Source organism: Chamaea fasciata, unplaced genomic scaffold, assembly GCF_029207755.1.
Source record: "Chamaea fasciata isolate MVZ Bird 193981 ecotype frontalis unplaced genomic scaffold, bChaFas1.0.hap1 SCAF_2, whole genome shotgun sequence".
Taxonomy (NCBI): Eukaryota; Metazoa; Chordata; class Aves; order Passeriformes; family Sylviidae; genus Chamaea; species Chamaea fasciata.
In genome coordinates, this window is record NW_027094087.1 from 80,297,392 (window position 1) to 80,369,480 (window position 72,089).

A 72,089-nucleotide genomic window follows, 5' to 3' on the forward strand; every position below is an offset into this window, starting at 1 on the left:
CCTCAGCTGTTTCCTTGGCACTTCCTGCTGACATCCTTGTCTTTGATGCCAGCACCAGCTCTGCCTCTTTTAGCATAAAGTACTTGTCTTTAACATGAGGATAGATTTTAAAACCTTACATGATTCTAACTCTTGCTCTGTTTTCCCCACAGTTTGTAATGCCATTTGGCTTAATAAATTTGGAGCTGTGACTGTTATAACGTGCCCCAAATGCTCCAGTGGGATGGTATTTTCTGCAGTTATTGTACCCTTTCCAAAAATTGTCCCTGCTGCTTGACCATTTGGTATAAGCCAGCTTGTTCTGGCTCTTAGTGGTAGAAAATGTACAAGTTGATTTCGTGTTTACAACAATTTTCCTTTCTGCCTTTACTCTTTCTGAAAACGAAAGAAGGCCATTGGTTTCCATTTTCCACTGTTCAGATTTTAAGCCCTTTGTAGTTATATGAATATCAGAGAGATCTAAAACCACAGTGCTGAAAGAGTTAAGCAGGTTTTAAGCAAAGAAAATATGTGTCCAGACTTGTTGAAGCTTTTAAAACGCCATCTAAAAATCAGTGTAGAGGACTCAGCACTGGCTCTGCCACTGAACACAGAAAGCAATACTTTGCAAAGAGCACTTTCTTGTTCAAGTACTCTAAAAGTGTATTTTTAAACATCTGGAGCTGTGAAAGCTGTTCGGCTGAGACTGTTTGTTACAGGAGGAGGCAGGGGATGGCAAGCAGCCATGGGATCAACAACATAACACCTGGTTTCTGACCTAAAGTGGCTAAGAAACTGAACATCTCATCATTGGCAGCCACAGCTTCCCTGCAACATGATCTCTTCTCTGATAGATTTGTGTAGTGCTCTTTTTAGGCCTCCTGTAGGCTTTCGCTCCAGAAACAAAAAAAAAACCAAACCCCTTCTGAATTCTTTCTTTCCTTGTAGAAACTGGCAGAGAGACAAAAAGCAGAGTATGAAAGACAGTAAATGGATCTCAGCAGGAGGAACCCTGTTCCCCTTATAATGACCAGCCAGCATGTCTGTTGCTCCAGTGCAGAAATTCAAGTTTTGTCTTTAAAATCACCAGGCATCTTCTAGACCTCATGGATTCCCTAATTTTTCCTCCAGTTCCATATTATAGCATTCACGCTTCCTGCAACAGGGGTCTAACCATATCAAATGGTGCTCAGTCTGCCAGAAGGATTCCTTACAAGCACTGTGTATTTGTTTCAGGCCTACGCACTTCCATACATTTTTTGGCATAGACGTGTAGGGAGTCAGTGGGAATTATGCCTGCGTAGGGCAGAGCTGAATGCAGCCCCAGATTCATTGTGTCATCCAGTATTTGTAACACAATAGCGTTTGTCAAAGTGCCAGTGCGAAGTGCATGTGGATTTCAAACAGCTGTACTGCTGCCATATGCTGCCCTTTGGTTAAGCCATGCCTTAAAGTTCAGCTTCCCATTTAGAGCAAAAATTGACAGATTCATTTTTTTTTGGATCTTCAGAAGCAGTCAGGCTCTTTGCTGTGCATTTTCTCATCTAAATCTGTCTGATTGGTGCTGCTGACACCACTCCTTGACATTGGCCCCAGAGGGTGCCTCGATTTCTGAAAGAAGAAACCTCCTGAAGGAGTCCACTGTCCACCATTAGTGGTATCTCAGTGTTTGGGAACTCAGCTCAAGACAAAAGCTCAGAGGAGAGTGCACTGCCAGTAAGACCCAATCTCCTACTTCAGGGTGTGGCAAATAGGGAGAATGTGAGGGTCAGAGACCTCAAACAAGATTTAAGCTGTGCCAATGGGCTTGCAGTCTCTTCTGAGACGTGAACCATGCCCTCCATATTAAAGGGTTACTCCCTAAATATCAGGTTTGGGGATAATCTTAATCCACCTCTCTCACTGAACAACAACAAAAACGTGCCTCTGCACATGACTAGTGAGCAGTGCTGCAGCCTGACTCCCTAGACTGCTGGTTCATGAATTTTAGACGCTTTTCTGAGCAATAGTTGTTTCATCTACCATAAGGGATAAAACTCCAACAGAAAATACCTGACAGGGCAATAACCTGAAATCATATAACCATACTTCTGTTCTGAGTCATGCTAGCAGTGTATTTCAACCCAGAACTCCTACATCCCTGGTGAATGACCTAAACTGCATGTTTTCAGAGGTCATGGAGATGGTGGCAGTCTGGTTGCTAGCAGGGACTTTTAGTACGTGGGAAAGGATCCAGACACAGCTCAGGGTGTGGTCTGTCTAAAAAAAAAATGGATTGAGAAATGAGGCAAATTGTTGGTACATGGGTATTTCCTGTGGTTTGTGAGGAAAAAAATGGATCAAAACACCTATTTGAGAAAGGAGCTTTATACATCTGGTTGGAAGATACAACAACAGAGTATTCAGAGAAATATTTCCTGCTAATGTATTATAAAGGAAATATCCTGATTTTGCTATAGAGAAACATAGGTAGAAACCTCTTAAGCTTTGCAGCTGCAGCCAAAAATATAATCCTCTCTTTCTGGATAGGATAGTTAAGAGGTGCTGAGCAGTTTCAAATCCTAGTACTATTAATGCAAGCTTAAAGTGCTTTATCACCATCCAGTATATTTTACAGGAGCAGTTTCCTAAAGTGCTGTGGACACAATAACTGGCCAGGATGGCATCCAAACTGTTTCTCATGCAGTTCCTCCTCAGCTTTTCTAAGGTTATACAATAGGAAACAGCCATGCAATTTTGACTAGCAAACTATATATCCCCTCTCTCTTTCTTTTTAAGGGACAAAGCAGAACTAAGAGAGAGTTCAAAGTACAGAAAAAAAAAAAAAAAAAAAAAGTGTTTAGGGCATGGAAAATTCACCAAATGGAAATAGACAGGGAAGCATGGGTACCACAAGAAAGAGAATGAGATGAATGAATTTTAACTTTGTTTTTTAAGGTAGAAATATGCTAAGAAGTGATAGAACTTAGGAGTTGATTTTCCTGTCTCAGAAGAAAGGAATAGAAAGATTCAAAGGTGGAAAGCTAAAAATTGATCAAAGAAAACACTCTTTCCTATGATGTGTGACTGAACTGTAAAGCTCACCTCCACAGAAAGCCACACAGGCCTGGAATTCAGGGAGACTTGAAAAAAATAAGAATTTCAACACCCATTAAGAGTGCTCAGAGCTCTGATTTTTCACTGCCCCTAAAGAAAAAGAACTTAGTACACTTATGTTTATCTTAGAATAGCTGGCAATGGATAGGATATTTCCAAGAGCATTTCTAAGGGACTTGGAAATGATACTGAATGAATGAATCATATTATATAGGAATTTAATTGCTGCCTGATTCATGTCAGTCAGTTGATTGGTAATCAGGGGCCAAATTCTACAGGGCACTGAAATCCGTCATTATCAAGCTGCATCAAGGAGAAACTTCACTTCATGCTTAAACCATGTTTGGGTCAGCCGCTGTTCCAGGAGCCGGCAAGTAATGTTAAGTGAAGCTGTCAAATAGTAAGTAGGAAGTGTAAACCTTCACAGATCTCCCAGAAGCAGCCTCTCCAGAGACACCGGTGCCGACCTTCGGGTCTGCAGAAGATACTGCTGTGACAGTCACAGCTGGTTATCCCTGCATCCCTGATTTTCACCACCCGTGAAGATCCAAGGGTTTCATTAAGGCGGATCCTCCTCATTGTTCCTCGCAAAGCACTTCTGGCAGAGCGCTGCAGCAGATGAGCTAAGGCATGCCAGAAGCCAGGCATCAGCCCCCACGTGCCTCCCTTACAGGCTCAGCCCACTTCCAAGGAATCTTTTGAATTCCAAGCGGTTGCTCTCAGGGCCGTGCACAGAAAGCTGAAAGGGCTGAGCCTCATCACTGGCAGCTTCATTCCTGCGTCTGCCTCACTCGGTGCCACGGCAAGCGAGAGCTGAGTGAAACCCCTGCCTTGTGCGACATGGAGCAGCTGGAGAAGGAGTTATCCAAGTGCTGGGCAGCGAGATTTCGCCACCTCCTCTCCGCCTCCCTGCAAAAGCCTGAACAGCCCACAGTAATCCTTCCCTCATGGTGACTGAAAGAGAAAATAAAACCAGTCCGTCTAACTTTCATCAACAATGATGGGGCCTTTCTGGAGCAGAGTGTGTTGGTTTTTCAATCCATCAGTAGTGCAACGCAGCTAAAATGCAGTGGTAAGATATCTCTCAAAGAGATGGTGCAAAAATGAGTCTCCGAAGTCTCATCTGGGTGCTTGTAGGCACCAGTCTATTAATCGTGTCTTGTGTAAAGAGGATGCTGTGGAAACATTGCAAGCAGCCAGCTACACAAGGAGGCAAAGGTGTTGTATAACTTGATAAATATAGTTCTGATGCTATCTTTGAAATATTTAGGCTGAGTAAAAAAAAATCCAAAGCAAAAACGTCTGCTGTTTTAAAATGCAACACTAGAACGGAGTGGAAGGGAGCTGGCAAGAAGGATTTATGTCTCTTCTGCAGGAACAATGTCTTAGTATAAATCCCTTGTATTGTGTGTAATCACATAGGTTACACCTTTCAGTGGCCAAAGCATCCAGAATTCAGTTTTATCACTGCTCCTCATAAGAGACTGAAAGGACAAAGCTATGTAAAGAAGCTGGCTGCCACCAGACTGGTGCACTGACAGTAAAACCAACAGCACTTTCTCCTCTCCTGTTTTGAGCTGGCTTAAGGAAATAAACCAAACCCAAATATTGGTTATTGCCAAAAGCCATTCTGTGTTTTTCAAATATGCTCACTCAGTTTTGTGCTGCACATCAATAACTGCTTCTTAATTCTGCTCAAAATATGCTTTCTAAAGTGAACTGCCTACACTTTTCTGAGAAGAAATTATAACATATTCAATATTTTTTCTTAAATTACAAGAAGGAAGACAAAGCAATCTGGGATACTTTTAGCTTAATGTATTGATGAATGGAAATGTAAAACCAAGCGGATTGAAACGAGCTATATTTAAATTGTATTTAGGAATTTTAGTGCATACTATTTTCCTTCAGATGCAACTGAATAAATACAAAAGGAAGAGATAAAGCCATATAAAAATTCAAACTAAAGCTGATTGAAAAATAAGGGGCTTATAAGAAAACACACTCTTGGTACAGGGATGGTTCCTGTGTTCCATCAGGACCTTATTTTTTTCAGGAAATGTCATCACAAGCTGAAATCCAGAGACAGGCATATAAAGGGAGGAAAGCCTATAGCAATATCTGAAAAGAAGCTTTCAGGGTGAGTAACAAAAGCTTTGTCCAGAAATTAAACCTTATTTGGGAACATATGAAGCCCCAGCGAGGACTGGTGTGATGAGCAGGGCTGGTGTGACGAGCAGGTGATCAGGGCATGACGTACAATAAACAGGCTGAAGGAAATTTACTCAACAGTGGAAATTCGAGAAAAGACCTACAGACCCAGCCTGAATCTCTACAGCTTGGACACTGTTTTGAGGCCTGGAAAATTCAGATATGCTTTGTTGGTGATGTAGGAAAAGAAAATATAACACATAATGAAGGGGAAGTGTGAAGCAAAGGCAGCACATGCATGATTTTTAGCTCTTTCATTGTCATTTGGATTTCCCCAAATCTCGAGATCTTTTAGCGTGACAAACAAAGGGCTCTTTTGGCCTCCTGGCCTCACATCCTCCTATATTTCTCATGGCAATGAAAGCTGAAGTGCTATTGATTCTGAATAATTACTAAATTATTCATGTGGTCATACGCTTCCAACAGCTGAGTTTAAAGACAGTCAAAATTAGGTATGTTGAATGAATTAAGAGATTTGGAAAGACTAAAACATAGCATGTGGGCATGAACAGAAAATGTAATAACATTGCACAGCTGACCTGCCTGTTATGCATAAAGAATAGAATTAAATGCAGGAGTAGGAAGGAAGGAGTTTAAATATTAAAAAGAGGCAAAAAAACACTCATTAAAAAGTGAAGAATTTTTATTACACATTTGCTAGTAACCCAACCTACTTTTAATGAACAGATACAGCAAATTGCTGACAATATTCAACAAAACACAAAATACAATTTTATGGCATTGATAGAAGTCTTTTATAAAAGCAAGTCACTGTTGGCACGTTTTTGAGTACAATCTTCATAATATTCAGAACAACACTCTTATAAAGCATTTTCTCATAGCTGAGGGCTATAATAAAATCTGTTCGAGTATTGCTTATGCGTGTGCAATTCTGAACTGTGATAAGGAGGATCAGGTATCAAACTGAACTATGCTAATTTATATCCACTGAAGGTCTGATCTAGAAGCAACTATCCTCCCACCCTCAAAGAATTCCCCATATTATTAATTTAATAACTGCACTTCTTCAGCAGTCTAAGCACATGAGGGTCTTTCAATGCACCTACCAAAACACAAGTTCTGTTCCAGGGGCTATGACAGCTGTGCACAAGGTTCTCTGCTTTTTGGAGTTTGAATAGTCCTACAGTTATTCAATTCTTGCAGATCCTTGGTGTCTCTTTCACAGGATCCCAGGCTGCAGAAAGCTCTGAGTTCTGGCCTGGGTTCTCCACCCCATTTAGGCTCAGTCTCCTCTCAGTGTCTAGCAAAACAACCTGGCCTGATCTCCTCTCCCACCTGAAACAACAACCAATACTTATCAAATACTACACTTGCCTTTCATCTGTCAACACTTTTCTTCTGCTTGCTGTTACGTGTTTTCCACCAAAGCCTTTCCCAGAGCTCTCCCTGCACAGTTGCCACATTGCTCTGATTTCTCCCTGGATTTTGTGATTGAAGATCTCCCTGAGCCTCCTCCTGAGGAAGGCACTGCCCTCTCACACACTTTCCCTCTCTTGCCACCTCCCTCTATTCCACAGGCTTTCCTCCAGAAGCAACCACCAGCAGCTCCACCTCCTCATCCTCACAGTGTATGGGCAGGCTCTTGCCCCTCCTTCTCAAGAGGGCTTCCTATGGATTGCATTATGCCTTAATTACACATCAAAGCATTTGCATGAACCATGTGAAAGACGCCTTTATTTTGTTTCATAGACGATAGCTCAAGCAGCTGAATCCAGCACCATTTGGATTATGAATAGCACGATCATTAATGCACTGTGGTATACGCTCCAACATTCATCTTTTTCCAAAACAAATATTACTTGATTTCTGGTCTGATGCTTCATGTAATGACATACCAATTGTACAAGGAGTTTGTTTGGTGTTTTTAAACCCTGGGCATTTTCCCCACCAAAATTTGTATTGTGGCTGTGAAGATGGAGAGTGGCAGTTAGAAAGACTGAATTTCCATTGTCCTTTATTTTTCTAACCACTACAAAATTTTAAGCTTTTCTGCAAAAAGAAAATTTATGATGCCCATAGAATCAAAATGAGTGTGCTGCTGACTGAGTATTTGATCAATGCAACACAGCAAAGCTAAAGAGACAGGCTGAACAAGAGGTACGTTTTAAACCAAGGCAGTAACATTGTTATGCTTACTTTGTGAGGCACTATTTTATATAACAGATCCTAATTCCACTCTAGATGGATAACTACTGTGAATTATAATTTTATTTTCCACTTAGTGGAGTCTATTGACTTGGACTAGCTCTTGCCAGAGAACCGGTTTTGTAATAAAGGCAGCAAATTCTGATTTTGTGCTTGTTTGATAATTAATAGTGAGGTGTCAGCGGCAGGAAAAAATGAGGGGTGTCCCCCCCCCCCCCCCCCCGCGCAAGTTGTAAAAGATGGGTTGTAAGACAATGACCTTATGCTGAGTGTCTAAGGCATCTTTTACTAAAATGAGTTCAGCAACTCAGTGGAGGTTCTGCTCTGTTTGGGAAGGTATGCGTGCAAGGCACTCCTGTTAACCAAGCACCCCTGGTCCCAGGCATAAATATACAGATAGTTACTACACTGGCAACGACTTTTCCCTCCTAGTGGAGACAGAGTTTATAGCAACACCAATTTTCCCTTATTGCTAAGACAGTGGCAAAAATAGGTGTCCATGGGTGTCAGTACACATGCTAGTTATAAATATACACAATAATATATGTTTATTATACTTGGAAAAAGGAGGCACAGTAATGAAAATGCCATGTAAGCTTGACACTGTTTATCAACATCTTCCAGTATTTCGTAGGGATTAAAAATAAAAACTAGCCTTGGCCTTAACTAAGATGGAGCCACAGCTCTAACAGATGGCTGTGCCAGACAGGCTTTCAGCATAGACCAGACCTGAGCACCTCACAGCAGATGACAACGTGGGAGCCCTCACGACAACCCACCGAGAGCAGCAAGTGGGATTGCCTGTGTGCAACCATGAAGCAGGGAGGGAAAACACAATCCAGCCAAGTGTCTGTGCGCTCAGAGAACACAAGGCTATCTCCTTTGAAGTGACTTACAGATGTAAATAGAGGAATAGACCCAAGATTCAGACATGCCAGAGGATGCTCATGTTTCATTCTTATGCCTTCTGCTGGACCAAATCTCACAAGGTCATCTGTACCAGAGCCAGGAGGTGAACCTAAGTGCCACTGTGACTTTCTCTTTAAGGTCAGCTTCCAGCAGAGATTCTGTGAACTGGATCTCTAAAATGAGCTCCATCTACAAGAGGTCATATTAGTTCAACCATCTCCCAGCCCAGGGGTTTCTGTATATCCCATTTCAGAGCACTCGTGCCATTGCAACATGCTAAGTGTCCTCACCATACAGTCATTTTTCTCTGATCATTCAGAAAATAATAAATAATTTAACAAATGGGAATTGCACAACCCATACGACAAATAGCTAACTACCTTTCTTTTGTGAAATTTCTATGGCTAGTTGGCATCTGTTGTTAAAGCGACAAATGCGTATTTGCCCTTGTAGACCTTCCCACCTGTTACACCATGGATGATCATACCATTTATGTGCTGCTAACAAATGGAAAAGTGCTTCATCTTCAGGGTGATTGGGCTTTGTCAGAAAATTAAGGCATTATTCATAAAATGAATTTGTTACCCTAGAGAAAATTTGTTACCCTAGTGAAAATTAGGGCAGCAGAACCACATCTTGTATTAAGGCTTGTGCTACCTGCACATTGGCCCCCATCTTCCCTAGGCTGCACTGGAAAAACCACGAAGAGATGTCTTGACTTTGCAGCACTTCCAAACCTTCATCACCCTCCCAACATTTTTCATCTCCTGTCCCTTCTTGTTCAGCCCTGTCACCCCAGGCTCACCGCTTTGCCTCCTCAGGAGAAACAGAGCGCAGAAAGCATCAGCTTTTTTTTTGTTTGTTTGTTTGTTTTGTTTGGGTGGTTTTTTTTTATTTTTTATTTTTTTTTAATTCTGCCCACAGAGTACATCCACCCCATAATGTTGGGAAATTACTTATGTGGTTATACTCTCAACTGCAATTTCATCCAAGAAACCTGGCTACTGCATCTGACTGCAGTTCACTGACTTCCAAGGACATAAGATGCCCAGGTGTTTTTTAAAATTTGCTGATATATGGAAGAGTGAATCTGAAAGAAGTAGATTAACAGAAGTCAGTGTACTCTAAGGAGATTTCCTAGAAACCACTAGCAATCAAGTTGGAGAGAGGGGGAAGAGGAGGAAGGGACAGACAGGAGGGAGGCAGGCAGGCAGGCAAGCTTGGTGACTTTCTTATTTATTTTCATCTTTTAAATAAGAAAAAAATTGCAAAACTAAAGAAGAAAATACTTAGAAGGCAAGATTTCCATAGGAAAAAAATATTTTATTTTTTTAAGAACAAATTCAGTTTGAAACAGACGTGGAATGTGATTTTCATAATTTTCATTTTCTGGGAACTAACTGCAATGTGGAACTAAAGCAGATTTCAAACTTATGACCGGCTAGTTTTAATACAGAATGAAACAAACAAACAAACAAAACCAAAAAATAAAATTAAAAAAGAAAAAGAAAGAAGAAATTATTTATAACTCAAGCATAATACTGTGTTACTTACAAACTGGACAAAGAAATTCTTAAATAAATATTCATGGTACACAATTTCAGCACAAATATGCGGCAATTTGGCAACCTTTTATATAATTTTTTTCCTCAATACAGTGCAAAGGGGAATGACACTGCCTTTAAACAAGCTGTAGCTAAATACATTGCAAAATTCAAATTTTATACAAAACATCTCGCTCAGACTTTATAAAAAACCAACATTGCTCTATATACACAATCTGGTTAAGAAAAGCCTTGTTTATCTTGTTTTCATGTGGGTTTTTTAAGTATTTAAAAATGTGAATAAGGCTACTGTAACACCCCAAATCCATATACAGTAAATCTGAACCTATTTACAGCATCTTCACTTAGACATGATGGTGCAAATTCCAATTTGGGTGACTAGGGATGATCATACAAGCAAGGCATTTACAGTAACTTTTCAAAGCTGGACCAACGTCAAAGAAAGGAACAGTTGGTAGATTGTCATAATTCTGCACCAGACACAAAACAGACGCACAGTACATTTTTTTTTCAATTGTTTGCAGGTTGCTCTTGAGCAATTAATCTGATTTTTTTTCACAGTTTAGTGTGTAACTAGAATGTAGCCAACTGATGAAGCATAGATATGATTTAACAAAAATAAGGATCAGTAAGCCCATCTTTTCCCTTTCTCCCCCTCCCCCAAAATAAAATCTTAATGACTTACAAGAGAACCTTGTATGGATGGATTCATAGAAAAGAAGGGTTGTTGAAAAGAATTACATATGTACTGTAGTTAGTCACCATGGTAACCTTCCACAGAACCATGGGTTGGAATTCTTTTTGTTTTTTGTTTCTCTCTTTTGGACCAACATCCCAACATTATTTTCAGGTTCAGAAAACAAAGAAAGTGATCATTTCTATGACAGATATTTTTCTTTTCTTTCTTTTTCTTTTTTTCCTTTTTTTCTTCCTTTTCTTCTTTTTTTTTTTTTTTTTTTTTTTTTTGCAGGTGCTCACCAGAGGTCTGAGAACCCTAAAATGCTGTTGCTACATTTTCTTTCCAAATCAGAAAGCGAAGTGTTACCATAGTAACATGACTATGTTAGAAATGTCTATTTGCATAGCACATATAAAAAAAAAGAGGTTTTTTTATTTCCTCCCTAGGGTGGGAGCCTTAGGGGAATAGCCATGCTAAAGAGAAAACTTTAACCTGAAACCCCCCTCTACGAACCTCAACAAAATCTACAGAACACATCAGCCTGTAAGGCAAGGGAAAACACAACACAGAAAATAAATGCCGGCACATCTTGTTGTTAAATATGTGATGCAGTAAAACTGAATTCTTGATATTTTGGACCTTATATTTTCTGCTTTTCTCTTACAAGATGCTTTGGATTTTTTTTTTTAAACTATGCTCCCACTGGTGGTTTTGGATAGCTGATTGTTTTTTTTCCAGAAGTATTTAAAAAAAAAACTGTGCGCATATGCATATATATATATATATGTATGCATATATAGACTTATATATGTGTGTATATATGTAAAATGATGACACGTTAAGACTATGCAATTGCCGCAAATGAATTTCACATCTTCTGGTGTAGATTCTGTGCAATCTCAAAATATATATTAGTAAAAAAAACCCAAACCAAAAGTAAGAAAGAATGAACAAAAGAAAAACTCTTACTTTATATCCCTTGTGTTCTATACACCTATTATAAATAAGACATAATTTCCTTCTCCATCTCAGTGTCATAATTTATTTTACTCCTACGGACTGCCAGAGGTTAGCCATATGTGCTTTAACTTTGCAACAGAGCACCAATGAACTGCTGTGTCAGTCAGTACCTACACTCACTGTGCAGGGACAGCACTATAATAAGCCCAAGTGCCAAAAGGGTCAGTCACAAAGAAATTCTTTTAGAATTACTTACTTTTAGAAATGAGCAAGGTTTTGTGGTTTGTTGTTTTGTTTGTTTATTCACCCACAACTTTATCAGTGATAGAATTATAGCTCACTTGACCCATTGGCTTATAATCATCTTGGTCACTTGGCTCTCTGTTGTTTTCTTAAATGCTTTCCCTGTGTTTAGTATAATATGATAGTATAGCAGCTGAGTCTGCTTAAAAGTCATCCAAAGCAGACTACATTTTTGCTACAGCTTCAAAGCTGTGTATTTTATTGCCAGTACCACAACAGCCCTGCCCTAATATATCCTCAGCGGCCTGCTATTGTCTTGTCTTCTCCAGGCTTGTTCACTTACTAACAATACCCTTTTGTTCTACTGTACTGAAGGTACTATTTTTTTCTGCACATTGGTATTTGATAACCATGAATTCCTTCAAATGCAGCCTTAATCCACTGCGCATGTTATTGTGTTTCCTACTTGCCTCTAAAAACTTAGCATACCAAAGTGCTGTGCTACCTAAATGCATTTTTTTTTTCTTCCCAGCTTCTATTTTTGAGGCAGCAATATTCAATTGCAACTTCAATCAGCCCTTCCCTCCACCACCCAGTCCTGCTCTAGACTTTGTTGACAGCCTAACTTTTTGGCTGGAAGGCTCCATACTGTCAAACACAATTTTTATAAATGCATTACCCATTCGAGTGAGGCTGCTGTAGCAGATGGATGGAGTGTGGATCTCCAAACATTAATGTTCCATTAGTGATTCAGGAGGTGGAGTGAAAGGAAATCTTATGTGAAGGATGGCAGAGCCCCGGATAACAGAAACAAATGGAACAGTGACGGACTAAAAGCAAGAGAACTTTAACAGGTCTTACTTAGACACCAAGGTCTGTGTGACAAATCCAGTATGCACTGAGAGAGACACACAAAAGTCAGAAGATTGCATTTCAAGCTTGATATATCCTAGAGCACCTTCCCAGGATGCCTAGAGCTATTAACATCCACGGGTTGCTCCATCTTCCCTTGGCTTTTGTACATGCCTGAACGCCCACAGCACATGGCTTTGAGGATGATTAATGTAACAAGAGTACAGCAATCAGAATGGGCATCTTCTACATAAAAGTCTTCCAGCTTTTAGTGAATACTTATTCACCGAGATAGGAATTCTACAGACTAGGTAAGCTGTCCAGCTCGCGTCGGTTCCTGGAGAAAGAGCTGTTGCCTTCTCCCCCCTGTGCTTAAGTCAATGCTAGCGCACAAGGCGTCATCACAAACCCCAACAGAAAGCATTTGACCAGTGAGTTTCCTCTACGACTCAACTGTACCACAGAGCTGGTTGTGTGTTTCTCAGACCTTGTAATAAATGTTCGCTGGACTCTGAGGAGGCATCTCTTGAACTATGTACACCGGATGTCCATAGTCGCCGCTGACCTTTTCATAGTGGGGGCAAAAGACACTGTCTGCAGTCCTTAGAGGAATGATAATGTCACTGGGCTCAGAACCATTGTTGTTGCCACTGCGTTTTGGGGTGGCTAATGTACTAAGTGATAGAGTTGTCGTGTGCTGCGGGGAATGCTTCCTGTGTCTTCTCCGGTACTTCAACAAAAGAACCACCAAAGTGATGATGATGACGATGAAAATGATGCACCCTGATGCAATCCCTGCAAATAAGGCCACCTCTGAACCCAGTATACTGGAATGCCCAGCCTTACTGCCATCTGTGCTAGATCCTGGAAAGAACGGAAATACAATAGACAAAAGTTATTGCCATCCTGTGACCCATTTACGTTGCTTAAAAATGTGTAGAGTAAGCAAGACTGGAAGAATTAACTGACAGCTAAAGTTGACAAACCAATTACCCTGTTAGATAGCTAAATGCAAACAGCCGAAGTCAGCAATCAATATAAAACAAGACTTTGTGCCTGTTGATCTCACTTTTGTGTTGCTCCCAAACCACCCTGTTTCATACATCATCATCCATCAGCGGTGAGCACTGTCACTGACAAGGCAGTCTTTGATGCACACTGCATCTTTTAACAGATGCCGGCCAGCCCCAGGCACAAGAGAGGGGTGGGACAGGACTGGAAGGGAAAATAAAACAGGGAAATGACAATTCTCAGAACAACTGGTACTGTTCAGTGCCACACTGTTCCCTCTGCTACTTTATCTTTCGCATATCGATTTAAGTTAAACCATCCTTAGTGCCTCCTTACATGGACTCCTCTTGCTTGGAAATGAAACTAAGGAGCTTGAGGCAGCATGGGAGACAGGCAGAACGGTTATGGCATGTCTGTTAGTATTAACTTACATTTACTTAAAACAATACCACACATTTGGGAGTCAGGAAAACCCCACGTGCTGAACAGCCAGCCTGTTGGATATTTGCCGCTCATCACACCATCACATTATTTGTCACAAAAATTACATGAATGCTCATTGACACTTTTTCACTTCTAAGTTTGAACCTATTTCCCTCTCTTGATGCTCACTGACAATGGAAAAATGATACAGATACTACATCCACATAATTGTTAGCTCCTCCTACCAAAGCCTCTGCAGGGATCAGCTGAAGCCACTCACCATACCAAAGACTCATTAGCCCAGTAACTAAAGACAGAGCTGGCAAGGAAAACTTGTGGCCTTTTCTGGGAAACCTAGAACCACCTGTCCGCAAAGTTTTGCTTTGTAGCATTACTAATTACTGAATTTTCTTTTGGACAGCTTGAGTCTTTAGAGTTAGGTTTTCTCTTGTTCACCCTGTGAGTGAAATGCATCGTGAAGATACTTGTTTCGAATCATTTACTTATTTTGTTTAGATCATGATTTTAAAAAAACCAAAACAAAACCCCAAAACTTTACATTTAGTCAAAGACTGGCCATACATGTCTAGACTTTATATGGTCAGCTAAAAGTTCAGGACATTAATTATACATGCCTTGAAATAAACTTTATAAATGGCTGTTGAGAACCACTTGATAATGTATTATGCAAAAAGAGAAAGAGACTCGCTCATCTGCCAGAGTACTAAATGTAAGGCAGCACTGACCACTGTAAAGATGCTTAGCGAAGGTCCTATCCAGAAATTTTCTTGTAAATGAGAGACACCGTCACAAGATGTGATGGACTTCTACAGCAGAGTGGAAGAGGGGAGAGAACAGCTGTTGCCAAAACTTGCAGCTCCCACATGCTACCCACTGGAAGCAGTCTGAACCAGCTTTCGCTTCACCTCACGATGATAACATTTGCTTTTCTGGCACATTAACGGTAAAATAAAACACATTTGGGGACAAAGGAGGAGAAGACGTTCCACGGCGAAGTCCCACCACACTTACCTGAGTGGTCCTTCACAAAGGGGCTGGTGGTGGAACTCTTCCCGTTGGTGCCAGCTTCCTGCTCGGGGCGCTTGGTGGGATCCGTGTGCCGGGGCTGCCCTGCCGAGTTGGGATCTGGGGGAGAGAAAGACAGCTCATGCAGCTTTGGTACTGGACAGTATGGAGCCTTACAGGCTGGCTCTAGGTACCTCGTAAGACACAAATAGCTTAACAGAAGAACCTTTATGCAAAGGACTGGGAGATATAAGAATGTCATTTTCCTTTTAAAGCAAAATGGTTATATTAGTTATTTCAGGTTTAAATTGTGAGGCCATCTGCAGAAACTATAGGGTCTCCTGTAATTGGCAAGAAAAGCTTTGCAGATGACATTTCAGTTTAACTGAGGAAGTTGATTGACTACTAAACCAACTTCTACTTAGAAGAATAATTCTTTCTTCCTGCACAATAGGTTATCTATATGTGAAAAGAGACAATGAACAAAAACCTCTCTGTAATCAGAATTCATAACAAGCAAACTATAGAAATATTAGCTTCCCTCTTTTCATGTATTTTAAATAATTCTGAGCAGCAGAGTTGTGGCTTTTGTTTTTAAAATAAAAATAAAAATGACTGAAACACACTACTCCCAGGTGACCTTTCCTTCTAGGGACCTCTCCAATGAAGAGATCTCCTTACAGTAACCCTCCTTCTGCCGAAATCTGTCAGTAGCCGAGGAAGAGAAAATAGGCTTTGCTTTCAGACTATAAGGGAGGAATGACCACACTAGACTCGACTGACTCTCTGCTCTACACTGCTAAAAGAAGCCTGAAAACTAAAAAGGACATTGAGACCGATCAAAGTGATTTCATGAAACAGCAGATGGTCTTTACCTTGTCCAACTTTCATGAGGATCTTCATGGTTTTTGTCTGGCACACCCCTCCCTCCTGGTTATCCAGGCCCTCCAAAGACCCATTTGATGTTGCTGATTAAAAATAAAAGAAAAATAAATAAAAATAAAAATAAATAAAAATCAGGAAATCAACAGGCAAAGTGATGTGAACATGAGTGTCTGAAAGCAGGGACCTTTCAATCTACCAGGACCTGTTTTTGTTGCTCAGGCTGACCTATGGAAAGTTGTGAAATGTTTGAAAGCCAAAGGAATGAATACACTAGTAAGCTGTACAATATATACAAATGGAGGAATGTGTTATCAAGGTTTCAAATTTACCCAGCAGCCTTTTGTTTTCCTATGCACAACTGACTGACTGACTGACTTGGACAAAAACACACCATCTTGCTAAAAAGGTGATGGAGTCAGCTGAAAAGGAAGCTCTGGCAGGCTCAGAGGAGAAAAGCACTGAAAAATCACCCTTTTTTTCCCCCTCCCAACAATATCTTTATAATCACCACGTTACACCTGCTTCCTCTATTACAAATCTCCTGCTGGAAGAAGTGAACGTATACAAAAGACCCAGGTGAAAGCTAAGATTCTGCACTGATTGGAAAACCATTTAATATTTTAAAGTACAATCTCATTTTTCTCAGCATTGAGGAGCCTCTGCGGGGGTGGGTGGCAAAGGGGAACACGCTCCATTCTCAGGGAAACCTTTTAGCTCATACAAACAACAGGGTGCTTTTCCCTGTGTTGACATTGTTCGTGCTTATCTAGGTGCCAGCTGGAGCCGCGCGATCGGGGCGCAGGCTGACACTGCCGTGCCATGTGGAGGTGAAGCACCACTCCCTGGGAGAATCCACAACACTGAATCACGGCGCACGGGAGCGCCGCTGCCGCCCCAGCCAGCTGTTGGTTGCAAAACAGCTGCTGGAAAACGATTCGGGAGCTCCTCGGCAGTAGGTATCGCAGCCACCGCACTGCACTGGGCACCCGTGAGCAGGGCACAACTGCAGACGGTGGGCTCCGGGTTCACTATGCAGGGAATGCACCGGGGCTTTTCCTACCCTGCTTGTCCTGTCACCGTCATTTCTTGGAGCTGTTTATCTGAGGCCCAAAATGAACTTATGAGAAGGTGCACAGGCAGCAGCACTGGGCCACCAACTGGAGAAAACAAATGGAAAATGGGATGTCAGGGAGCTCACTGTTCGCCATGGCCGTGGTGAACTGCTGAAGCAGCACATGCCTCCCTCTGCCCCTCTCCTTTCAGCTTGTGGGCTTTACACTCTTCAGGTCTTTGTTTTTAATTCTCGCTCCTTCTCTTTCACCTTCCTTGGGGATTTTCTTTCAAATGCAGTCTATGTATATTTCCTTTTTCCTTCACAAAGTCTTCCTACCCCCATGGCAGTATTTTTCTTGCTCTAATCTTCTCTCTAGCCGTAAAGATATAAACCCCATACTGCTGAACCCTGCTTCCTAGCCTTTGATCTGCTTCTTGTTTTTGTTCCACTTCTGACTCTTTTGTGACCAACTCGAATTACAGCCACCATACAAACTTCCCAAACTGTGCTCTCTTTTCCTAAAATTCCCTTCTCCTCATACGTGGTCCCTCCCAGTTCCTCCTCTTGTTCCCTCCCCGCTGCAAAAACATGACAACAGCTGTACGGCAAAAAGACTTTTCAAAATACAAAAGAGCATGTTGAGTAATTTAAGATAAAAGCTGATCTGAAATGTGCCACTGCATTGCCAGGCTCAGAAAATAATGGAGACATATAGTTTTGTTTTCTTTTGTTTTGTTTTTTTTCCAGAGGGGAAAAAAAAAATCAATACCAAGAACCCATCCTGGACATAAATCAAACGTGTCTTTGCTGAAAGTGTTTTTTTATGATCTATTTGCCAATGTACCAGCACAAGGACACAGAGAAAAAAATGCAGTAAATAGAAATACCAAAGCTGAGCACCAATTGAATGTACAAATAATGAACACTGACTTTGTTTTGTGGTTTTATTTGATTCCTTTTTAATCAAGCCGAAGGGAACCACATCTCCTTAAACACCTTCTACTTGATTTTAATTGAACAGAATTCTGCTTCTTCTGAACATCAATGCCTTTTTATTCTTTAAAGGCCTAACCACTTAAACCAACAGAGCAGGAGACCTTAATGGGATGCAGAGGATGCAGTCTGACCTCAGCACAGAGTAAGAAAGTAAGATGGGAAAAAGAATGCAAAATTACTTCAAATACAGTCTCCAAACGGGAAGACCCAGATGTACAATGAGTCTGGTTGTGTGCCTACGCCAGCGCAATCTGCCTCGCTTGCCTGCTAAAAGAATGCTTTCATAGCTTTGATGTCAGATGAATGAATTTGCAGAAATATTCACTTTTTCCACAGTTCTTCAAGGGATTTTAGGAAAGCCTATGTTGTAGCTCAGAGTACAGACTGCTACGTCCTGAGGAATAGGGAATTTTCAAAGAGAAGCATTTCAGTGACAAAGCAAAGTTTCCTTCTCAGCTTTTCCTGTAATTAAACTGACAATTACCCAAGGCCACTGGAGGAAATTATTTTTCAAAATTCATTAAGACTATCGAAATACAACCTTGCATATCCCTAGTGTACCAGGAATAAAGTGGGTAGCTTTAAACACATCGTTTTAGGCTTTGAAAAGCTGCACTGAGAAAAAGAAGTAATCTGGGACAGCAGAGAAAACACCATTTCATACTGCTAATGCCCCTTGACAGTGCAGTGTGCAAAAGTCAAACAAGGGAGCGAGTACAAAATATTCCTCAAACACTTGCTGCAGCCTTTCTATATTGATCTCCAAATGAAAATTACACCCACTGTCATTTTAGCTCCTCCACTGCACTCACACCTCTGTGGGAAAGTGACCCAGCTTCTGCAGCTCTGCCCATGCTGAAAGGATGCTTTTTAAAAAAAAATAAAATACAAAAAAAAGGCCCCCCGATAGGAGTTTTGGATTTAAACACAAATGTAACACAAGTTTCTGGTATCCAAAATGGAAATGTTATCCTCCAGTGTGTCAATATAATCAGATTTTAAACCTTCCATCCAATTTATTTTTATATACATATATATATATAAAATAACAGTTGTTTTTTTTTTTACATTTAGGTCTAAATATGGATATATTTTAAAGTCAATTACTTGGATGAGCTACCATACAAAGCCCTCTGCTAAGAAGACTAAATACTTAAATATTACCATTAATAAATACAACTAATGATTAATATGAAGTTTCTTATTAGTATTAGTATGTTCTCAGGATCCCACACTTCACTTTGTATTAATAAAGCAATACATAGGAACCTAGAAGTAAGTAAAATGTTGCTAAACAGGTAGCACAGTATTTTTAAATCTTTTGATGGTTAAATAGCTCTTATTTTCTGAGACCTGTCCTGCTCCACTGGTGTTGACTGCAAAACTAGTAATGACAGTTAAAACCACATTAAATTATTCAATAGTTTGTCCACACCTAAAAATAAACACATATAATTGTGCTAAAATCTCTACGAATTTTAAGACTTTCTAACAAAATTGTAATAACTTAGAGGCCATTTTTACAGTAGTTTATTAGACACTGTCTGTCTGCATTCCTTGAACACAACAGCAGCTGCCATTTTATAAGGAATGCAAATTTGGCTTTTCAACATTCAGAAAACACTTATCTGTTATGAAATTATGGTTAAGAGTCTTGCTGATACATAGCTACTTTAGAGAAGCTAGTATACATTTGCAGGTTCATAACACACTACTTTAACATATCCTCCTCCATACACAAGGGAGAAATTAAATTATTCAGACCAAAGAACTTCATTCTGATCTGCCTCCCCCTCTTTCAAATATATGGATTGTATAAAAACAAACAAATCCCCCAACAAAACAAACAAAGAAACAAAAAAGGCTGGAACTCATGTAAATCAATGTATAATGTTTTACATTTATTTGCTTTTAAAACTCCACAAGTGCTGTTTATTGTACAAAGTGCATTAGTCATAAATGCAGAGGCAGGGAGTCAGTGAACATCGCAGAGTCAGCTGACAAGAATAGTTCCTGGCTATGATTCTTATACAGTCCCCATGGAGAGGAAGTAATATTACATTTTAATATGTCTTCATTTGATTGTTATTACTCTGCCTCCCAGGAGGCTACGCCACTGCATGGATCATGGCTGTTTTCAACCTACCAGACTGGTAACATTGCTCTAATCAGACGGAGAATTAAGCCGCTGGATTTGTGCCTGTATATAGCTTTTCATTCACAAAGAGATTAGAAATGAAGGCACAGTCACAAAAATTCAACTTCCTTCACTCCTAAAAACACACAATACAAAATGAAAAAATGCCGTCACAATTACTTAAAACACCAGTAGACAAAAACCTCAGCCTTTTAATTCTGCTACACTTATTACCCACAGTGTCATGTTTCAGGATTGTGAAAAACATCACCTATTTGCAAACTAAATGACACATGCTTTGAACCAACGAAACTTTAAAACACATCTATTTCTAGAGCTTGAACATGAAATGGACTACATAGCTGATGAGAGAAACAATGATTATCATATTTAATTTTCCTGTGGAAACTAAATGGACCTTAAACCACAGACTATAGGAATGAATGAGTGATGTCAACTGATGGGCAAGGGCAAAATTGATTTTGTCCCTTCTTAGTGTGCTTGACAATGAAAGTCATTTGGCAATATATTAAAGACACGTAATTGATGAGGTCATGAAGAATTAATTCCTGGTGATGTCGACCTGTTAATGGCAAATTGGAATTACAGGTTTTTTAGGGGCAAATCACTACTATCCAATAGTAGTGATATTCACAGTTTTTGTTGATTAAATACTGCTTGAATACTGCATCAGAAAATGGATTTCTCAAAATCAGAATAAAGCATAATCAAAAACACTACCCATTTCCACTTTTCCTCTGCTGTGCTTAGAAACAGAATGAAAAAACAGCAGCAAAAATCCACACAACCTTTAGATCCAACAGTAGTAAGAAGTTATTCTTAACGCAAAGCTGCATTTGATCACACATGCACTCTCAGGATTACTAAGTACATGCAAAGTTTTAGAGAGCTTATTATTTTATCAAGTAATAGAACACTATTTTGGCCAGGCATCATTTCTTGTGCTCGGACTGCCTTCATCTGCTTTTGGTCCTTTTAATGATCCTCTTAGTAAAGCACTGAATAAGTAATTCTTCTTTCCCATAAACTTAGATAATTTATGGGAGAGGTTTAAGAACACCAGAAATCACACACTGCAAAACCATAAATGACTGATTGCAACAGGGAAGTTATTTCTAAACTAGCCATGGACGAAAGAACAAGATAGCTGAGATAATAGAAAGAGTGTTTTAATTAAATGAAATTAAATTGTGCCCCCCAGTAGCAATGCCAGATCTGCATGGAGATCTGAAACGAAAAAATTGTTCAGGCCTCTCAGCAAAGAACAGCTAGTTTGGCACACATTACACTGGGTGAGCTGAAGAATGTTTAGAGACAAGAGAAATACGCTAATTTCAAATACCAGCAACTAATGGTTTCCCTTTTCTTGTAGTGACAAAAAAATAAGACTGACACTGAAAACTTTGCTTAAAAAAAAAAAAATTAAATTGTCCTCTGAAATTTAACTGTCAGCAGTCCCAAACCTAGACTGTAAGTACTAAAACGTAAACGCATTATGAATAGTTGAATGGAGGACTGTTGTGTGTTGACTGTGTTTTTAATGAACAGACAATAAAATAAAAACTTTCTACTGATCCTTTACAAACAAAGAAATGATCCTAAAAAAACCAAACAAGAAACAAAAACCTGCTAAATTTGCTCAGTATAATTTAGGACACCACGATTACAACAAAAATGTATAAAAGCAGCTTAAAATTTTGCTTTTTTCTAATGCCTATTTTTTTATTTGCCCTACTTGCATAGCCAAGTGGCAGCAGAATTTTGAGAAGTTTCTCAGCCTAAACACCATTAAAAAAACTCTCATTCTACCCTATTCCACACATTGTTTCAAATTAAGATAGATTTTTTTTTTCCTTAAACTAAGGCTTTATGGAGGGTTTATAAATACCCCCGATGCCAGCCATTTTCCCCGCCTCTATCCTTATGTGAGGCAGAACTTCAATGAGAGGGAAAGGAAAACAATTCTCTGTTCTTCTTTTTCACTTTGCATTCTTGTTTTTTAAATTAACTCCTATACTGCATGTCTCAGGATTTATATATAAACAGGATCCACAAATTATATTCTCTACAGCAAGTAAGCAGCAATGCCTTCCCCAGTCAAGCTAAAACCTGAACAAAATAAAGTAAAATAACAGGCCTCTCTTTTTTTTTGCAAGGAAAAAGCAAAGGCTCTGCAGCAAAACTTTTTAATTCCCTTTTCTAACCACTGCTTTAAAATGTATCTTGTCCAACTGTGAATAGCGTGACTCGTGGTACTTAGATGGGACTCATGATATAAGGGTATTTATATAATTCCCTCTAGAAGTCTCCACTTGTATTCATATGTTAAAAGAGGGACAGATTATATTACTGTTTCAATGGTTTTTTTGAGGGTGCAATGTGGAGGATGCAATCAAGGCAGAGCCAATCAGTTTTGCACTGTAATATCCTTTGGTGTATACCAGCTGTATGATTCCAGGGACATCTCCGGAAATGCACAGACTCTCATACCCACATCTCATGTCATCCAACAGCACAAAACTGGGAGAGAGTTGTAAAGTTCCTACATTCAGAATGATTTTATTAATTCCAGGGAGGAGTGGTACCAAGAAAGAAAAACATACATGGTTAAAAAAATAACAATAAAAAAAAATCCGTTTATGTCAACAAAGTCCTTCCTTAAAGGGAAAGAGAGACAGTAAGAGAGCTGGAAAATATTCTAAAAAGCTGTGAAATCTGACTGGTTATTGCTGCCTATCATTTTAAAAACACCACCACTTTCCCACTGGGTTAAGGAATACCACAGCTAAAGTGTGCTGAAGAGTAAACTATCTGCTGAATTATTATCCATTACTGAAGGTCACACGTTCCACCCACCCACAACAAAATCCTACTTGTTTCACTGCTGTCAAGTGCAGGGCCCCTTTACAAAATTCCCTTGGAATGATTTAGAGCTTATGTAAAAACAAACTAGAAAAGCATCTCAATACTGTATCACTATGAACGACGAGTCTTTCATTACAGTTAAACATTTCTAAATGAATTTCAGTTCTACATTTCACATACTCTGAGAAATGTTGTCAGATAATGATCCACTGCACACATGGTTGCTTCTAGTTTACATAAACAAATTATATATTTGTGAGTGCTGAAGTAACTGTGGCAGATGTAAGCCCACTAATTATGATGTATTTAGTGTATACCCAAAGTATGCATCTAAAACAGATTACTAGTTAGTTGACTTCACCATTCACAAACAGGTATTTTACGCAAATTCATCCTCTCTCCCAGCACGATACTGACAAAAGCCTCTCATGGACCGGGAGAAGTGTCTCCCACTACCACCGCAAGCTTTGCTTAACAGTTCAGCTGAACAGAACTAATAGAGTTAGTTAGCATTCAAGTTACACTGATTGTTGCTAATGACAAGAGGGCTTGCTGAAAACAAAAGCAGAAGCTTTAACATTAAATGAGGACCCACTTTCTGTATCATACAAATTCAACTTCACTCTACAAGGATGTTCACCTGCCTTGAAAATCTCTGCTATTTGTTTGTGGCACCAGGATAAGAAAGGTTATAGTGAAAGTTCATATTAAATAAATAACAAACTTCTTGCTCATTCTACTGTCACTAACTGCATGCAATGATATTAATGACCCAGTAATTGCTATACGAGTAGCACTGAAGTGGAAAACATCATTTTGAGGCAGAGTTCAACTCTAGGTGGTAGGACTTCACCAGTGACTGAGTTAATGCCTAGTGACAGTTTAGAATATAACACTATAGATGAGAAAATGTCCCAGTCTCACGGTTATAACAGTTTAGATGGACATGATGTTATTTGCGTTGACCACACAGAGTCTAGGAGTAACCCCAATAAAGTGCCATAGTCAGACTTTGCCCTGTAGATGAACCTCATTCCTTTCAGGGGAGATGCTCTGTACTATAACAATCTAGAGCAATTTTCCACATGTTTGCTTCAATAAAAGAATACCTTCATCTCCTGCTTTTACATGTAGCACAACAAAAGTGTGCTTTATTGCAAAACACAAAAAGCTGTTTACATCATCTAACTATCCTTCAGAAACACAGAGTTTGGCACCTTAGTACTGAGATCAATTATGATACTATTGGATGACTGTACACTTGGCAAAGATGATCAGAAGTTAAGCACTGTTTTGACTGCAGTATGCTTATGTTTGTGTTTAGAGCTGTAAAATACCCACAAAGTAAACCTTAATGAGGGAACATTGCAGAAATAAAGCAATCTGAATTTCCACGGTTCTACAGGACCTCCTGTTCAAATACTTGCCATTAAAAAATTAAGAGCTTTAGCTTCTTTAGAAATTATCATGTAGGCACATCTTGGCTCATTTTAAGAAATTCCAGTGGGATATGTTAATTCAGCCAGTGTTTGGAATTTTGAAGTCACAACTAGACAGGCAAACTGATACTTTCAATATTTAGGCTCACAGAGTTTTTAAAAATTCACCGGGGGTTTAACAGTAAAACATTATTTAGTTGTTTAGTTGGTTTTTTTTTTTTCTTTTTTTCTTTTTTTTTTTTCCTGTTGCAATGAAAATTATTTTGCTAATGTCTTGATTCTGCTACTGAACCTGCTGTGGTAGCCTCTGGATGGCACGTGGAATCAACTTTCAGCACAGGCTGGGGCCAAACACATGGAAAGCAACTCTGCAAAAAAGCCCTGAGGGTCCTGGTGGACACCAAGTTGACCATGAGGCAGCAATGTGCCCTCGCAGCAAAGGAGGCAAACAGTTTTTGGGCTTAATCTGTCAGAGCAGTGGCAGCTGGTTTGGGGAGGTGATCCTTCCACACCACTCTGAACTGGTGAGGCCACACCTGCAGTGCTGGGTGCAGTCACAGGCTCCTCAACACAAGACAGACAGGGACTTACAGGAGCAAGTGCAGTAAATGCCCATGGAGAAGATGAAGGAACTAGAGCACTTGCATAGGAGGAGGAGGGGCTGTGTCCTTGGGGATACTCAAAACTCAGCTGGACACTGTTCTGGGCAACTGGCTGCAGGTGGACCTGCTTGAGCAAAGGTTTGAGTAGGGCACTAGATGAGCTCCAGAGGTGCCATCCAAACCAATCCATTCCGGGATTCTGCAATCAGCTGGGCTGTCGGGGTCTAACGCATTTATGTGAAATACTTGAAATACAAATCATTTTAAGTTTTCCTGGCAGAATTTGGATTAAGAACTCTGTTTCTCTCACAGCAAGCCCGGTGAGCACATAAGGACTACTCTGCTGCTGTGGTTTAGTGATTTTTGCTGTCTTCATCTACCAAACAGAAAACAAATCATACAACAAAGATCCAAACATGCCTTTAAAAACAGCCTTATCAGCTTAATGTGGACTCTTCTCCAAGAACAGCTAAGACTACCTTAAGCCTAATCCTGCTTTCATTTCCAGAAATATTTGCATGGTTTCCTTGGGACTGAAAAAAAGAACCTGGAAGACTGCCCACTAGGGCTTAGTTTTATAGTCTGATTTGTCAGAAATAAATCCTGAAATATTCTTCATCCAAGGTTTCCAGGATTGACTGAAGTCAGGAGAGAAAATCCAAAATGACATTTAACCTTGGTTTTCAACCATTCCAGCCTTTTGTTTTAGCTAATGCAGTTCTCAGACAAAAGTGTATTTCCCTCCATTCCAGCTACATAAAGACTTTAATGAGGCAAACAATTTCAAGTCTTTAAAATGAGTTTCATTAAAGTCTTTATAAATCCTTAAGCACCTCCTCATCTTTTACTTTAGGACTTAAAATATTGCAATATGTAACACATATGATACAAGCAACTGTATGAAGTAAAGATTAATCATCCCACTTGATGAGCCAAATGATCATCACTGAACTTATGTACAAAATAGAAGTTGTGTTTTAGTGTGGTAGTGCACTGTCAAGTTTCAGTTTAGACAGATACTTTCTCCATGCTTTCCTCATAGTATGGCACGTCTTTCCAATACACACCCCCCTGATTTAAATAGTTACTCATATCCTGAATATAAAGGATAACATACACAGTCAGCACATTCTTCTTCTATATGTAGTCCTGTTAAGGATGTTTATGCAAATCTAATAGAACATACACATTTTGGAGAAGATCAAGGTTTAAGCTGGTTTTTTTTTTTTTGCAAAGCACTAGAAATCCTACATACATGAAGACTTCTAAGAGAGAATACTGTATCTTTCTTTGTGAATGTATTACATTTCTCGTATTTATAAACTGTTTCTGAGGAACTATGAAAGTGAGATATAAAAATAGTGACTAAAACTACTAAACAGCTTCCTACGAAATTTTAAAACCTCTTCAATTCATGAGTATTTTCTGAATAATTTTATCTTCCAGTCTGAACAATTATTCTTCATTTTCATCTGATTCCGTATCTATCTGGAATACTTGCGGGGGAAGATACCTGTATTTTTTTCACAACATGCCATCAATTAACAAACTGAGCATTCCCATCTTTCATTTCCTTCCCTTAGGAATAGAGACATAATAACAGATTTCCTGCTGAACTATCTCTGTCTACTTTAAAGGAGATAAACGATTGGTATTGCCTAGGTAATGGCACCGAATATGAACAAAGTCCATCAATATAAAATAGCCTTATTCTCTTACAAGACCTGTGTGGTCTGGGACAAAACCCCAAAGGACCATGACTCCATTAATCCTGCAGTTCTTAGACTCTGTTAGAAATCTGAAGCTGCACAGACAGTGATTTTTCTTTCTAATAATATTATTTGTATAAGATGTATTTATATTTCATTCAACAAGAGCTAAGTGGTATTGCTGATGCATCCCTTAAAAGACTCTTCAGCAAAGTCAAAGACTGACCTCTGGATATCATTTTACATTACGGAGAAATTATTTATCTGATTTTCTGAGGAAGGAGGAGGAGAAAGGAAAGAAAAAAAAAGTGATCTTTGTACAAATGGAATCAGAGGGACTATTACCGCACTGGCTTTCTTTAACGCCATCACCACCACCACAAAAAAACCCCTCAAACCAGTAGATTTCTGGACCACGGAGTCTTTAACAGAAACCACGAAAAAGGTCTTTGCTGCAAAAGTAAAGGAATTGAATTTCTGATACAGTATTTGTTCCCGTTTTGGCTAGTTTGCCATTAACAAAGGAAAACCTGTTTACTGTTTCCTTTTGGGCAGCTTTCACTAGGTGATTCTGAGGTTATAGAGGCTGCAGTCTGAAATCTGTCTCAGAACGTTTTCACAATGCCCAGCCAGACAGATTAGCCAGCGCTTAAACTGGTCAGAATACTAAAATAACATTTTAATGTACATCTATTTGGCCATGCAAAGAGATTTATTCTTCCCAGCTGGGCCATATTTCAGGGCACAAACTATATTGTCCCTTAATATGTTCTTCCTCAGACAGTTATTGCCCTTTAATTGTAACAGAATGACAAAGTGAAAACATAAAAAGCCTTATAATTTTTTTCAAACACAGCTAATGCTAAAGTTTCAAAATGACTGCTTTGATTTTAAAGGCCACAGTACTATTAAAGCAGTTACCCCAAATTTAGTGCTACTAGACAGTATAAACTTTTAAGTCAGTCAGGGATCAAATATATATAAATATATGTTTTTTAATTTAAGCCAGAAGCCAATTATGTAAGTGGGTCACTTGAAAAAAAAAATTGACAAAAAAACATTTAAGGAAACCTGCATATTCAATTTTGCCAACGTCAAAGCCAATGAGCATCATTAGTTCGGCAAGCTCGGCTAATAAGGTCCAGGCAGAGCAAGCCTTATAGAGGAATCTTTCAGGGAACCATTCTGTAGCCCCTTTCCAAGTCCCAAGTCACTGTATTACAAATTCGGAACAGGTGAAGATTTCATTGCAGGTGGCTTGTTTTTTACTGTTGATGATGACAGCCCATAAACCTCACTTATGCAAAAGAAGAGATGGAGTGAAATATGTGCTTGCTTGGCCAAACTACCTAGGGAGCTTGACGGTGGCTTGGACGCAGGTGGCACCGCTCCCTTCCCTCTGGCACTGCTCCCTTCCCTCTGGCATAGCTTCCCACAGGCTTCCCCCGGAGCTCCCTCAGCACAAAGCCAGTGCAACACCAGGCTCTCTAGGCCCTCTGACTAAAAGCCAAGTTTACTGGGAAGGGTTCAGGATGATTCCTGTACACCAAGAATAAACATCTTTGGTATATGAAATGCACTTGAACTATGCTAATGCGTCTCTCTGACAAACAAGAAGAATCTGCATCTGAGAAAGGTGCTGAAGCAGTGACACCATGACCCAAGTACTTGCAGATCAGGTACTGAGTATCTCCTCAGTATTGAGAATATACTCATTGCTTGCTCTGAGCAACTCACAACAGCAGAAAATTATTCTTTATTCCCTAACCATGCAAAGACATAAAAAGACTTTTTAATGCAAACATCAGAGTTGCAAATCTTCACACCCTTCTGCCCAAATTTGCCCTTCACATAGATATTTATGCTGTTGGGCACGATGTATCTTCCTTCATACATTTGAGTAAGGATTTCCTTAGGGACTTAAGATATGTTAGCTAAATGGTCACATATTTTAGGATAATCAAACATTAATACTTCTGAGATCTCAAGTACATTTGACCTTCTCCAGTTCTGCTAAAAAGAAATCAGGTAACTGTAGGAAAATGAATCTGTTCATTTCCCAGGAACGAAAAATTGATGATAGCAAAGAAGAGAAAAGCAAGGACATTCTGTTACATTGTTCATTCACTTTCACAATACCATTCAGTATCATCTTCCCAATTACTGCTGTTCATAGAATTAACTCTTTGGATACTGATAGTCATATTGAGCAATACCTTGCCAAGAAATAGGCTACGTTTTTTAATTATTTATTAAAGTACTACTAAATGTGAAAACAGATCTGAGGAACTTACCCACACTTTACTCTTTAAAATATCGTGAATTGTGAAATGAGAAGATTTTATATGCTTAGGCCTAGGGACGCATTGAACAGAAAAGATCTCCTTCTGCTACACCTATCATGAATACATCTGGATGATATAAAAATTATGGCTTGAAGAATTCCTGTGCAATCACGTGTCTCTAATGGGCTCAGGAAGCTGCTTCATCCTGTGCTGCAATTCCTCATCCCAAAATGACTAACCACCTAATATGAATAGAGATTTTACTGTTTAATACAGCTCCACAAACCACACACTATTACCTTAGAAAAACAAAATCTGTTTTCAAATAATGGCAAGATGATAAAAGGTGCATGACGATGCACAAAACATTTAAAGGGCTGACAACAGCCTGCCAGCATAAACAGCGTGAGATTAGGCTGTAGGCGCAGCCACAGCGAGCACTGCAAAGATGCTGAGCTCAGTGAGCTCTTGTGCTACGTTTGTTTGATGCCACTTAGTAGAGGGAATGCAAGGTCCCAAAATACCTCAAAATCAAAAGCTGGCACATAAAATGCATCATTTCACAGCTTTTCCACCCCCTTAAAAAAGCCCAACAAAACAAGCAAGGCAAAACGGACAGATGGACGGATGGATGGACGGATGGATGGATGGACAGAAGGAAGGAAAAGAAAGAATTATAGTCTGTGACTAGGTATGTATGCAAACAATTTAAAGCCTGATTTGCATACATGACTAAGAGGCATTTTATTACTTACAAAAATGACAGCAAATGTCCTGACTACCAGAACTTGCACTGACAAGGCTGTGTCATGAACTTTTGAATACAAATTGCTAAAACCCTATCTAGCTCTAGTACTCTCTAAAATGGTGTCCTAGCTGAGCACTGGCCTAGTTTTCTATGCCTCTTAGTGCTTCTGAGACCAACATCACTGAATTTATTGTTTTCCCCTTGAATGACAGGAAAGTGAGGGTTTTAGCCTTCAGGACGGCTGGGTTTTCAAGGGTGGGGTGCTTTTTTGTCCAGCCTATTAAAAAGTATGGGTACCCTTGCTGAAGCTTAGTCAGTAGCAACAGAGTGATGTTAGCCATTTGTTTATGCCACAATGAATAAGAAAAGTAATACCCTGAGGCACTCCAGTATTACCGCTAGGCCAGTGTAACTTTTGAGGCATTAGACTGAAGGCTGTGTAAGTTCTTTCAACCAAGATACGCTGTAATCTTTGAGGAAATGCAACGTCTATTATGTCTTATTGCTATAATGAAATAATTATACAAAACTAATGAAAATGAGACGTACTTAATAATTCTCTGGGTAAATCCATGACATAGATATGACAGAACTGACAGTGCATCAGAAAGCTCCATTTGTGCCCATAATTTTCAGGTAATAATTGTAACATTGCCATTTGTTCCACTACAGTTGGTCTTCTGTGGATGTTTTCAAAGGCAGCACTAAATAATGAGCACATTTCCTCATTTAAGCCAAATATTTGAGCATGGTCATTTTTACACTACACATTTTCACTGGATTTACAGATAACTGCCTCTCAACATGTAATTTTGTCACTCACACTCTGGTAAATATCTCACTGGATTTCAGTGGGAAGTTTGTCAAAGATAATATTGTTTAAATGGGATCACATTCTTATATACTCCCCAGCTAAACACAGAAAGTGCCTATATTAAACAATCTTTAAAACCAAAAAAAAAAGAAGAAGTGGTTTATATCTCCTGTAACTCTTACTTGGTAATTTCTGAAAATAGTAATTAATATGAATAATGCAGTGAATTCTTACTTAAGCTTCTGTGACATACAATCTGTTTTATACATTACCATGTACCATTATGGATACAACTGGGAAGTAAGCTTAAATTTATATTGAATGAATTTCCATTTCCATTTTAAAAGTACTTGATCAGAGCAATATTTTTAAATCAGAAATTTAGAAATAATTACACTGGCAGACATTAATTACATGAAGCAGTTATCAATACTCCAGTTTTCAAGGAGGTGGCAGAAAACATGCTCAAGGACTAAACTTTTAGCAGGACCTGTTGTGACAGGACATGGGTTAATGGTCTTAAATGTTTAATTAAATAGTTAAATGGTCTTAAACTAACAGAGGGTAGATTTAGACCAGGTATAGTGAATAAATGTTTTACAGTGAGTATTGTGAAACACTGGAACATGATGCCTATAGGGGTGGTAGATGCTCCATACCTGGGAACAGAGCTCTGAGCAACCTGATCTAGTTGAAGATGTCCCAGCACACTGAAAGGGGCTTGGACTAGATGAGCTTTAAAGGTCCCTTCCAACCCAAATTATTCTACGATTCTGTGAAATAAGACACACAGGTATCTAACTTCCTTGTAACTGCAGAAAAGCCAGGTATTAACAGAATTTGTTCCATCACCTAGTAACTGCGGATACTTGCTCAAGACTTCAAAAGTGCCCATGGGGCTAAATGACATCCACAGGGCATAGTATTACAATGACAAAACCCAAACTAATGTAAATTGTTGTTTTACTGCTGAGGTCTCAGCTTATGCTAACTCCTGATTCACATCATTAACTTTACACATCATAAGTAATTTGAATCACTGAACACAGTGGCTACCTCCAGACGTGCTTTCAGCCATAAATCCCTGTTCAGAAACTCACACAAAATTTGTACTGCTGCACAGAGGCCTGTGTCATGCACATTTGTTTAGCAAGCCAGAACCATGAAAAAAGATAAAATTCAAGACCATGATAATCTGGGTTTTACCCAAGAACTCTCCTAGCTACTGTATGGACATAGTAGGTATGTTTTGAGGAAAGGCATGTTCAATTACAGGCCCTTACCAGTAACCCCTACGAGGAAACTACACGGACAAAATTGGCATCAAAGTAGCCAAAAGATGCTTCCTGTGAGAGTCCCCAGACCACCTGGAGCAATGGCTAGCCACCTCACACGGGGTACGTCATCTGAGAACAGCTGGATCACCGTAGCCCTACTCCTACTCCTACTCCTGCCATAAGAGAACCCAAGGACAAAGCCAACAGCATGGCACAACACCAGGGCTGTGAGCAGGAAACACATCAGTTTGGCTGCACACAACCTCTAATGCAAATACAGGACACAATACTGTGCACAAGAAAAAAAAAAAGCTCCTTTTACAGGCATCAAAGTACACAAACCAAGGAAAAAAGAGATAGAGACCCTTTGGAAATCAGGAACTACACTGAAAATATGCCAGCAAAAAATCATATTCAGAAAAAAATATACAAACCCATTCATATTCCTCTTAGTTTGCTTATAATGTACAAGACAGCATGCAAAATAACGAACAATTACATTTAAAAGAATGAACAAATGAAAGTTTGAACTTACATATGACGTAATAATCTTTATTCTTCTGAAATTCCAGGCCCCAGAGATTAGGACTGAATTCTTGAAACTTGATGGTAAACTTAACATCTTGATCTGGCTTGGCACAGTTAAGTAGAGGTGTATTGTCCTTTTTAATAGCACAGCTATCTGCTTGGTCTTTATCAACCATGTAGACCTTATAATACTCATATTGGCCAATAGTTTTAGAGTCCACCTTTGGGCATATAATATCCAGTTTGTCTCCTATCTGTGGATATAGTACCAATCCTTGTCCAGGAAGGAATCTAAAAGGAAGGAAAAAAAAAAAAAAAGGGAGGGGGATGGGGGAAGAGAAGAAGAAGAAGTAAAATTTGAGACACTTAATAAAATCTCATGCAGAAAAGTAGCAACTGCACTGAACAGACAGGAATAAACACAGTTTCCAAAACCAAAATGACAGACTGAGCAAATCTTAATAGTTTGGGCTCGATTCAATATCAACAAGATGTTTATTTAGATCTTGGAAATTATAAATGGATTGAGTCTTTTAGTCCTTATCCCAGTTTTGGGCACTCAGGCAGATTTTACATCTCTCTTGGCAGGCACTGCTGTTTCGTGCACTGCATTCAGCCATGCAGAGCAGTTAATACAATACCTGGTGAGCTACGATTCTTTTTTTCTGTTTTGCTAATATTTCTACTATTCCTGCACATATTTGGCTAATTTTGGACATGAGAGAATGACAAAAATAATCTTTCAACCCTCCTGAACAGCCACGTGGGACAGGAAAAATCTTGGGACTTTTGACAATATACTAACATGCTGATTGTATAGTGTAACACAAAGGAACAACAGTCACTCAGCCAGGACCACGCTTACAGACCTGTGATGGACAGAGATCTATCTGATCCATGGACCACACATGCTTCTGGGAAAAACGCTTATATCCAAGACAGTGTGACCATTCCACTACAATGATTTCTCTTCACAAATTCCGTCATTACTGTCATTATTTTAGCTCTTTTTTGATTTTTTTTGTGCTAGTAGTTAAAGACAGGTGTGCTTTTTTCCTTAGTACAAGAAGACTTCTTACACAAACTGACAGAGCGCTTTAATATTTGCAGTTAGACATAGTATTTTGTCTTTCCTACTCATATTGATTAACAGGCAAACGTGGCCACTTCTTCATGGAAGAAAAATATAAATAATTACTTATAGTATTGATTCATCCACAAAATGAGGAGTCATGTTCTCACAAGGACAAAAGCCACAGCAGGTTTGTTTGTTTCTCTCTCCATCAAGACATATTTGTTTCAATTAAGGCCAAGAAGTGCATGTTTTAGAACAACAGCCAGAAACACAACCAATGTACTCAATGCACAGACCTAAAAGACTGACTTTCTTTCCTCTTTTTCCTGCCTGCCAGCACTTTCCAAAGATCTTCCTTAATGGAGAATCGGCCTGAAAAACCAAGTGAAACAATTCCTGCCTAATGAACACCCTTCTCCAAGTGCTAATACTTAAACAGCACACGTAGTAAATCTAGCTTATTCACAGGCAGCCTTCCTGGAAACTTTAAATTAAAGTATCAAGGCCCACGCAGAACAAAGCTGTAGGCGTCGGTGACCTCCAACCTCTGGTTTGGCGAAAGGAGCCACCAGCATGAAGTACTGGTGGGGGAGAACCCACTAAATTGAAGAATGATGCAACACCCCAAATTTCAAATCCATCATTTACAACTGCTTGCTCCACACAATTCAAGTTTATGATCTGCTCTAATTGAGCAGGATTATTTTCACTCACAAAGCCAGTGTAAGAATTATATTTGTTATGAAGCAGCACGTAGCAGGACAAAGACATGTAATTACAGATTTAGGGAACTAGAACAATGAAATGTTATGGCAAGAAAAGCGACTGTTGATGTATAAATCACTGCACTCTTTTGTGCTTGCAGGGTAATTTCCAGACTGCAGAAACTGGGCTTGGCCACGGCTGCTCAAATGGAGATTGAAGTGGAGATGGGGCAAAGCTGTGCCTCCTCCTCCAGTTTTCAGACATGCCAAAGGAATGCGGTGACTACCACCTCCTGAAAGCTGAAAAGGTTAAACAAATGGAAAGGTGGGAATGTATCCTCAGAGTTACCAGCCTGGTGAAGGACAACCAGATGTGTGTAGATTTGGTACCCAGGAATGTGGTTCAGTGGTGCACACAGAAGTGCTGGGTTGACAGCTGAACTTGATCTTACCAACCTGTTCCAACCTAAACGATCCTATGCTCCTAGGACTGAGGGAGTGGCCAGTTCTGCAAGGCTATGAAAAAAAAGTGGGGAGGAGGATCCCAGCCAGCAAAGATTCCCAAGTGAGCAGCATGTATTCTGATTTTGGCTCTCCTCAGGGATCAACTCTGACCGGGCAAAAGCAAAGGGACAGAGTTTCCAAGCTAACCTGTGTCACCTGTGACTGACTTTACTACCTTGTCTGGCCACAGCCCCATTTTAACTTTGCTCCTGTGCAGCACTGCTGCATCAGGAAGATGACAATCACTCATATTCCCCCATCTGCATGCCAGGACAAAGGCTGGTCACTGTATGATCCCACGGCTGCAAATACTTCTTGCCAGCAATTCTTCTTCATATAACAGGACTGTGTAATAGGAAACACATGAGATTTCAAAGGATTGAACTTTTGCTTATAAGTTAATCAATTTAGATTCCCATATACAACATATATGAAATTCTTAAGGTGAGATAAATGTACCTGTCCATCATTTTTAATAATATAACCTAAAAGCTGCCTTGAGAAACAAAAGACACTGATTCTAATTTTAGGCTTTGTGTGTGTGTATGAAATAGCCACAGTATATGTTCTCCATGCAAACTCTGAGCAAAAACAGGATGGGCTGAGAGATAGTATGCCAGGCAATCCTCAGAAACAGCTGCAGGAAAGAAGGCACACTTGTGAGCCTTAGTTTCAGGCAGGAATTGTCCCATAAAAGGTAGAGGACAGAACCATCCCCAACAGACAGTTAAAACTACATTTTACAAGAGCTTTAAACCAATGCACTTGTTAGACTTTATGGCAGGGAATATTCTTGCTATGACTCTAAGTCTGTACAGTTTTAGAACTAAACTCAGTAAATCTCCTTCCACTTGTGTGTGTGAACTTGTAGGATCTAATGCTGATGGGATTAGCGAAGAAAAAAGGCTTAAAATGCAAGGATTAATCTGAGGACTTGATTGTATTGAAATTTTTTCCACACTTTGCAGTTTTGATCATGACCTTTGCTAAGAGAGATATTTTTCCAATTTACTTTCCCTATTTTCTTATAACAACAAAGCCCAAATATGGATGGAGATAATAAAAGTTTCACCTCATGTATTTCAGTTCAACCAAAAAACTTATAGTGGCTGATCAGTAGTAGGCATGATTATTATCCTTGCATTTGTGTAATACTTTTGCCACTGTACTTTTTATAAAGACTTTAAATAAATCATTTGCTGGGTACTAAGCATTTTCTGAAGCTATTTATGAAATGTCAGGAGGATTAAGACTACTGTTTTATGATCCTATTTTTGAAGACCTTGTATTGGAAAAAAATTAGAAAGGACAATGTATATTCAGTTTTGGTGGAGGTTAAAAAAAAACCTTCAGGATTAATCCTGAGTCTTCATTTCTGCAAGTGTTGATGTTGCCTTAAATATTCCAAAGTACCATCAAGACTGATGAAATGTTTGCAGGACCGTGTCTATAATGAAATGCCTTTAAAAATCTGATCAAAAAGTGCTTTCAACTCATTAGAAAGTTGTTTCTTTTTTTTTTCCCCATCAAAACTGAGATATAATAAAGATGAAGCAAGCTGTTTCCAGAATCCTATGACTGATCCTGTGGAGGCTCTTACTTCAGTGGTGGCTTGGGACAGTGACATGTTCCCCAAGTAGTCAGGACAGCGACAGCACTGGAACCATTGCTTTCTATAAAATGTCTTCTAACTTTCTGCATTTCAGCTCTAAGTATGATTTAGTGCAAAACTTAAATACCAACACAGGCCCCTGTACCCAAACAGAAACTTAAGAGAAAAGCTTAGCAAGCTCCCCAACTCATCTCTGTCAGCAGTCAGATACAGAGAGGCTCTTGGAGCATTTGAAAAATTCTGCTCACAATAAATAATCCTGGTGCCTGCTGTGAGAAAGCACAGAAAAGTATATTAAGTACCATATAAGCTGTATGATGAAATTCATGCACTTTCTGTCTGGCACTTTTCGATACAGATGGCATTTTTACTGTCAGCCCAAAACTGGTGTACTGTGGGCGACATTTGACATCTGTGCAAAAGCCCATGGATGTGAATCCCTCCCACATGTCCAACTAATCATGCAGCTCATCAAATAACAACAACTTGCAGAGTTCCCAAACCTTTTTTAAAATAATTATTGTACTTGACCAAAAAGTCACATGACACAGACCGAAATTATAAACAGAGTAGTTCATCCCCTGCTCATACCAACGCTTCAATGATTTTCTCTACCACACTTACTTTAAGACACAGCAGCAGCTCCTGGCACTAACAAAACCTTACTCGTCAAAGTCCTCAAGAAGTTAAATTTGATTGTGCAATTTTATAAAAAAATAAAATATATATTAATTTTCAACTCATTTCTTAAAAGTCTACTTATTGTTTAGAGAAACTTAGCACATGCAACCATATTAAATTATCAAGGAATTTTGCTTGATGATAACCACTCAAACCTGCCTAACCTCATAATAGCAAATTCTCAAAAAAAAAAAAAAAAAAAAAAAAAAAAGTAGAACTTAACCCACACTCTCATTCACTGAGAATATTCTACCATTTCTTAGTATGGTAGAATACTAAGAAATTTCTGAAATTGTAAAATTATCAACAGAAAAAATTCTTAGAGAAATAAATTCTTAAGGGATTTTGTTAATCAATATTGAGTGATATAACCAAGTGTTTTGTCAGGATTTTCCAACTTGCAAAACTGTACACTACACATATGTACACATACTATGAATATATATGCACACATATATACAGTTAAAGCATTAACTGTATTCTAGTAATTATAAAATAAATATGATTTCAAAAAGCATGTTAGTACTTGATGCAAGGCTTGTATATTTAACTGGGGAGGCAGTGCCAAATTTCTGTGCTTTAATAACTTACCCGAACTAATTGGTGTCGGCAGTTAGCTTTAAATTAATGTCACAAAAATAATCCTAAAAATGTGAACAATCAAGACACTTCTTAAAATGCAGCCTGAAACCTACTGTTGGGGAATCCTACCCACTTAATTTTATGAAGTTTTAACTATAGGCCTGACTGTACTTATTAATTGAAAAGTTTTAAGGAAATATCATTAATACTAATAACACAGTATGATAGTCCGTTATTTGTAAAACTGCAAACTGAAACAGAATACAGAATTGCATTCCACATACAAGTCCTTTCCGTCTAGAAAGAATGGTTATTAAATAGTATATGTATTCATCATCTGACTTTTGAGAAACAACAACACTCATATTTCAAGTATCGCTTTGCCCACAGGAGAAAAATTTAAACAAGGCAAAAGTCCTACCAGCTTGATGCAAAGCAAATTGAAGTTTCAGGAAAAGATATTTCAGTGAAGTAGTTGAAAATCAGTCTCCTGATTCCCAAAAACACTGCACTGCATAAAATCCAAAAACACAGACCACGGCTCTCTGCAAAAGCTCTACACAAAACTTCCATGTTAGTTTTTGCCATATTCAATGCCATGTACAAAAGTATGCCATGTGCATATAAGGTATACACCCAGCTGAAAATGCATTTTTTGTGCAGAAGCAGTGATTTTATAGGACTCATATCACTTCAGTTTAAATAGATTAAGTGAACATGAATTCAATGAAAGCAGGATCAGTAACTGCTGTGGACAGACAGAAAAACAAGCCTCATCAAAAAAAGATTATTGTGGAGTCTATCTCAAAATGGGTATATAATTTTATGAGGAAAAAGGGCACCATGCTTACGTAAAATCTTAGCAAGAAAAAATACCATAGTGTGACACAGCAAGATAATAGACTGGCTTTATACACAGACTGGCAAATGAAACTTTGAAAGTAAAAAAAGTATAGCATTTCATATTATTAAAATTCTTTAAAGTGAGTTTGGAAGCTACTTTTCTTTACCAGTGCAGTCTTATTAAACTACGGGAAAGTTTTACACAACATGCTAAGCAGGGATGTTTTTGAATTTAAATAAAATGTAAGAAGTTTAATCTGCTAACCTTTATTTTTATGTAACATTTTTCCACACAGTTAATGAAACAATTTATGTAGGGAATGGTTACTAGCATTAATGGGACTTGCAGGCTAGAAACTAAATGGAATTCAAATAAATAAACAAATATATTCACACTCATCCCTTAAGATCTTTAATGGCAAGCATGACATTATACAAAGCCAAATTATAAAATATTATAACACAAGCTGGTAAAGCAGCAAGTCCTGTATTTCTCACTTCTACTGAAAGTGAAAGACCTGTGTTCAGGCTCCCTTGAAACAAACCTGCAGTAAGCTCCTAAGTGCTTTGAAGCAGTTCCCTGAAACCACAGCTGATCTCCATCCTAGGATTTGGGGTACCTCATTCTCCTCACTCTTCCTCACCTCTAAAGGAGCCCATTTTCTTTCAGGCTGCTTGGGCAAATGCTTGCACTGCACTGAAAAAGGGAATGGCAGAAGTTTTCTCTTGCTTTAATCACAACACTGGACACAACATGTCAGTGGTGCCACCATTTCGTGCGCCACAAGTAGCCATGCAAATGGGCACCATTCTTGGTGCCTTTCCTTGGACCTATTCTTACTGACATTGGTTTCAAGATTTCCACTCACTTAAGTATGGCAAAACAATGCAGTGTGTTTGCAACTGAAATCTTAATAACCTACAGAGGAATGATTCTGTAGCATTATTACATTTTCTGAAAAATTTTAGTGGACAGGGAATTAGGAACATGGGTAAAATTTTAGCCATTTCATTTATCCATTCATTGCACTACCTTTAGCGAAATACTAGAGGAAAGCATTCAAATACAACAAGGGATTTCTAATACACGTAAACCAAGGATGGGCTTAGAGTGCATATGCTTCTCCCCAAAGGAAGTATTCTTTTGCATAGACCTGCTGGATTTGACAGACAATTTGTACCATCACATCACAGTTCTACAGACACAGAGCTTCCACTGTACAGAGACACCCACAGACACTATTCGTCTCCAAACACATCAGAAAATGCCCTAGCTGGTCTCCTAGAAAGATCTGTCACGAGCTTCCTTCAACAAGTAACTCTTATGACTAGTGCTGTTGCAGAAATACAGACACTTTTTCATTCCACTCAGCTTAGAACTGTCACAAGTCTAAAGGTGCCTTGCACAAACCCTACAGCCAAGACGCGATATTTGGCGAAACTGTACCCCTTTCACCCTTCACGTATGTGGAAGGTCACGTGCAACCCAGCACGTCCTATTGGAGACACTCAAAGAGAAAATCTCTTTCTGTGAAGAGAAAACCTTAAAAGCTGTGATGTATGTACAAGGCTACAGATGTGATCTCGTTCTTCACAAAAAGCAAGTAAGCCAAAGCAAACGCCGCAGACTCCCTCTCTAGGCTACTCCAATCCTGGGTTCCAGCAGAGGTAGGTCACTTCACAGTCCTTCTCCAAGAAATCATCTCAGGCTGGGATCACGGCATCTTAGAGCGACCACAAACACCGGGGCATCGAGAGCCCCTTTTCCCCAGCCCACCGTGTGCAGCCAAGGCAGTGTCCTGCCTTCAGCTGCCAGCAGGGTTTTGCTGTTAGGCAGCGTATCTGTTTCAATGGGATGCCATCTCTGCCTGCGAGAGGTGGTTCAGTTTTGCTGGTAAGTCGCCCTTTCCCTTGCTGCTTTGGCTCTCACTCGCAGAAAAAATACATAACTGAACTTCATTACGTAACTAAAACTTTCAAACCAACTTGTGTTTTACTCCCCCACCCCCATTAAATCCAGAGTGCAAAAATGAATGCTTGCTTTCCCCCACGTAAAAGTGAAAAGTCATTCACGTTTTTCCCTGCCTTAAAAAACTTCTGAGAGCCAACGCTTATCTGTCTCTCCCTGTGCAATGGGGTTTCTGCACAAGAATGTGAAACCTGGCTCAGAACATTTACCACAAGGGTAAGGCCTGAAATGTCGGAAAGATACACAATGCAATCTTTTACTAAATCTACGGATTTTTTTTTTTAAATATAGGTTTTATAGTCCATTTTCATACATGACCTCCACATAAGACACTATTAATAGCAATTAACTTTTTGTATTATATTCAGAAAGCCATTACTGTTCTGCTTAAAGTACTTAAAGCACTAGAGAATTCTTATCCATTTACTAAATCAATTCCTGTTACCACAAAAGAACCACTAATGTGCTTCACGACAGTCTTTTAAGTAAGGAGAGAAAAAAAAAAAAAAAAAAAGGATGAGTATGACCAATGTTCTATTTTAAAGTGTATTATATTAACATTTCATCAGCATTTACAGAAATATGAACCTCACAACAGGGCTGGACTTACTCAGCTTCAGCAAATGGAATCATTGCTCACTTGCTCTCATGCACAAGCACAGAAACATGCAGGCACATTCTCCTTTTTATTTAATCTCATTTCAGCAGAAATGTGCTTTCTGTGTAGAGTTTAAAAACTGCAAGTGGATGCAGAGGAAAGTAGCAGCCAGTCTGTACAAATGGCTTACTCTGAGAAATTTCTGAAAGAAAAAACACTCAGAAGGTGCATTGTAATTAGTTGCTCTTTCTAGTTGCCTCTTGACAAATGATACATGTGGGTCTGGATGAGAGCCCAACTCTTGACCCACGCCACCACTACACACTTCAGTACTTCAAGCAGAAACCCCTAGCCTCAGCATTCTTTTCATTTTGCTTTTTCCAGAAACGTGGTGCTAAGTAATGCACAACATAAGAATCAGAGATGATTAGCCAAGTTGGAATTCTTTCAGAAGTGCTTCATATAGCTACGTCCTAAATATATCTGAGGAAAGTTTCCTGACTTTGATTCCTTCCAAATACGTAGCATGTTTCAGGGCTCCATTCAAGGACAGAAGTACATGGAAATGCACAAGACAAACATTACTTCCACAACACTTGATGACATGCTTTGGAAACATTTGTAAGCCTTTCAAACAGAAGATATTCTTGTGATCATTACTTCAGTATGGATGATTATAAGCCTATTGAGAAATGCAACTTTTGCCACAACAAGTACCCATAAAAAAAAGCTTTTTTTTTTTTTGGATAGCACTTTACTGCCCCCTTTTGCACTTTAACATTAGAACAGGTTTCAGTGTGAACGTACATCTGAGGAACAGTGTGAAGATATGGGGTAAAACGACAGGGCATCATAGTTTACCCACTAATACACTATCAGGGATTGTTTTAGGGACATGTTCCACTTGACTACACTGCAAACAAATTAAACATCTAGCATTCATTGTCCTTAATCTTCTACGGAAGAGATCAGCAATGGATGGTTTAAATTACTGTCTTCCATTGCAATCTGAATGTCTATGGGCAACTGGAAAAGAGGGGGATATTGCTCATTAGCGCTAGTTGTCTCTAGCATAATTTTCTAAAGGAAAGATCATCTGAAACTTGAATTCGGTTTATTCATCAGGATGACAAAGGGCTTTCCACTCTGAAGCCATGCATATGTTAGCAATGCCTGAACTAAAAGGATGGGTGTATCCTTCAGAACAAAACTTCACAAACTGGCAGGCAAGAATATTTTCATGAAAGGTGAAGACAAGAAGCCTAGACATTCAAATACCCTGCAAGCCCACAGGCATAAACCTGTTCCACAACTCCACACTGCAATTACAGTCAGCACAGAATCTATGTATGTCTGTGTGTGTCCACACAGATCTGAAAAAGGTAATAAATCTATAGTCTAGTGGCCAGTTATTTACAAAATACTAATTCATTATGACAGAGCCAGAGGGGGACCCATGCTGTACCAACCCTCGGCTTCCATTTGACAAAGTCCATGTGCTGCTGTGTACACTCACATTTAAACTTAATCCATTTTCCTCTGTCATCCTACAATTACAATACAAGTCACAATAATATTAAATTTCAGTGCCTACAGCACTGCACAATTGAACCATTACTGTAATGAAAACTGACTCCCTTTGATATCAACACTGGTGTTTTCTCTCATTTGCTAGCCATGAAATACAGGAAGAGACCAATGTTGTTTTAATTAAAGAATTGTTGTTCAAAATATGCTACTGGGAATATTAAAGTAGTTCTTTGCTCTCATGGCAAAGATAATCAGGTATTTATATGGTTTGAATTTTGGGACAAAATTAAAAAGAAAGTAAAATAAAAAAAATCTGTGCCATGAATTCAGCATAACACAAACCCATTGCTCTGTTTGACTTGCGCTCACAGAGGCAGGGTGTGCCAAACCCAAGAGATGGCACTTTATTGAAAAGATGCAGAGCAGTAGTTAGCGTGGAACAGAAAGTCAAACCAAACCATGTGTGTTTCTTACACAAGTCACTAAAACCTTTGCCTCTAGAAAGCTAACAGAGAGCAGCTGGCATTTGCCAAAGAACTACTTTTTGAAAAGTGCAAACCAGATTGTTCTATTGCTGTGCTATTCTGTGCTTTCTCTACCATTCCTGTTAGAAAAACAAACGTTTTATGTCAGCCACAATATAAGGATGCCAACCTAAGTTTGCAGTTCTCCTTCTCTTAGCTACAGTTTGCTCACACCTGTACAGTCTTGTTTCAAGACATGCTCCAAGCAAAGTCTATAAAAGAGGGCGGGGACTGTCTTGTTAGTTGATGAGACATTAAAAATTGGTGATTGTATCTCCAATTCAAAGACAAAATTTCATCTACTTTGCAGTTGTTAGAAAATGTATTATTGCATACCATTTGCCTGAATAAGTAAACACTGGAAGTAGAACAAATTGTTAACTCACAACTTTCAGGAAAAGTTATGCCAAATCACTACCAGAACTGTATAAACAAACCTATTTTGGCAAATCATTTTTATGCCAAGCAGAAAATGACCTTGAGCAAAAATCCAAATGGGAGACCTATATAATCAGTCTGCCACTGCTTCTTAGATTAAACCTAAGATTTAGCCACTTGCAAGCACAAACATCCTGTGTTCTTACATGAAGTACCAACTTTTCCAAGGTTTGACTGATGTGCAGAAGCAGTATAAAAACAGGTGGCCACAGCTACCTTCAAGACAGTAGTAATTTCAGACCTATGAGGAAACAGACTTTGTCCCACTACAATGTCTGAGCCTCTGACAAGAACTTAATTGACACCAGAGTAGTTAAAAAAATCTGTAAACATCCAAAATGTTCATCTGACACAACTGACATCCTTGCCCCAGATGGAAGAGTCCACTGGAGGGGTTTAGCAGAAAGCTGGGGATAACAGGAGATCCAACCACTCAGGTTTAACCCATTGCGCCCTGCACTCATGAGACACTGACATTTGGTTCAGCCTCTACTGCAGGGAGGCTCAGTCAGTGCACCCCTCAAAAACCAGGCCCTCTCCTGCAGGGGAAACCTGGGCTCTCAGGTCACTCTCAGTGATCAGGTGTAGTGGAAATGTGCTGCTGGCATTACACCAAACAGTGAGCTAAAAAAAAAAAAAAAAAAAAAAGGCACAGAAAACTCAGTTGAGGCAGAGCTACCTGTGCAGCCAGACTTGAGAGGCACAGCTGATAGACCTGCTTGAGCTCCCAGCTGACACAAGGGACACACTGACTACTGGCAACCTATATATCTCTTTCCAAATGCAGACAGGGATTTTGACATCTGACATCATTTTCTGATTTTAAAAAAGGCAACAAAGCTTTGGAGAGATCTGTATTTGTCCAACCCCAAAAAAACCTCTTCACACTGGCCTTGGTTCAAGACAGCTCATGCTTAATTCGTCCTGCTTCAGCAAAAATATTCAGCATTCAGCACATGCTCAACATGAGCTTTCCTGAATAAGGACAGTTTCCCAAGTCAGGCTGTAAGAGCACAGTGCAGTCCCGGCTTGCCTTGGCGTCACACACACTGATCCACAGAAGACTACAATATGCTATCAGTCTAAATGTGGCTTTTGGTTTCTTCAAAAAGTGCCAGAAAACTAACTGATACAAAGAATGATTACCACTAAAAACCACCCTTCAAATATTTTTTTCAGGCAGTGAAGTAACTTGTCTGCCAATGTGACCTTCCCTGTTCAGCTAACCTACGTAGCTCAGAAATACCCTGGAAAAAGAACCCCGCCAAAAAACCTGAAGGTAAAGTGTTGTGCAGTGATTAAGCTAGACTGCTTCTGAACTAAACTGAAATTAATTAAACATGAGGAAAGCAACTGAAGTGTGCACAGAGAATGCTATGGGACTGCAAATCCTCAAAAGGAGTCAAGATGTTCCCAACTCCAAATTTACACTTTCATCCAGTCAGGTATAGAAACCAACTGCTGCTCAGGCAGTAGGTAAGCAGATGGCAAGCACCAAGCAAAAATGAAACTGTGAAACGATGCACCACTGATGAGAAGTCAGAAGAAGCGCAGTCATGTGTGCTTCCACCAGTGCTGGCTGCATAGGTTCCTTAAACAAACTGCTTCAAACTTGCAGAACATCAAAAGCCAGATGGGTCTTCCTGAATGAATCCACAGGCAAGGAGCCAGGATTCCTGTTTGCTGCAGAAATAGGCCTGGACTTGATTTGAGTCTTCTTAGCTCTGACTGGCTGGAGACTGGCAGAACTCCCAATCCAAAATAAAACAGCATTCAAGTGAGACTGGGCTTTAACTAACTATAATAATAATAATAATGATAATAAAATTTCAAATCACTCTTTATTAGCTTTAAAACACATTTCTCTTTACAGTGCAGTGTTCGCCTTCTCCACTGCTGTTCTCTAGTTTGGGTATTTAAATAAATGCCCTATTCAAACAAAAGCTGAGAAAACAGTAAGAAGCAATTTGCAGTACCACAAATTTTTCAGCTTAACATCATTTTACCATCTAACCTACCCTGCTGTGTATAAGAAGCCAAATAATTTCTTGTTTTCCGTTGACACATGTAAAACTTGACTTTCCTTTAAAGTGTACAAAGCTCTGATCCTACCAAATAAAGTTTTGTAAATCCTATTTTAGCCATCACCCATGAGACATTTTATAAGAACACTATAGGTAGGAAACAAATCTTATAGTTATGCACATGTCATAGATCAGGAATGATTCACCTAGCAACACAATCTTCTACCAACCTTTATCTTTTTTGGCTTGGAACTTATATTTAAAACCAGAAGAAAGCACAGACTATTACATCAAAGTTTAAATCAGCTGCATTATAATTATCATGCTGATACCTCAATAAACACTGGGTGTTGGCTGGCCAGGATTGCCAAAAAAGACAGAGGTCCTGCCCTTATTCGCTGTCTTTGACAATGTATATAATCACATCAAAGGAAAGTTCTCTGCATCACAGATAACAGTAAAAAAAACCCAACTGTATGTTCTCTTTCCTAGGGTAAAATGATATATTTTTTTCATAACAAGAAAATTTAAATTTTGCCTGTAACGAAAAAAAATTATAATGTAAAGAAAGCCCTTTCAGGTTTGCAGGATTTGCAGTACTCACTGAAATCACTGGAGGTGTTTTCATGACGTTGAACAGGAGCTAGATAGGCTAAGATTAAACCTGAATTTACAAAGACAAAAATGATAACAAGAAAAAAACCACCAACCCAGATAATTCAAAATTACACTAAAGACTCTTCAAGTTTGGCAAATTTCTGTGTGCATGTTTTATCTTTTTGGGTCTTAAGATCTGTCTGGGGGTAGAGGAGCAATGCAAAGCTGGTTTTTTGTTCTGCCATTTTGTTTTCATGGCTTCCAGAAATATACTAGGCTCAATGCAGATGCTTTCTCAAAGCCTGCCTACTCTTCAGAGTTGGGGTTTTTCCCCCCTGTTTAGGGAACAGGAGTGAAAATTGCAAAATTTCTGTTTTAAGTACACCTTCAATTTTCTATTAGTGAAAACTCCTTAGGGTGAGGGGAACCTTGAGGGAAAAGACTCCAGATGCAGGGAGAGCTGAGGTCCACTGTCCAGGATGCTCACCACAGATGATTCTCCATTTCTCTCTGTGCCCTGCCAAAGTTGTCCGGCCTTATCTGGGACATTTCTGAAATGTGACATGACAGGCAGGTTCGAAAGCTAAACGTTGGATAATGGTGGGCAAACAAAGGACATCGGTTTTTGCATTATTTCTTTAATTACTTTAACCCTTGTTCGAACAGAAAGCATAAGGCCAGAGTAATTCAGCTTCCCCCTTTGTCATTTGCCTGCCATAAATATGCACCAGTCTGCATTTGAAAAGCTGAAGGAGGCTGCAAGCTTGCTGGACATTTATCATGCTCTGTTCCCTGTTAACAAGCAAATACTTTAGTTGAATGGCCCATTAGCAATCATTGTCAAATGCAAAATGCAAGGTGCTTGAATGTGACCGGCCTGTAAATTAGATGAGGTTGCCCCTCAGCTTTGGAGAATTTCAGCAAATGAATTGGATCTTTTGCTATAGATTTGTGAAGGTTAAGTTTCAAGACAGGAAACCCATGTGAGCACTTCAGGTCTTGTATATTCTGCCAATCCGTCCGGATCCCCATATGCACTTGTTTTTTTTTTTTTTTCATTTGTTAAATGACATCAGCATCAGCGGCTTGACAGTTTGGGGTCTGGAGCTCTCTTTTCAGTCACAATTGTGAAGATTTCCACCATACTATGGGATAGGCTAAGAATGATAAATTCAAGCATGTAATTAACATCTTTATGTAAAAAAATCCTGGAATAATCAAACAAACAAACAAACAAGAACCAAAAACCAATCCACTTTAAAAGTGTCTGAGCCACTGCCAAACAAACAGCATGAATTCCATTTTGCCGAGCTCATCCCAGGCTCATTCCCAGAAAAGAAAGACACAACTGTTATTGTAGGATTCGGTGTTTTTTCCCCTTGTGTCTAGACTGCGCTTAACAAATGTAGAATGCTTTCTTCTCCCCCCTTCGCAGACAAGCGAACAGGCAATAAAGTAGATATTTTTCATTTGAATCGTACCCCTGATTTGCAATGTAATGCTGACTTTAAGTTGTGGGCGTTCAGGGTTGTCAGTTGGGTAGAAAAGCGAGTATTAACTCTTTAAAGGCTCCTTATGAGAAAAAGTAAGAAAAAACACATCCAAGTAGCTGCACTAGGAAAGATATTTTACTACCTTTACAGCTGCAGATCACTTAAAATATATGATGAAACAATAGCTGTACTGTCTGCCGGCTAAACTCAAGGGGCTGACAGCAAACTCATCCCAGTGATAGTAAGCTGGCCGGGGAGGAGGGGAACGGGGGGGGGGGGGGGTGGGGGGGGAGGCAGATGCTTATCTCATTCATTCCTAGATTTCAGCCAGTCTTTCGGAAATAAACACCACCTAGAGACTGAGCCAGAGACATTTGGTTATCTGCAGTTTGACTGGTAAATAGGAATGGATGCTGGTTTGTTTGTGGTTGTTCGGTTTTGGGTTTTTTTGTGGTTTTTTTCCTTTTATATTTTTGCAGGATGGGAAACACAAGAGATGCTGAAGTATCACCTGACCTAGGCACAGACAATGCAGCATGTTTATCTTTGCTGCTCCCATGGAGTGTGAGACAAAGTAAAACACAGCTGAAATCAAAAGCTCTCTGTTTTCCTTCCAGATAACCCCAATACTACCTCTCCCCTCTGTTCGCTGTGCCTTGCCAGCATGCTCCTGCCCGAAGCCCAAATAGATTAAGGCAACAAATCCCAAGTGCAGCCAATTCTTCAGAAAGGCTGCTGCTAGGGCAGGAGTTAAAAAGGAGAATCTTCCACACCTCACAATTGCAGCCATCCCGAGTTTTAATCGACCCCCATATCGGCAAAAAGAAGTAAATGAAATCTATCTTTACCATATTATACACCACCAATGAGCAAGAACTGAGCAGCTTTTCTTCACCGCTCCAACCACCCCAAGCCACAAGTAGGCCTTTCATGGTTCCTAATCCCGGCCCCCAAGTTTTGTGCGGTTCTCACATAATACCTTACAGCCCGGAGCAAGGCCCTTAGTTTATAACACCCCTTTCAGAGACGTGTCATTTCTAACATCAAGCTAATCTATATGTTGCCATGGCATCACCCTTTATCTGCCTTTACATCTTATGAACTGCATGGATTTACCACATTATTTTTATCTGAAAGACAGAAAATGGTGGTTTTATTGCCATACAATCAGATTACTGCTGCTAGTTTCTCTATGCCTTTTTACCATACTTCAATCAAAAGGGATCAGTTTCTTTATACTCTGCCCTTGATTTACATTACATCTGTAAAGACCTAGTCTGGGTTGTAATCCCCTTATTAACTATGACCAGGGTTGATTTGCCTAAAAATAAAAGCAAATTGTGTCAGACCTTTTCACTTTGTTTTTGATTCGGAACTACAAAATGGATTACTAAAGAAATCTTCAGAGTTCACACGGCTGGTATAGTACTGAATTTAAAATGAGAATTAAACAAGTTAAACATGGGAGCTGTGTCAACGGTTTACATTTTCCATCATGGGAGAAAGGCTGAACTGCATTTGTCTTTGTGTTCTCTGGCTTTAAGGAGACAATGAAGCCCCAGGAGTTTTTTCCAAGCTCCTCTAACACTGTCCATTTGCCATCCTCCCTTCCTCTGCTTTTTCATGCAACTCCCCCCCAAAATCTTCTCCCTTGCTGCTCCCTTCCCCACCCCCCACAAAACCCTCCCCCTCCTCCAAGACAACAGAGTGTTAGGTAAAAGTCTACATACTGTGGGGCACTCAGTATTTTAATCAAAATATTTCCAGCAGTTTAACATTCCTATGTAAGTTTCCACAACGCCTCACAAAGAATGAGCTCATAAGCAAATCTATGTAGATGTATGATAAATGACCAGAAAAACAGGTTTCTTTATGTCAGCAGCCAAGGCAGACAGACATTAGGCACACATGAATAACATTTTAATCACTATTTTTTTCTCAGAAGAACACTTTCTTCTCATTTGCAACAAGCAATTTCAAGTGCTGCAGGTTTGCAGGATGCATGAAGACCAGAACATAAAGGAAAAAAAGGTCCCAAAGGAGGCCTGCCTGTGGCTGCTGCGCAGGGCTGAAAGGCCGGTCTCTGCCAGCGCGTCAGAGCAGTCACCTCCTCCGCTCCTGATTTCCCATGCCAGGAACCTGGGCCGAATTTGAGTGCACCCAGAGTATCTCACCCCATGTGATCTCCTTACAATAAAACAGGGAAACGGTAAAAAAAAAAAAAATAAAGAAAAAAAAAGAAAAAGAAAAAAAAAGAGAGGAAGGCATTCTCGTGTGTGGGAAGAGGGTAAGTGACTTTAGCATGACTTTTAGTCACTGCCTTTCTAAAGGCAATTACTTCATTAAACAAAATGAAATAATGTAGCACAGCTTACAGATAACATGCTTTAAGACAATTACTATAAATAATATAGCAATTATACTCTACATACATCAGGCTGGCGAAAATAACCAGCTCAAGAAATAGGCCTTCAGTTTATTTGGAATTCATTTTGCGAATTCACTTGTGCTTCTGAGACCCGGCTACAAATGCTAGAACTATCAAATGGACTGACTGGAAGCCACCACTCACTCCATCTATTATCACGACAAGTGTCAACAAGCTATGTTTTGGGAACAATTTAGGAGCATGTGTTTAAACCATTTTAACCTTCCACTCCCTGTTTCTTCAGCTTGAAGCTGTAATTGCTTAGGTTAGAAAGTGTAGTCCCACAGCACAGGATTCCCAAATAAATTCCTGTCTAGCTGAGAGCCTCCCAAACATGTTGTGAGATACCGTTTTAGCAAGCTCTTTGTGCTCTGGCTGGCTTGCCTGTCCAGTGAAACAAGGGCTGTCCATTACCTACAGTTTATCATCCTGACAAAATGTGAGGAATGTGGATGTGAAAGCACTAACAATTCCACCCCTGGTGCTTTCTCCTTTTTTTCCCCTCTGTATTAAAACCGACAAGATTAACCCAAATGCAAACTGCAGAGCACAGTTCAAGGGGCTATTCAATCGGTAGTGAATGTGCATTTGTTTACCTACAAAAATAAGAATTTCAGATACAATGAAAAGCAGACTAGTCTATATGCTACTGAATAGAACATTTAATAGGGTCATCAATTGTAGTTTATTTTATCAGTTTCTGACATGTTAGCATTCATTCAGAGGCAGGCTGTGAAATATCCCATATATAACTGGTTATCAGAGGGAGAGAAAAACAGCTATATAATCTAACTTAATCAGTGTCAAAGGCACCACTTATGAGGATAACCTTCCACATGTCACTGAAGAGAACCGCCTTGCTCACTGGCCTATAGCACACAGGGAAATAGTGACGCTTAGACATAAGCGATGCTTTTTTGAATGAGATTTCTCCACTGCTTCACTAAAAGGCGCCCCAGAACATTACGTGTGGTCAAAGGCAGTGCCGAGCCCTTGTAAGGTAATCTATGCTATCTGCATACATTGTTTGCCTTGGCAGAAACAACACAGGCAGAAAGTCTCCCGTTAAAAAGTGTCAACAGGAGTTAAATCTAGAGTAATTTTTCCTCTGTGTTTTCAAGATCAGGTGATCTAAAGTTCTTCAGATGAAAAGTCTATAAAGTCTGCCAAGACCATCTACAACAACCATGTTTAACCTCCCAGGCAATAAAGTCACAGGTATAATTATTTTATGGATGTCACTTCAATCTCATGATTTGGTCAAGGCAATAAAGCAGATCTCTGAAAAGGTAAGGGGGGAACAGGGAGGGGAACTCTGTGTTCAAATAGCTACTGCGTGCTCTCCATCCCAGTCACCTGCTAGAAATTATAACCTCCAGGCTTCAGTGCAAAACCAATTCAGTTTATCCATTCACCTTAACCTAAAATTTATTATTTCGTACTTCGTATTAACCTAACAACTTCTCCCATTTTAATTGCCTACCTGTTCAGCAAATTTATGTCTTGAGACTTTCAATAGAGTTAAATGCACAGCTTCCCTGAATAAATTAACCAGCACTCAAGATAGTTATTATTTCAAACCTAGAAAGGAGCTTTATTATTATACCATGCCAAAATCTATTCAACAGCTTTACTTCCCAAGCTAACATTCAGCCTGAATCCAGAGTGAGGACAACCTTATCTAAGCACAAATTATTCAGGAACCTTCAGGCAAACAAGTGTGAGAAGAATTAGTAAGAAATTCTCCTCGGAGAAGTAGAGCTGCCTCACCAGCAGCAGTATTAGGAATGCATTTGCAAGCCTCCTCAAACTCCAGGCCTCCAAGAGGCCTATAAATCACTAGCCCCAGCAATTGAAAAGACTAATTTTAATAGTGTACTTCTTCACTGTGGTGATTAAGCCTCAATGAATCACTCAAGAAAATTCAATTACATCAGCACACAACCTATTTTTAAGCGTGCATTTAAGTTGAAAAAGTAATTAGATATTATCATTAGATCTACCATTAACAACATTCAAACCTTTTTTGTAATCAAACAGTTTAGAATTAACTAAATGGAAATACAAATCGTGTTTGACAAAAGAATCATATCCCCAGGCTCTGTGAGATAGGCTGAATTCAGCTGCTCCGATGCTTTCGTTTCACTGATGGCTAATAAAAGCGATCAAGGTAAGTTTTTTTTAAAAAAAAAAAAGAAAAAAAAAAAAAAGCGAAAGCAGGTTGGGGCTGGCAGAGGAGAGCCCGAGCAGCTGGCTCTTCTGCTTTGGAAGAGTGACCTCTGTAGGCATAAACCCAGCGAGGGCTGGGATGCAATAGGATGCAAAAGAATTCCCCTTCCTCCTAGGCCGAGCCAAGGCTGTTTTCCACCAGCACAGCAGGCCCACTCCTGCAATGCAACCCCGGCTCTCAGCCTTTGCCTTTCGAGAGCCTAAACAGCCTTATAAAGCCCGCTTTATCCTCTGATGTGATGCCGCGCCTTTCTTAAGCCAAAGAAAGGCTTTAGCTCTGCAGCATCGTGGAAGTGCTGAGCCAGTGACTGGAGGTAAATTTTAACAGGCTTCCCACCTGGTGCATATAAAAAAAAGAGCCCCGCGCTCCTGCTTTTTTTTTTTTTTTTTTTTTTAAGTTCGTTTTAAGATCAGTAAACTTCTTGCTGAAGAGAAACAGCGCAAGTATTAAAAACAACACAGATAGAAATCTATAGTGATTTTTTCTTTAAGTGAAAGCAACAACAGATGATGACTGTAAGACAAGGTTACTTGGTAAACTTGAGATGCTACTCCTAAGTCAAACTTTGAAATCTTCACCAAACTCCTAGAGATCCTGACACCTGCGCAGGATTAATCCCTGATCCAGGAAATACTTCATTTATACTTGTCTCATCACCACCTAACATTTCCTCTACAAACTCCCCCGGGAAAACAAGACACGTACTTACTGGAGTTAGTGGGAAACGTTAAATTCAATAACATATTACATATGATTTAGTTTTAAATATACATAACTGAAGATGGAGCATACATATAAAATATTTTAAAGCATTTCTACTCTAAAATTCTCTTAACTCTTTACAGGCTACTTCTTATCGTGATTTTTGTTCTCCAAACTGGTGATTCTAATCGCAAAAGTTCAGAGGCTCTCACAAGTGAACAAAGCCAACTTCCATTTTGTATGTTAAAAATCCAAGGAGACAAAAGAGAAGTGTAAGTAGCTTTACACCACTGCCTCAGACTTTTCTTTAGAATGACAGCCCACTTTTCCAAAAGTTCCTCTTTCTAACGACAATAATTTTGTACGTTTAAGTAAAGAAGTTGCTGGTTTGTTGTTTTTGGGCCTTTTTTTTCTTTTTAAGATATCGCATCTCTTTTTACGAGTGAGCCTTAAAAGTGAGGTCCTGGGAACGCATGTACATTTTTAGTTGGGTTTGTTAATGAAGAATGACACTAAATGGTTGTGTGATGGGTAATGCTTAGTTCATTACTCACTGACATGTGCCTTGATACCATCAACTCCACAACCAAATTTAGCCCTGTTACAAGCAGATGTAACTTCACTGGAGTCAATGGGATGAGTTTGCATCTGCAGACGGAGAAGTTGGAGAGTATCACCCTTTCCTGGCAACTCAGCGCAGCCCGGCTCCTCCGCTGCTCCAGCCCGGGCGAGCGCGGAGCTCTGCCCGCAGGTTTTATCCTGCCACTGCCTCACCCCTCTCCAGCCCACCCCCGGTCCGCCGCCCCGGCCCGGCCTCCCCTCCCTCCTCTCCCCCGAGACCCTCCCGCCGCGGGCAAGGGGCGACGGGGCAGCTCCGCCGTCACACGGAACGCTCGCCCCAGGAAGGGCCGGCTCTCGCTGCCAGCCACGGCCGGAGCCCCGCCGCTCACGGCTAGCGCACTCCGCCCCGGCCCCGTGTCTCCCGGCGGCCGCGGCCGACCCGCGGCACCGTCCCGTCCCTCCCCCGCGCACGGAGGACAGCGCCGGTCCCCGAGGAAACGGCGGGCGGCAGCGGGATGGAAACTTACTTGGGGTTAGAGGAATTCCAATATATGGGGTCTAAAACGATGGACCGCGCCAGTGCAGTTCTGCATAAAACCATCACGGCTCCCCAGCAGTACTTCCAGGCGGAGGCATCTCGCCTCCGCGCTGCCATGGTCGCAGGCGGCACCGAGTCCCTCCCCGGAGCCTCAGCAACTCCGCCGTGCGCCTTCCCACGCACCTGAGCAGCAACAGCAGGGTGGGTGCTCGGTATCCCAACAGCCGGGATGATTGATAGGGGAAAAAAGAATAACTAAAAAATCAAAGAAAAAAAAAAATCACACAGTAAGAGTCGACGATGCACTTGGCGAGAGCTGCAAGCAGATCTACTGAGTCATGTATGCCACTCGCATGTAGGAATATCTCCTGTGAGGTCAGATCCAAGCTACCTCCGAAGTAACAGCAACAGCAAAAATAAAAAATGCAAACGCCTCAGTCCTTCCTCTTAGTGGGGGTCTCCCGGCTGCCTTGGAAGATGCCACTCAAACTGCCAACTCCCATTTGGATCCAGAGCGCCATACGCCTTCACTGTGTCTAAGGCCCGCGTGAAAAGGAGTAAAACAAAAAATAAAGGTAAAAAAAGGTAAAATAAAGGGTGGCCGGAGAAATAAAAGCGTCGGGGGGGAAACGACACAGCTTCGGCGGGCGGCTCCTCCTGTATGTCTTTCACTGCTCCCCGCAGTTTGCAATCCACACGGGCACCAGCCCGGGCTGTTTCGGGCAGCTCGGAAGCAACCGCGAGTCAATAAATCCACTCCGAGTCAGCTCCCCCAGTCCCGGGGAGGCGCATCCGCAGGGCTCCGGCTTCCCCGAGGGGCACCGCTGTCCTTGTCGCCGGCAAAGACCACGGAGCGGAGCAAGGAAAGAAACAGGGGCGGACAACAATGATTACAAAAATAAAAAATAAAATAAACCAAAACGGGGGACGGAGGAGTCGCAGCGTCAAATGGTCCCTCTCCCGTTGCGCGATCTGCAGTGCGCGCCGCGGCGGCCGACTGAGGAGGACCGGCGGGCGCGGGACTTGCGCCGACGCGCAACCCACCGCGGAGGAGAAGGAACGGAGCGAGGGAAGAGGAGCGGCGCCAGCCACTGTCGCTCCCACCGCGGCGCTTCCAACCCCCGACGCCGCCGCTGTGAGTCCCCAGCGCAGGAGCGCGGCCGGCGGCAGCGCGCTGCCGTAGCCATATAAGCGCGGCCCCGCTGCCCCGCCGCCGCCGCTCATAGGGCCGCCGGCGGGCCGCCGCGCTGGTTGGGCGCCGCGCCTGTCACTTACCGCCGAGCGGCGGGCGGGGCCGCGCCGAGCCCGGCCGAGCGGGCCGGCAGGTAACACCCCCCGGCCCCGCCGCGCCGCGCCGCGGGCGGCCGCTGCCCGGCGTGCGCGGTGTGCCCTCGGTCTGACTCACACCGGGGCCGTGCGGGAGGCGCGGTGGGCTCAGATGGAGCGAAATCAGGGGAAAAAAAGAGAAATTGAATAAGCATTGAAACCCAGCTTTTGCTAAAACCGTTTCCTGAGTACACTGCCGTTCAAAGAGCGGCGATCAGCGGCAGGGCCGGGAGGCACGGGGCTCCTCCGCACCCTGCCCGCCGCTGCGAGCGCAGCACGCCGGGGAGCTCCGCTGCAGGCGCTGCGCGGCGGCGGCCACCTCCGCGCCGCGGCGTGGGAAAGGGCCGGGCCGGGCTCCCACTGGCGCGGAGCTCCGCGCACAACTTTCTGCGGGTTCTCTGCCGGGAAAGAGGCCTGGGGGTGCTTTCCCGCCTAGGTTCCCACTGGCCCTTCCCACGGGTTCTGTGAGTTTTCGAAGTTTATCTGGTTGCGCGACAATTAGCCACGGGCCGTCACAGAATAGAGAGTCGGACACGCAGAGCTCCTGAGAGAGATGCGGAACGGCGGGCAGTGCGGGGCTCCGGGGCCGGCTGCGGATTGCCTCGCCTTTCTCTGCCGATTGCGCAGACACTCTTTCTTCCCCTCTAGATTTTCGTGGGGAGTGGGTTCGGACACAGTTCGTTTTCAGACGCCGCGTATCCCAACGGCACGGCACCTGGCCCTTTTATTTCATTCTATCATTAATTTCTGGCCAGAAGCAGCTACCTGCGGGCACCGCTGGAGATGCTTTCCCCACAGCTTCGCAGGTCCCCCGGGGGGTGCGGAGGGCGCCGGGGGGTCGCGGGCGCTCCCGACGCCTCGCTCGGAGCCCGACACGCCGCGGCTCCCGCGGCACTTCCACGGGGCCACAGCTCCCACTAGCGGCCAGCGCCTGCCCTCCGCAGGTCCCCCTCGGCTGTCCCCCTCCGCCGCTCCCCCGCGTCCTGCCCGCTCCGGCGCCCACACAGTTCCACCGCAAAAATCGCCGGCAACAGCCAAGCGGGGCGGCGGTACCGGGCTGCGGAGGCGGCACACGTGAGGGGTCCGCGACAAGAGCTGTACCGAGGCTAAGCACGGGTGGTGTAAAATGACATAGCCGCTCCTGTGAAATTGAGGGTTACCGAATTTCTTCCAGTAGGGATTTCTTGCCAAAACAGGATCTGCAGAAAGGATTAAAAGTTAAATCCCAGGAAACTACCGCGCTCTTTTCTGCCATTTCCCTACCTTTTAGTCGAGGCATGCAAAGAACATCCTACCAAAAACCCGAATAAAGAGCCAATTTCGCATAATTTTATTCCTGAAGAAATATGTGTATTCGCTTAAAAATCGGCTTTGTGGTGGTAGTTGTCCGGCTTTTAGACGAACGCCAAGAAGCTTTTATAAGGAAAACAACTGACACTGTAATTTATTTCCCGAATCAATTTTGGAACTCTTTCGACCCCTTTTCAACAAAACGGGTGTTTCAGCCTGGCAGAACCCGCTCCTCCCGCTCGCAACAGAGAGGAGAGAAATTGGAAGCGTGCTGGAAGCCCCATAGATTTTGAGTTAATTGTGTTCGGTAGTTCTCTAATGAAATCTACCACTCAAGAAAACAAGGAAATCAGTTTGCTTTTCACACAAAACATCGAATACGTTTTAAGTAAACTGCTTAATTAAATCTAATTTGCACTGAGGAAGGAATTGCACATCCGGCGACGCAATTTGGAGGAAAAGAATCTGATTCCCGGGACGGAAACTTAGCACTCAAGTGGGAGCTTAGGTATCTATGCACACCGAGGGGCATCAAAGGAGAACTTCACCAGTGAGGGGAGGAAAGTACTTAATTATTAAACTTTTAAACAAATGTGTGGTGTGTAGCCGGTCGTGAGACAATGTAAACACGGAGCCTGATAAATGCTCCCAGCCACAGAGACGTGTAAAATAGGTCTACCTCAATTTTGTGATGCTGCTGCTTCTGTTTGTTTAGAAGCAAAAGGTTACGAGTGGTTTGTAAAAGCGGTGAGTAAACTGTGACCTCTAACTCTTCGTATCCTTGCTTTAAGTAAACCAGAGGAAATGAAGAGCCCTGGTATTGTCTGAAAATATCCTCCTGTAACTAAATATATCACACAGCTCCTATTGTCCAGTGCCTAATCATTTTTTTACGCAAATACAGCTGTTTTACTCTACTGTCCAGCATCCTACCGATGCACACTGTAAGCGTATAAAAATCCACGTTAATAAAATCATTCTTCAGTCAAAACCAAACTGGGCGCTTGTTTCCGAGATAACCTAATCAACAAAGATTAAGATATCCAAAGAAACGCTAGCTCGGTGGCTACCCGGCTCAGGTCACCCTTTTTGGCCGAGGAACCGGTCCCTGCGGTTGTGTCGGGCCGCAGAGCCCTTCCAGAGCCGCAGAGTTACTTACGGTTCCGAGCGGGCCGGGCCAGGAGGCGGGGGCCGCAGCCGGGCGGGGGCGGGCGGCGCTCGGAGGGGCTGCGGCGGCGCGGAGTCCCTGGGCAGCTGCGCTGCGACCGCAATCCTTCCCCCGGTCCCGTCCCCTGCGCCCGCCGCATCGGCCTCCAACCTTTCCGTCTCGCCTCCGAGAAGCTCTCGGAGACGGGAGAAACGTGAGAGTAAAGGTAGGGGACGCGGGGTTCGAAGCAAAAAATGCCGACGAATGTTCGGAAGTTAGAAATCGGCTTCGGCCGCCGCTTCCCTGGGGGCTATTTCAGGAGGAGGCCCCGGCAGACATTTCGGGTTTCGCAAGAAACGCGGTTTCCTGACAGACGAACACACAGGGAACAGGCTTCTCAGGGAAATCCTGCCGCGGCCTTGGGGAGCGGCGCCGCGGTCCCCCCAGCGCCCGGGCGGCCCGGCCTGGCGGACGGGGATGGATGGACGCACAAATGGACGGATGGGTGGAGGAGCGCTGCCAGCGAGCAGGTGAGACCTGCCTATTCCTTGCCTTCACTGAAAAAACTGGGACTTTGCTGTTTGTACCGCTTAAACCTTAATTTCCTGTACCTCACTGGCTTAGGAAAAAAATCCTGTTTATCGCTGAATAACCTCTTCCACCTTCTTTCCAACAGTAATGTCAGCAATAATTATATAGATAGGGGCTCTGGTACTACAAAATCTATTTATAACAAAGGACAGCTAATCTGAATGGGATCAGGATTGGGCCCACAAACCCTGATTCTCTTTTAAACATCAGCAAAACATGAAATTTTTGAAGTGGAAAAGCTAACCATCATTCATCATTACATGAAAATGTACCAGTTTTGAAAGTCGAAAAGATGTAACTCAATGGATACAATTACTGCTAAATGCAGTAAAGAAGAATGATCACAACTGATGCTTATTGACTTAAATGGATTGCTTATCGTTTGTACTAAGAGGCCAAGTGTGCTAGATACTTGAAACAGCTCCTAATACATCATTCACACTGCAACAGTGCATTTACTGCACTTATGGTAGAGTAAGTACATGCATGGATGTTAATTTGCCTTCTCCAGGTCTGTTTTATAACTGTAGTTTTGGTCAACCATAGCTTCTTAGAAAATGAGCTTGGCTTCTCCCAGATACAGCCATAGAATTCAAGCAGCCTTGTAATAAAAATCAGAGAAAACGTTCATACATCCAAACCACGCATTTTAACTGTTTGACTTGACTTATGCTGATTTTCTCTGTACCACTCTTTGAAGACAAAAATATTTATATTATTCTGTGGTCAGTGATATGAGGGGTAGGAAAAACGACCTGGGATCAAGCTTCTGCAACACAACTGGCCTTTTATTATCAAAGGGGATCTATGTCCTTCCAAGCAGAGCTGATGCTGAGCTAGCATAACCCTTGATTCTAAGTGTCAGTCCATGGATGATGATTGTAAGCATGAGGTTGTTTAGTACGGAAATGTCAAGAGAAACTCATCACTCTTCAGCAGGCTAACTGGTGAGATGGAAAGAAGGGGATAACCCTGAAACGCACATGTGGCAGTATCAGCATGAGAACGGAACAGAGGTGCCTGAAAGTCATGGTTCAGCTCTCGCTAGACTGGCCCGTCTGTCCGAAACCATACCAACCTGGGCACTTCAACCATATCCTCCTGCCCTGGAATGAGCCTTGGGCACACAGGCAGCTCCACAGCTCTCTTTTGAAATAAATCCCCTCTGTAATACAACCTGGAAGGTGTTTAATGACTCAAATTTCACCTGCACTTGCACCAAGCTGAGACCTTGCAATGACAGAGCTAAGAACCTAAATGCTCAGAAAATGTTTAATGAAATCCTGCATGCGGTTGACAGTGAATAATAACCAACATCTCCATATTTAGTGTACATGCTAAAATTGGCAGAAACTTAATCCTGAGAGGATGCTAATAGCATTGCAAAGAGGGGGATTTCAGCTTCAAGTCAGGAAGAACAATTGATAGGGCGAGGTGTATGAGGTGGCACATAGCTCAAGAGAAAAAGAGACATCAAAGGTAAATCGTTTGTCAAGACAAGATAGGAATGGATGAACTGTTGATACTTTCGTGAGATTATACATACACATGCAGTTGCTTGGCAGTTTAGACATCTCACTAACGTGATTGTCTCTGCTTTGCTAAGATGCAAGGATGCCATCCCTCCAATATATTTCTCAGGAGTCAACTTTCCACTTGGGCTTGGAAAAATGATGATAAATGAACATGCAAAGTTCAAAGGGCAGTTTAGCAAATCACCAAAGTAAGAGCACATGTTTAGTGTGCTAAGGCCTTCCAAGCTCCTACCTTTGCCAGACAGATGCACTGTTTCATATTAAAATAATTATCCATGACATTTATGAACAAGTTTGGGAGAACTAAGATCTCTTCTGTTACCATATAAGGGAAATGAATTCTGCTCAAGGTAGGTGGCAAGAAAAATGCCTACTTGCCTCCCTGGGGTGGTCAACAACACACAAAACTCCAGAACCCAGAACTTGTCTAACCAAAATTTGAAGTTCAAACTTCAAATTGTAATGAAATAAAAATTAAACACTGAACACGATCACCAACAGCATTTTCTCGATGTGGACACATGCAGGGAGCTCACGGTTTAAACAGCACATCAGTCTATGTTCCTGCATACTTTGCATTAAATGGGTATGAAGTCCTATGGAAATACTAGAATATCCAAAGTTCTTACCATCAAATGTCAACTTGCCCCCTTTCCACACCATATGCATCTTTATTTTTCTAGAAATGAACAGTATCTCTGAAGTCCTACAATAATTTTAAAAAGAAAACCCTACAGCAATGCAAACGTAACATTCACCCACACCAGGTATACAAAGATCTAAGACAAAGAGAATGCCTTAGGACAGCAGAGACAGCAGATTCCACCACCTGAACATCTACCCCAACAGAGGAAATCAAACCAAACCAAAGACCTAGCTGCTTGTCCATTTTTTTTTTTTTTTTTTTTTTTTTTGAGGGCAGGGGAAAGAGAAACAGGTAGTGAAATGTGGAACAGCAGAAGGCAATCTCATTAGGAATGGGCATTTTGTGCACAAGATAGTCCTAGAGGCGAGACTGAGAATAACCTGGTAACATCTTAGCCTACACAACATTAAGTGCAGAGAACAAATGTTGCTATTTAGCAGCAAATTAGGTAATGCAGAACAAAATGCTTGATACCACAGCTGCATGTATGATTACTTAGCTTCTTGCTTTTAGAAGAGGAAACAAAACTGCATAGGTCTGTTTTGAGTATTGACTTTTAATAGCTGGTTTCTCATAAGGAACAGGGGATGTTTTCTGTTTTAGAAATACAGGTATCAGTTGATATTTAAATACAGCCTGCTCCTGCCAACAGGTCATGTACATGATTTATTTGGCTTCAGCTTTTGTTTTAATGCATTAAGCAACTTTCAACCTTCTTTTGTCATACAATATATAGACAAATTTATGTACAGTAATAGTGTAGGTATTTTACCATCTTCACATTTTCTTGACATACTGGACAAAGCGATACACATCAGTCTGCCCCCAAGCCCCAGTTTCATACAAAGCTCGTTGAATACTGCTTTCAGTGGCACATTTAATTTGCTAAATCTACAGAAACAGACCCTTCGGGAATATCAGGAATTATTTCCAACTTTGTCCAGTGACATTCAAATGCTCAGGCAACTACTGGTAACTTGAATTTTATGGTTACTACAGATGTTGCACGCTGACAGGAAAAAGAAAGTTTTAGAACTGGACAAGCTATAGTAATCTAGGTTTTGGTAGAGGAATTACATACAAAAAGGGGGACTTTAATATATATAGTTTTCAATCTGTAGATTCATTTTTCAAAATAAAACCTGTATATATAAATGGATAATATTCAAGATCTGTATAACAGTTGCTTTCTGGCTAAAACAATATATTTAGACAGAATCTCACTTTCTGTTTTTCAGTTCAAATATATTAGCCAGTCCAGTCCTTTGGGAGAAAAAACTTCCATTTTTAAATCCTTTAGGATCCATCAGATTCATTATATGGTAATGACCTTAACTTTTACAATGTATTATATTATAAGGTGAACTGAAGGGGTTTAGATATCGGAAGTATCGGTCTGGGTGCAGTAAGCCAAACAGCTGTTTAAACATGATACTACAGCTGAAATAAGTCTCTGTCAGAATAAAAACCAATATTCATAAAAACAGCAGCAGCCATCAATAACATTCACAACTGCAGGGTTTTTTTACTGTGTGTGATTTTGCATTATAAGTAGAAGCCACAATAGTTTAAAGCAAAATTTAAAAAAATATCACTATAGTCTTGAATTTAATGTGAATTGTCACTCTTATAGCTGTTTATAGAAGTGTACTAAAAAAAATTTACTTAAACATATGAATTTAAGACTTTCACTTTATTCAGCAAATTGGTTTATTTACACAATGGGGAACGCTGGTTGAATGCTGTCAATGTAATAAAAACAAATCTAACAGAGACAATACTGAACTCTCTCTATGTATTCATAGCAGAAATGACGAACTATTTCCTTACCTGTATCAGGAACATCAAGCGCAACAACGGGACAGTATCATAGGACACTGATTTAACAATAAACCACAGAGGTCCAGTAATACCATAGCAATTTACTCATGTATTTACTGACTTTAAAATAAAAACATTAAAAGTCAGCAATACCCAGTATAAAGTTCTGTCAATTATCAGAGTTAAACTCTGATGAGTAGGTCAGTAAAACCTTATCAGATCATCCACAATTCATAAAGTGACATGAGTTGCTTCAGACCACCAATACGGAAACAAAACTGATGAAAACAGATTACCCTCTAAAAGGCAACGATGATCTGATAAGGGTTTAACTTAATGGAAGTTTAAAAAAAGAAAAAAAAAAAAGAAAAAAAAAAAAAAAGAATTGCAGAGCACAGCCCCTATTAGAACAAGCTAACTTTCCAACTTTCAAAAAAGACCCAAAAAAAAAAAAAATTGAGAGAAAGAAAAAAAAAAAACCAAAAAACACTTCAACATGAAGCTACCATACAAAGTTTTTGTTTGTTTTCCTTTTCTGTTTTTTTTTTTTTTTTTTTTTTTTTTTTTTTTTTTTGTTTGTTTGTTTGTTTGTTTCTTTTTTTCTTTTAAGAGTTCAGAGTTGAAACTTAATCCTGGCTTTTTAGGGAGAAGGACAGTTTTGGCCTAGACTTTCCTTTGCCCAGGATAATTTTTTGCTCTTCCTTTTGCTGACGCTGTCTCTCTTGTTCTAGTTTCATCCTCTCCTCATGAATCTTTCTTTGTTCTTCAACAATTTTCAATTGTTCTTCAGCCTGTATAGGAAAATGGTAACATTTAGGCCAGCATATTTTGTAGTCATAAAAACAATTTACAAGTCCATATTAACTTCCAAACAGGTCGAATCCTGCATAAGTATGTAAGCAGTTCCACCTGAGCTAGGTGCCATAGTTGGTTTCAGTGAAACTGTTTATAAAATGGTTATTTGAATTGAGTTTAGAAGAAACTCTGAGAACTTTCTACAGCTAATGTATCAAAATCTGGATGGCTTACATACAATGTTTTTCAGCATTGCTTTGCAAACAACACATTACATTTTAATTAAGGAAGACATTAGACACATACAGAAACTGTCCCAACACTTGTCATGTGTAAGCTGAAGTAATATACACACATAAGGAAGTCATATACCTTCAGGTCGAGGTCTCCCTGCTCAAAAATCCACATAAAAATGCCTAATCCAAAGCCATCTTCACTTGATTTGCAACTAGTCAATCCTTACACTGACCTATGGTTCTTACAGCTCTCCCAGTGGTCTTCTAAAGGTGCTTATTTAGTTCATTACATCAGTCAATACTTTAAATTTTCCATTTGTCCTGTTTCCACCATAGGAGGTTGCGAAGAGGGTAAACCAGAAAGATATCTAAAGCAGATGTATTCATGCAAAGATTTAAGAAGCCTCATTTTTATATGAAAGAGGTGCAATTAATTGGGGAATTGAAATTGACTGAGTTCAATCAGGATTTAGAAGCAGCTTAGTTTGTCTAATCAGTTGATTAGAATCAGCTAAATCATATTGAATGCTTTCATGTGTCAAGCACCTGCTTTAAAAGGGCTTGAAGACCAACATAAGTCAGACTTTCCTAGCTTACACATCTTAAGTTTATGCTGAAAGTCCCTTTCAGCACTTCTACATCAACTAGCTGTATACTAGAATCAAATCTAGTTTGTACTTGTCCCACTCAACAAAACAGAAGTAGTCACACAAAACTGAACACGTTTGCAAACTCACTTCAACTCTCTCCATGAGATATAGTTAAAACTTACTTCTAAAATACTGAAGGCAGCCATCTCCCCCCTAAATCAACTGCATCTAAACTATTTCACCACCTTAGTGTTTCTGCTAAGGATCTGGTCTTTTATGCTTAGAGGAAGGAGAGCAATGTTACCGATGGAACCAGCAATATGCATGGTAAACTCTAGAAAGGGTGGATTTGTTTATTTTAACTGTGTTGCAGATCTGGCACAGACACCTGTATTTCCCTACAGAACAGTTAACTACACTTTCACATACCAGTTTAGCTTGTGCTTCTGCAATTTTTCGATTATTCTCTTCTAGTATTCGCTCTAGTTCCTCACGCTTTGCACGCTCTTCTTCCTAAAGGGGAGGACAGGGCAAGATGTTAGTAAAGTAAAATACTCATTTCTGCATGTTCACTAATCTTTCTCAGAATTCTTTTGTGAACTGACTTAAAGTGGCAGCTTTACAGCCACCTATTTTGCCTCACAACGGTAAACTGTGCAGCCACTAAAACTGGTTTCTAGCACTCAATTTAAATCATCCCGCCCAGTCCAAACAGCAACCAACTAAACCCTCCCTAATCATAGCATCCTGACCATTTATTACTAGAATTTTAATATCACACAAATCAACAAGGACAACTACAAAAACTGGATAGTATTTACCAAATTAAAAAGTAATATAGAAAATATAAATAAAGTGAATAGTTTGTCTCACCAATTAAGTATACCTACGTATTTCTTTACCTATACTCCTTTAATCAGCATTAAAAGTTGAATATTTACTGTCTTGTCCAGTGTCCTGCAGAGTGTGCTCCTCGGCTGCCATACGCGCCAGCTTCCTCTTTAAAATGATTTGTACTGTTAGCTTGGCAATACCTGCATCAGCAGCTCAACCATTTATAAAGAAACAACATACAAGGAAGGCTGAGCTGAGGAATGCAGATGTTTATGGTAAGAAGGAACAAAAATATGTAAATCATTCCTAAGGCAAACAATTAATAAGAAAAATACATTTACTGTTAGTGAAAAATACAAATGGTAATCCATACTTCATGGAGCTATGGGCTTCTTTCATGGGGAGAATGGACTTAACATTCAGTATTTTGACAATTTTAAGACAGCTGAAACTGTCTGCAGTATGAACTTGGAATTCAGGAGTCCAGGGAAGGCAAGATCAGGAAATAAAGCCTTGTAATTGTTGTTTTCTTGGTGAATTTTATGGAACTCTGTTATGCAACTCAAATATGAAGACTGCGTGAAAAATTTTGAAGTGTTTCAGTTCACATAATATATATCCAAATTATTTTTATATTTGGAGGATTTAAAGTTAGCCAGAGGTTTGTGTCTGTGTAAGAAAAAAAAGTTAATACGAACAAAGCAAGCATATGAAAACTTCTTACTATGACTAGTAACCAGCTACTAGCTAGCACACTTCACTCCAGGCATGGAGGTTCATTCTGCATTACAAGGAACTGGTGGGACTTCTCCACATGACGACGATACCAAAAATACTTTTTTTTAAAAAACCAACTCATCCTTCTGATCAAATGAAAACCTCTGAATATGAAGAATTTGCTGACTATGAACATGTAAATTCAACTTAAACTCTTTGATATCAAAGTCTTAATTTGCAAAAAAAAGCATAATTTATTTATTCTTTTTAATATTGATCATAACTCAGCATTCCATTTGTTTCCATTTAATTTGATACTATGTGACTGACACGTCACATCTAGTATGAAGGGGAAAGCTGCATTGCTACTGTCTCTCCTTTCATAAGCCAATCAAAATATTAATTTAAAATAAACTGTGTAGGATGTACAGAGTGAAAAAAGCATTTGACACTTCTGACTATTTAGCACAAATTTCCTCTACAGTTTGAAGTTTGTCTTGAAATTTCTGGATCCTGGAATGATTGGTGCAGGCAGGCATCAAAGCCTTTAGTAGCAAATTACTGTCTCACAGAAAGACATTTTCAGCTTCTGCTCCAGCTGCTGATTAAAAAACAAAACAAAACAACAAAAAAAGGCCCCAAAAACCCAAGTCACACGTTCAGCTTGACTTCAGACAAGGGCAACCTGCTCTTTTATAACTTCTAGGGAGAAAAAAAGGAGTTGTTAGTAGTTATTAAAAATGGATATAATGATTTGGACAGAGATCCTTCGTGAAGACGTGGATGGGCTTATGCTCCAAGTCCCAGAATTAGTCCAATGTATGCTCAAGGAAAATGTTCATTTTAAATGAAGAATAAGAAACCTATTTGTTAAAGACAGGTACTGCAGCTCACTGCTGGACCCTGCTTTTTGCCTGGCTGAAGGCAAAAGCCTCTTACAGTCTAGGTAAACAAAATGAAACAAATGAAGGATACATAATTACATATTTTTTAATACCCTTCCCCAAAATGAAAGGACTGCTGATAAATCCTGCAGCCATGGCAAAAGTTTCAAACAATTCTGAATTATGTAGGTCAGTTCCATTAAGAATCAAGTATCCTTGTTCAGGTTTTAGGAGAGTAACTGTTTAAGTATCAGTGAGCTCCTCTGAACGGGCTAGAAATTAAGTTTCGCAGCAATGCAAGTTTATATGAGAAGGGAATTAGATTTGCTGTATTCCATCTCTTTCTGAACCGAACAGGAGGCACAAACCGACACTGAAAGTTTTGCCATGGACTGTCTCTACTTTCCAAACGACCGAGCGTTACCTCTCTGGCTTTTTGTGCTGCAAGTTCAGCTTGTCGCTGTCGCTCGAGTTCTTCGAGCAACTGTTTTTCCATGATGCGCTTAGCCTCCTCCACCCTGCGGAGAACCTCCCGCTCAATCTCATCCTTCCTTTTCTCCAGCTCTTCTTCTACGCGTTTAGCTACAAGTTCTTCCACCCTTCGGGCAGTTTCTTCTTCTATCAGTTTCTCTTCAATTTCTTGTTGACGACTGCAAGATGCAAACATGAGGGTTACATTTTTCATCAATAACCTGGCACTGAACGAAACTCCTTCAGCACACAGAAAGAGTGATTAAATACTGGAATGGTCTGCCTGGGAGGTGGTGGAGTCACCGTTCCTGGATGTGTTTAAAAAAAGACTGGATGTGGCACTCGATGCCATGATCTAGTTGAGGTGTTAGGGCTGGGTTGGACTCGATGATCTTGAAGGTCTCTTCCAACCTACACATTCTGTGCTTCTGTGATCAGCTATGCTACTGAATAACTTTTACACATAGATTATAGATTTAAAGAATGGTTTGTCCTGCATTTAAAGGAAGTGAATATTCAGGCCATCGGTGTTCCTATCACAGGGAATCTGTTCAGACCATTCCATATTTAGCATCTTTCTATATACCAACAGAACAAATTGAGGACAACTTACCATACTACTTTGTGATCACAATTAGGGGGAAAAAAGTGAAAAAAACCAAACCCAAAAATAACAACCACAACACCATGTCTCCCTCCTCCAAAAAATCCAAACCCCACCCAACTTTGACCATCATTCTTGCAGGAGTTTGTATGGTCTCAATTTTAAGCCACATATAGCAATAAGATCCTGTAAAATCTTGCCTTAAAGTCACCACCTTAGAGGCACCAAACTATTGCCAGTATCTTAAAACAGAAGATAGATGCAATAAAATTTGTGATTTCAATATTTTGCCTAGCATTCCAGGTGTTATACCTGTAATCTAGTTATCCAATCATTTACCCTAACAAATTTCAATAACTTCAGCTTTTAATTTTTTTTATTGAAAGACTCTGTTTCTACCATAATGATCCCAAATAAATTATATCAATACCAAGCACTAAATAAATTCTTGCAAACTGCAGCTTTCCATGTTCTGAATTTTGGAAATATTTTCAAATGTCCTGTGTTTATTTCAGATCAGCAGCAGTATTATCCCTCAGCCTGATCACAGTTTTAATTTTTCATTAAAAAGGATACAAAAATACTAGGTAAATTTGCAGGTTAATTACCACATACAGGGAAAAAAAAATCCAGGTAGTAATCACAAGTACATTCAAGGATGAACACCTGTGAGTACTCCATAATTATATTTCATGTAGTACTATTTATCTGGAATTATTATGGGCTTTGGGGAGAAGACTTGGTTTGAAACTTGATACTGAATTTTTGTTTCAAATATTCCATGAAGTACAGAACAATCTTAGGAAACTTTTCTTCTGGCCTGTCAGCAACACAAATCCAGGATTTAGAAGAACAACTACTGTTTTAATATCTTAATACCCTGTCATTTTCAAAATGTTTGCATTTTCTTATCTCATTTGGAAAATCTCTCCTAATCTACCTTATTTGAAAAACAACTAATTAAAACAAACAAACAAACAACCAACCAAAACGTAATTTACCAACTTTTAGATGACCCAAGGCACGACTTGCAAATATGAAGCATGGATTACTTATCTCGATAAACATGGGAAATACAAAGGTGGAAGGCTCCCAGTTTCCCCATGTCATGTATCATCTTTTCAAAAGTGTACTGAACTAAGTGGATCTCCCTCAGTAGAAAGTTTTAGAATCCACAACTCATTTGGCGAGAGAAGATCAATTTCAGTCTTGCAATCCTCAAGAGATAGCAAATTTAGCTGGGGGCACATTAGACCAGCATTCATTTTTCCAAAGTGGACAAAAAATATCTTGAAGTGATTTTTTTCGGGGGGGGGGGGGGGGGGGGGGGGCAACATAAGGCAAACAAAAAACCTAGACCAGTCTGTCAGCATATCTCTGCCAAGCCATGACCCATTGTGGACAAATGTTTAAACATCCTTTATATACTAAATATGATTTTATTTTAAAAGATTTCCCCTCCCTCTTATTCAGCAGTGAGTACTCTCACCATCCTGAACCAATACTGCTTAGTACACTTAAGAGGCTAGAGTTTTAGAGAAATAAATTGTCATTAAGTTCATATTCTCATGTTTTATTAGATTATCATAGCTTTACTTTTAACATCAGGAAATCTAGAAAAAAAAGTTAACTAATTGAATAAAGACATCAAGTGTATAGTTACAAAAATGCCATGAGACTCGTCTGAAATAGATTTTCAAATATCCTTAGCAACTGATGATGCACTCAAATTAAGCACTGTGCCTGCACACGTTTCATTCTTCTCACTCCAACAGAGTCCATTCAAATTTAATTTAATCAATCAAATGTATTTTTATCATAGGCAATGATATTATAATGGCTTAGACCTTATTAAGAAAATAAAATTATAAACACAGATATAAATCTCAGTGATTTATTCTGTAGTATACCAACTTTTTTTATCACATGAACTTGCAGTATTTTATCATCCTGGCCTACTGAGTTATGATTCCAGAGCACCAGATAAGGCACTAATGTAAAAACCTATTTTTTGTACGATCCATTTACTTCTTAAAGACTAACTGTATGAAGTCTGCAGAAAAGAAACCACTTGCATTTTACCAAATTTCTGAGGGGAGAAAAAGTCATACTTACAAGGCAAGAAAATGAGCACTATAGGAAAGGGCTGAAGTTAGGCTGTGTATTGAGATTTGAACAGGACATGAGAAGAAGAAAGTCAATTCCAATCCATGAACTGTCCACTAATTTATTCAGTCAGACAGGAAGTACTTCTTTCCTTATCTAACATGAATCTATACTAACATACATAACACAATTTAACTAAAATACCATTTTTCTACTTCAAATTTTATTGCTTTTTGTTTTTAAAATTTGAAGTGTATTGATTTATCAAAATTCCATACCCAATCTTTTCTAATATTGATTCTTCCTCAAATGTCTACTATTCTGTAGTAAGTATTGCTGAAATATATTCCTTCTATACAGACTTAATGAGCTTTTTAAAATTTCAAAGCTAACCTACAGAGAAAATTTACTTGCACATGAACTAAACCAGCTCCTAAGTACCAGAATAAACCGTTCTATTTTCAAATTTTTAAGCACATTCCAGTTCTTCACTGTAGATATGCACAGAATCTTTTTTCCTAATTTAGGTACTGAATAAAATTCTAAACCACAAAACTAGGATCAATATGTCAAAGAATGTCAATTTTCACAGGTTTGTTTTACTGTGTAAGTTTCTGACTGTCAAAATTCTGAAGTGAGCAAAGGTGATTATCTTCAAACAAAAACGAAAGTGACAGCTTGCAGTCACCAAACCCAACAATGACAACTAGTAATTCCTGAGACCCTTATGGCTGAAGTAAAGCTCCACCTGAGAATTAACAGCACCGTTTAGCTTCATACGTACAAACAAGTGCTATTTCTGGATTAGGTGGTCCAGTGAGCACAGGTAGTGTTCAAAGAAAAAGAATAATCTGATTACAATTGTTCAAACCATTCTTCTCTCTGCTCCATCAAGGTCTGTTTCATAACACTGTATGTTGCTAAACATATTAATGCACCCATTTATATCTGCAAACTTAATAAATAACCACACTCCTCATAACATAAAACTGAAAAAAGGCCAAGATTTCAAATGGAACAAGTCACCGAATCTCACCGTCCCGTTTGGCAAGAAAGCAATCCCACAGTGTTAATATAGCAGCTGCATAGTGTTCCTTGAAACCCTCATCGAGCAACTCCAGATGCGTAACCAGCTCCACGCCACGGAAGGAGGGGCGGGTGTGTGGCCGCGCAGCACAAAGCCCCAGGGGCGCCCAGGCCGCCGCCGCACAGGGAACTTTAGGAGCAGCGCAGCAGGGAGAGAGCAGCGGCGGCGACGGATGGGACGCGGGCAGAGGCGGCCGAGGGGGAGGAGGAGGCGTGCGGGGGGCTCGCACCCCGAGTGGGCGGCTCCGAGCGCACCTGAGGGAGCCGGGCTTTGAGAAAGGGGCGGATGGCGGGAAAACAGGCGCTGGTCAGGCCCCAGCGAGGGCCCAGACGCTCATACCCAGCCGCAAGCGGCCCTGGCTCGCAGGAAGAAGGCGCGGATAGAGGCACCGAGCGCTTCCCTTCCTCCCCCATCCCTCACCGCCCCCCTCGTCCCCAGCGCAGGCCCGGGGCTCACATTTTCCGCTGCCGCTCGAACTCCGCTTTTTTCTCCTCCTCCTCCCGCTTCTGTTTCTCGTCCAGGCTGCTGCGCTTGCTCACCGTGCGCCCGAAGATGTCGATACGGTCGGGCGGGGAGGAGGCGCGGTCGCGGTCCCGGTCCCGGTCGCGCCGGGAGGAGGGGGCCGTGTTGGAGCGCGAGCGGGAGCGGGACTCCCGGCGCCGGTTCCGCTTGCTCTCCCGGGACTTGGAGCGCTTCCTTGCCCGCTCCTTTTCTCGGGAGCGGGACCGCGATCGGCTGCGGTTCTTCTTGTTGTGCTTGGAGCTCTTGGTGTGCTTGGAGCGGGACGAGCTCCGGCTGCGGGACCGACCCATCCCGACAGAGGAGAGGAGAGGCCGCGCCGACGACCGCTCAACCACCCCCGCCCCCTTTGCTAGCGGCGCCCGGCAGAGGTGCGAGGAGGCTCTGCGCGCATCAGCACCGCCCGGGCGGGCCCTTCGTCTTCTCCCTTTCCACCCCTTGGCGCTGCGAGGAGAAGGAACAGGCCCCAAGAGCGGGAGCGAGTCCGGACGCAGCCAAGATGGCGGACCTGGCTGAGCAGTGACTCTCCTCTCCCGCCCCACAATGCACCGCGCCGTGCTCGAGCCGTTCGCTCCCCCCCCGCCGCCTCCGGCGCCGCGCCGGAGGAGCACGACGGCACTCGGCAATATTCGGCAGCCAATGGCGAGCGCCGCTCGGAGCGGGCCCCTCGGCAGCGGTGGCCGAGAGCGTGCCGGCCGAGGGGTTCGCCTCGGAGAGGGTTGTTGTGTTTCCTTTAATTGAAAGTTCTCTCAGACATTAATTATTTTCTTTTTATTT

General features: G+C 40.7%; 2 protein-coding genes across 2 annotated transcripts; both read right to left on the reverse strand.

Annotated features, from left to right (window-relative positions):
* Nucleotides 1-9,663: 9,663 nt before the first annotated feature.
* On the reverse strand, nt 9,664-55,251 carry EFNB2 (ephrin B2). The gene is made up of 5 exons (XM_066176434.1): nt 54,103-55,251; nt 32,488-32,771; nt 15,996-16,088; nt 15,127-15,240; nt 9,664-13,524 (listed from the first exon to the last, which is right to left on the reverse strand). The coding sequence occupies exons 1-5, from the start codon at nt 54,228-54,230 to the stop codon at nt 13,142-13,144; spliced, it is 1,002 nt and encodes a 333-aa protein (XP_066032531.1). The 5' UTR covers nt 54,231-55,251; the 3' UTR covers nt 9,664-13,141.
* A 7,071-nt stretch (nt 55,252-62,322) lies between these two features.
* ARGLU1 (arginine and glutamate rich 1) lies at nt 62,323-71,797 on the reverse strand. The gene is made up of 4 exons (XM_066176436.1): nt 71,250-71,797; nt 66,950-67,175; nt 64,520-64,603; nt 62,323-63,260 (listed from the first exon to the last, which is right to left on the reverse strand). The coding sequence occupies exons 1-4, from the start codon at nt 71,603-71,605 to the stop codon at nt 63,096-63,098; spliced, it is 831 nt and encodes a 276-aa protein (XP_066032533.1). The 5' UTR covers nt 71,606-71,797; the 3' UTR covers nt 62,323-63,095.
* Between the last annotated feature and the right edge of the window lie 292 nt (nt 71,798-72,089).

Excerpts from the sequence above, each read along its gene's own strand:
- EFNB2 (XM_066176434.1), bottom strand. The coding sequence starts at position 54,230 with ATGGCAGCGCGGAGGCGAGATGCCTCCGCCTGGAAGTACTGCTGGGGA. Across the intron at positions 16,089-32,487 it reads TAAAGATTATTACGTCATAT|CAACATCAAATGGGTCTTTG; the intron begins GTAAGTTCAAAC and ends ATTTTTAATCAG. Across the intron at positions 13,525-15,126 it reads CTTTGTGAAGGACCACTCAG|GATCTAGCACAGATGGCAGT; the intron begins GTAAGTGTGGTG and ends CGTTCTTTCCAG.
- ARGLU1 (XM_066176436.1), bottom strand. The coding sequence starts at position 71,605 with ATGGGTCGGTCCCGCAGCCGGAGCTCGTCCCGCTCCAAGCACACCAAG. Across the intron at positions 67,176-71,249 it reads TTCGAGCGGCAGCGGAAAAT|TCGTCAACAAGAAATTGAAG; the intron begins GTGAGCCCCGGG and ends TGCATCTTGCAG. Across the intron at positions 63,261-64,519 it reads CAGAAGCACAAGCTAAACTG|GCTGAAGAACAATTGAAAAT; the intron begins GTATGTGAAAGT and ends TTTCCTATACAG.